General features: G+C 40.1%; 2 protein-coding genes and 1 pseudogene across 3 annotated transcripts; 2 read left to right on the top strand and 1 right to left on the bottom strand.

Annotated features, from left to right (window-relative positions):
• The first annotated feature begins 9699 nt into the window (after positions 1 to 9699).
• On the top strand, positions 9700 to 25220 carry ZNF484 (zinc finger protein 484). Its single transcript, XM_033203648.1, is given in 5 exon segments — positions 9700 to 9711; positions 17259 to 17294; positions 19903 to 19966; positions 22411 to 24451; positions 24782 to 25220. Coding segments are annotated over 5 exon segments (2433 nt in total). The 3' UTR covers positions 25062 to 25220.
• Positions 25221 to 33109: 7889 nt separating this feature from the next.
• On the top strand, positions 33110 to 34640 carry LOC117079615 (annotated as a pseudogene). Its single transcript, XR_004435516.1, has 2 exons — positions 33110 to 33172; positions 33648 to 34640. The product of XR_004435516.1 is annotated as an elongation factor 1-delta-like (transcript).
• Positions 34641 to 47397: 12757 nt separating this feature from the next.
• On the bottom strand, positions 47398 to 51489 carry LOC117079614 (14-3-3 protein beta/alpha-like). Its single transcript, XM_033203647.1, is given in 5 exon segments — positions 47398 to 49077; positions 49080 to 49321; positions 50407 to 50883; positions 51074 to 51258; positions 51379 to 51489. Coding segments are annotated over 5 exon segments (1095 nt in total). The 3' UTR covers positions 47398 to 48997.
• Between the last annotated feature and the right edge of the window lie 6451 nt (positions 51490 to 57940).

The following is a 57940-nucleotide window of genomic DNA, read 5'->3' as shown; positions in this document are numbered from 1 at the left end:
CTACCCCTGTATTTTGCGCAGCTCTCCAAATTGACTCAGCTCCAGGTAAAGTCAGAAACTTCTCCCGCAAACAGACCTTCAACTTCTCCAGTAGGAAGTGTGCCCACTTCCGCGGTTGGGGCACTCACATTTTGGGGGACGGTCTCCCAGGTCCTGCAGGAGCAGTCCACTTCCTTCATAGGGTGTGTGGGTCCTCTTGGGACTGCTGGTTTGTTCTTGTAGTTGATCTGGAGCTAAAACTCATAATGCGGGCCCCCACACACTGCTCTGTCCAGAGCAGGAATGTAGTCCTGCCTCCTGCTGGCCATGATGATCTTAAATCTCAGTTCAGTATCTATGAAATAGTTCTGTGTTGGTTATCCCATTTAATTGGCTCTAACAACTATTTGCTTATCCTATTATTACCTCTTCTTTAACATGAAATGAGTATTTGATTCTTTTAACCTGAAAATTTATTCCTGACTTTGTTTTGTTTTTAGTCTTTAAATGATTAAATTGTGAAATATGTAATTTATCTCAATGTAACTATAATGCATATGTACATCTGACTGTAATTTTTCTTTCTTTTAATGTTTTGTCAGATTTTAGTATCAAGTTATTTTATAAAAATACAAAAATGAGCTTTTCTGTAATTTGGAAACTTTTCTGTATCATTGATATTTCTTCAGAAACAAATAGAAGAATTTATCAATAAGGCAATCTATGCTTGGAGTGTTTTTTTTTTCTGGAAGGTTTTTACTTACAAGTTTACTTTCTGTAATAGATGTGGTTTTTCTTCTTGGTGACATTTTCTGTTTCTCCCTGATAAGTTTGAGAAGATATTTATCTAGGAATCTGTCTATTTCTCTAAAATTTTGATTTATTATCATGAAGCTGTTCATGATATCTTATAACATTTGTAGTGATATTCCTCTTTTTCATTCCTGGTATTAGTAATTTGTGCTTTCTCACTCTTTCTGTCTTGTAATGTTTTTGTCTCTCTGTCTCTGTCTCAATCTCTTTTTCTTTCTCTTTCTGCCTTAATACCACAGAACAGGGGCTGTCAAGCTTCTTCTATAAAGGTGGTCCTTTACAGTTAATATTTTAAGTGCTGTGGGCTATAAACTAATCCTAACTGATATAGTGAAGTTCAAAGTCTATAAACTGATTGGTTGTTTATTTATTTATTTTTCAAGTTATTAATCAGTAGGTTGTTTTTAAGTATATGTACTCAAGCATTGGTATATGTCAGGGGTCAAAAAACTAAGAAGAGCCAGATAGAAAATATTTCAGACATTCCAGTATCTGTTGTGACCACTCTGCTATTGTATCATGAAAACAGCCATAGACAATATGTAGACAAATAAGCATAAGTTCCAATAAAACTATATTATGGATACAGAAATTTGAATTTCATGTGCTACAAAATATTCTGCTTCTGATTCCCCCCGCCCCAAAACATTGAAAAATGTAAAAACCATTCTTAATTCGTGAACCATAAAAAAACAAGTGTTCAAAACAGGTATTGAGTGGATTTGGCCCATAAGCTGTTGTTTGCCAATCTCTGCTGTAGAAAATTTAGTTTCATTGTCCTTTTCAGAATTTTTGCTATTGTTGTTTTTCTTCCCATTTATGTTTATTTTTTTCTTCAGTAGTTTCTGCTCTTATCTATAATTTTTTTATCTGCTTTGTTTAGGTTTAATTTGTTGTCTTTATAACTCTTAAAGGTGAACACTTGGATTATTGATTTTTCAACCTTTTTTCTTTTCTAATATATGTATTTGAAGTTGTGCATTTCTTTCTTTTTCTGTATTTTATTTTTATTTATTTTCACAAGTATTTGACAGTATGGTAGATTAAAAAATGATTGTAAGCTTAAATTAAAATTGTAAAAATTGCTTATGTATTACTCTGAAATGCATTAGGTTGAAAAAGTAAGATGTTTGTGGTGACTATTATTTCTTGTCCACTATATGTTTGTTTTTTGTTTTCTCACCAACAATGTCATCATATTGGAACCTATTCAGTAAAGACATAAAGCATAAAAATGCTACTTTGTATTCACTGATGTCTTTTAGCCACACATAGAAAGATTGGAACCCAATGAAATAGAAATAAAATATTTGAAGTCAAAAATACAGATTTAAAAAAATTAAAAAGTAGCTTTTCATTGGCTGTATTCTTATGCCATCAGCTTTTGAAAATGTATTACCATTTTACTGAAGTGTTTTCTGACATCAAAATATTAGAAATGTTTTTGTTACAAGTTTTTTTAAGGCATTTTCTTCATAGACAATACATTTAGCAATCACAAATATTTATGATGTCAAGATTAATAGGAAACATGGACATTTCTAGTTAAGAACTATATAGTTTAATGTCAAAAGCTATCAGTGATGAGTATTTAATGTTTTAGACCATCATATCTAAAATTAAAAAGAAATGTAGTGAAAATTTCAGATTAGACATGTTTAATTTGTACTCAATTTTCCTTAGGCTAGAGGTGAACACTTAACCATGAGTAGAAGCTCTGGAGATGAAAAAATATTAGAAAAACACAGATACAGATAACAAAGAATCAGCAGGGTGCTTAGGTATTTATTTTCATTGAATGTGTATATATTTTACACGCTAATTATTTTTTAGTATTAAGATAGGTGGATTCAATAATATAGTCTTTTAAAGTCATACATCTCTAAGCACTGCTTTAACTGTATCTCATAAATTTTTATGCCATTTTAAAAATAATTCAATTAAAAAATATATAATTCTTATAATAGTCTCTCTTCTTTGCTTTATTTCCTTCTTTGATACTGGGGTAACTTAGAAGTATATTGTTTAATTTCCACACCTTTAAGAATTTTGTTTTTTTTTTTTAGTTTGTTGTTGGGTTATTGTTGTTTGTTTCTTTCTCAGAGGGTTGCCCAGGCTATATTTAAACTCCTGGGCTCAGGTCATCCTCCAGAGTAGTTAAGACTACAGGTGTGTGCCTCTGTCTGGGTTTTGTTGTCGTTGTTCTTTGTTTTTAGTTGACTTCTAGTTTAATTCCACTGTGATCAATGAACATACTTGAAAGATTTAAATTATTTGAGATTTACTTTATGGTCCAGCATATGGCTAATATTGTCAAATATTCTATGGTCGCTTACAAATAATTTTTACTCTTTCAGTCTTGAATGAAAGAGTAAATTGAATGAAGTGTTCTATATGTCATTTAGTTCTATGTTCTATATATGTCATTAACTTTTGTTAACTGTGTTGTTCCAATTTCCTCTTTCTATTTATTTCTCATTTTAGCTCCATTTTGCCTTATGTATTTAGAAGCTATGTTTTTAGTGCATTCACATTGAGAATTTGTATACCTTTCTAATGAAATGTTTTTTTTATCACTATGAAATATCACTTTTTATCTCTTGTTATATTTCTTGCCTTAAAATCAACTTTGCTATTAGTATAACCATACCAGCTTTCGTTAGGTTAGTGTTAACTTCTTATTTCATTATTTAACATTTAGCTGTTTTATAGTCTTGTATTAATGCTGTGTTGCTTGAAAGCAATATAGTTAGGTTTTGTTTTGTAGTCCTGTCTAACAATTTGTCTTTTTTTGTAACTGGTGTATTTCATTGTATTCATTTAAATTTAACATAATTACTGGTATATTTGGGCTTATGTATGTAAAGTTACTTTCTTCCTTTAAATTTTCCCTTCTATTTTATATTCCTTAATTTCTTTTCTGTTGTCTTTTGCATTAATCAAATATTTTTAAGTGTCTACTTCTTTTCTTTTATCTTCTTCCAGAAATGAGTAGACATAGGTTAAACCTTCTCATTCTCCCCTCCATTCTCCTTTATTTCCTCTTCATATTTTCCATTTTTTTCCTCAGTGCTTCACTCTGAGCAGTTTCTTCTGCTATATAGTTTACTAGTTTTTGCTTCATCAGTGTCCATTCTATTTAACATATCTATAGAGTTTATAATTTTAGTATTATATTTTGCTTTTATATTTCTATCCTTTTGCTTTTTCTCAGAAAAATTCTGCTTGATCAGAATGTATAGTCTCTTGTTTTTAGATAACGTATTTTTGTTAATAGGAGAAAAGGCATACAAATTTATTTAATATGTATGTACATGGGACCCTTCAGAATGAAGCCCCACAACTTCCCACTGAGGTTCAGAAGTGTATATAGCATCCTGGCACAACAGGTTATGGAAGGGTGAAGAATAATAATTCTGTTGAGGGGATTTCTAGGGAGAATATATGGATCTGGGAATAGAGATTTACTTGTAAATCACTCTTTCTGACAGTGAAAGAGGCTTTTCAGGTGTGATTACATTCTTGGTCTTATGAGGAGGGCAAGAAAAAATTACTGTTCTTTTTGGAGGGTCTGGATCTTAGGCAGATAATGGCCTGTGTTTTGGGAGAGACAGTGGTGTGGTTGAGGGGGTGTAACATCAGAGGGACTTTGAGGCTTCTTCAATCCAGCATGTCAAAACGCCATATTTTGGGTTGTCAGTTTCTGAGCCCCAATATTCCTCCGTCTGAAACTTCCCTAGAAGTGTCACGCACTAAAAGCTGAGTTGGTGTCTGTGGAGAGAAAAACTGAGTTAAAAGCTGAATGGTAAAGGATCCCATTAAACCAGTCTCCCATTTCTGGGAATAGGCCAGTTGCATTAAGCATCTGTGTCATTGAAGTTAGTCTTTCAAACAGAATAAAAACAAAGGTTAATGTTGAGAACAATCTATAAGCCAGTTTCCTTCGAGTCTGGAGGGCAGTCAATTGAGGTTAGACTCAAAGCATCTTCAGTCAAACTGGAAAAAGGTAGTGACAATTTGACTAGTTTTTCTTGCTTGTATCACAAGGTATGAGCTTCAGTTTGCAGGGCCTCAAGAAAACTTTTCGGTAGTAGCAATTTTGTTGAATGCAAGTCAGAAAAATGTAAAACCAGTAGTTTGGAGACTTGTAGCCAGGAAAGAATTCGGGATTCAGTTCAAATCAAAGGCAGATAATAAAAACCCAAAAACGATGAACAAGGCTGGAATCTAATAATGGGTGTACTATAATTTTCTTCTGAAATATAATTTTCTCTCTCCAGCTGCCATTTTTACCAAGGATAAATCATAGCAAGATCAATTTACTTGCAAAAATAAGTTTTAGTTTTATATATCTGATTTTTGCACAAAGTGCAAGTAAAAAAATATATATATTTTTTAGAGACGGGGTCTTCGTTTGTCACCCAGGCTGGAGTGCAGTGGCACAATCAGAACACACTACTACTTCAAACTTCTGGGCTCAAGGGATCCTCCCACCTCAGCCTCCTGAGTGGCTGGGACTATAAGACCACATCACCATGCCCAGCTAACTTAAATTTTTTTTTTTTTAGAGACAGGATCTTGTCATCTCACCCATACTTGTCTCAAACTCCTGGACTCAAGTAATCCTCCCATCTTGGCCTCCCAGAGTGCTGGGATTACAGGTGTGAGCCACAGTAAGAATAGTTATTGGCTTCATTAGCTTCTTTTAAAATTGGCTTTGCTGCAACTTTTTTTCACAAGGAATCTCAGATTAGACTTTTGAAGCTTCCCAAGCCAAGCCAAAGATTTGTCTGTGTCTGCAGATACCTGTATGAATGGGATCAATTCCTCTCTTCTCGAGGTCCCAAGATAATTTGGGGTTCCTGAGCCTTTCAGAAAGTAACATTCTTTACATATCACAGGTCAGGAACTTTGTAAAGAAATTGCATAGGCAAGATACCAGGCCAGTCTTTCCAAGGGGCTTTTTACCAGCTCTATAATGTCAACCTTAATTCCTCAAAGCAGTCTGATCATGTCTGAAAATCTGCCAATCCACTCAAAGCCTTGGTAAAATAACCAGCATCTCCATTTGTGTCCTGTTACAAATGAAAACAGATTCTTATTGAACTTATGCAATATTCAACTATGTTGAGCTTATGCAATATGTAACCATATTGCCGTGAATTAAGAATACTCACAAATATACTCAATAATTCCACTGACCAAAAAAAGGAAAAAAAGAAAAAAAAAAAAAAGAATACTCACAGTTTCCAAATTCTGGAGAAAGCAGGCAGAGAGAAAGAAAAATGATTCAAATATTGCTCACAAAACTATACTATGTATACATATTTTGTGAGTATATATATGCTCACAAAACTATACTATTGCCCAATTTACCATAAGCTATAAATAGCTCAAAAGGAAAAAGTTTTCTTCACTCTGAAAAACAAAACAAAAATAATTAGCTGTGTTTCAAAAAAAGACATAAAAAATTATTTCAGTCCTGTATGAATTTAACCCTATATAATAACTCTTGTCTGCTTAGTGTTGGGTTAGTGATCCTCATCATGAACAATCCTCATCAGCATTTCAGTTAGAGTCCTGGAAGTCTTTTTCCCTAGTTCAATGGTATGATCTTTGAAGTTATCAGAAACCTGTATTTAAGAGTACTTGTAAGATTTCTTCCGTAATATTCCTTAAAGAGAAAACAAATTTTGGATTGTAGTTGATTATAGACTGCTTTTTGAGAACAATTAGAGTAACACAAAAATTGTCTGTGGATGACAAAAATCTTAGAACAGCCATGGTTAAAGACACAATTGACAGAGATTCGGTTATTTCTGTGGCATACAACAAGTTAATGTAATAATCATAATTATTATGGACAATATATACTAAGACATATCAGAACTGCAGGAATCTCATACAATTTTGGAACACATGTTAATAAGACATTTACATAAATAAAACCCAAAGAAAGTTAAGCACAATTTCACATTTGACAATGTTTCCTGTATGATTTTATGTACCAAATAAGCCAAATATGTCTCTCTTGGACTTTCAGGGGCCCTAATGTTCAAAAAGTTTATTGTGGTTTAAAAAAAACCAATTTAGAATTTGAAGTTTGATTTTGGAGAGTCTGTAAAATATCAAAGGTTTAAAACACATGATATCATAAAATAAAATAAAATCACACAACTGTAAAATAAACCATTCATTTAGCCAAAGTGAAAATTTAAATAATTCAAAAAGCAAACATCCTACCCCTTGAGAGAGAGAAGATTTAGTTTCTCAAACAATCGTAAGACCTAATAAAGACAGTATGAAGCAAACAATCCTTCTGCCTTGGTCTCTCAAAGGGTTGGGATTATAGACATGAGCCACCATGCCCAGTCCCTAATCTCTTATTACCAGATTTTAGCCAAGACAAATAGATGATACTTCTGGCTTTTGAACAAGATGCAGAACGACCTCAAAGATAGCTCAAAGAAAGGAAAGTTTCGCTAGCCACAAATGGGGTATAACTCGCATTTCTGTTCAGCCATATTCTCTAGGGTTTCAGCTTCTCAGCTGAATGTCTACTCACAATCAAAAGCTGTTTATGGAAGGGAAAAGGATCAATAAATGAAAACCAGAAGTGACTGATTCTCTTATCAGGAACTGTACCCAGGCCACAACAGGAATTTTGACTACTGGACTTCAAAATGGAGCAACCTTGATTATTAATCCCACATGGAATCCAAAGTGGGCAGTTTAAATGTAATTTTGTTTTATATTACATTTTTGCTCTTTAATTAGTGAACATATTTTTTAAGACTAGCTATGACACTATCATTTGATTTTGATCTTTTCATCAATTGTTTGGAATTAGCGGTCTCTCTTTTTTTTTTAAACTTAGGAGTGTAATTTACAGGATCCATCTTTTTGCCATTGGATTTTCCATGGTGCACTTAATTTCAATAGTGACCCAATCCAGTAGTCTCTTCAGAGAAGAAGCAATCCCAAGGATGCCCCCATTTTCCAGAAAGAGGCTAAGATAGCAAAACAATTGTTGCCACAGACGGTCAAGGATTGCGTTTGCCTCCAGTAACCCACAAATTTGTGAGGAGGCTGCCACTCATAGACGTGTTAATCTGTGACACTGGGTAGGGCCTCCTGAATTGTACTTTCTCAGTACTCACTAGGCAACAAAAATTGAGATGACAAAATCCCCCCTTATGGATGGGACTTCTTATGACATACTCTCCCAAGAGCTTGGCACATTCAGAACAAAAAAAATCTCAGGATCCTAGCCATTTTCAGGCTGGCCACTTGACATGACCTGGAAATCAGATCCCCTGAATGGTGGAGACCAAGAGAGAGTGGTCACAAATCTAGCTCTCAAAGACATAAAACAAGACAATGGGGAATTTTATCTGGTACCTCTCTTTATGGACAACACAGAAGGACAAAGACAAGAGAAAATACTATTTCTGGGAGAAAAGGAATTAGCCAATGTGAATATCCATAATACAAAGTACCAAAAAGTATACCACAGTAGCTACACCCCAGGACAGGTCACACGAAACCTTTTTTCCCATTAATCAAAACCTTGCAGAGGAGACAAACTGATTTTTACTGTCCATTCAACCAGATTACACTGAGAGAGAGTCTGGGAGCCGAACTGGTAAGAAATTCTTACCTTTTTGCCAGTTTGTTAGATTCCTGGGTTCTCTTCATTGTACCTTTCAGAATAGAGCAACTTTGGTGACCCTGCTTACTGCATCATAACTGTGGGGGTCGAGGCCCTTGGCCCCCTAGACATGGAACAATCACTAACATGAGGCAGATTGGTTAATAGGAGAAAAGGGATACAAATATATTTAACGTGTATACACGGAAGCCTTCAGAATGAGGCTCCAGGATCGGGAGTCCCCAACCCCTGGGCTATGGACCGGGAACGGTCTGTGGCCTCTTAGGAGTCTAGCTGCACAGCAGGAAGTGAGCAGCAGGCCAGCGAGCATTACCGCCCTAGCTCCACCTCCTGTCAGATCCCCAGTGGCATTAGATTCTCAGCAGTGTGAACCTTATTGTGAACTCTAGATTGTGCATTCCTTATGATAATCTAACTAAAGCCTGATGATCTGAGGTGGAACAGTTTCATGCCAAACCCCCCAACTCCCGTGCCCCTGTCCATGGAATAACTGTCTTCTACAAAACTGGTCCCTGGTCCCAAAAATGTTGGGGACTGCTAACCCAGATTACATTTCAAAGCCCCTTTTAAATTAGTAGAAACATCTCACTTATTGAATTTAATATGCAGAAAACCCCCAAATCTGAGGTTTTTGAATGTCTGATTCCACTGTGAGTTTTATCTCATTGCTCTAATTCATTGCCTCTGAACCAGTTTGATTTTGCCCTCCAGGGGACATTTAGCCAAGTCTGGTGACATTTTGGTTGTCACAGCTGGGGAGGTGGGAGGGTAGTTCTTATATCTACTCTGTATGGGTCAAGGATTATGGTAAACATCCTATAATGCACAGCACTGCACCGCACAATGAATTATCCTGCCCAATATTGTTATGGTTGAGAAATTCATGATACTTTGTTTCCTTGGGTGATTTATGCTTTTGAATGTGAGCTTACCTTGGAGTTTTGTCTATAGGAATTCTGATAGGTCTAGTTTAAGTTTGTTTTCCACCATAGATGATTAGCTACTGCCAATTGCCTGAGGACACTACCATCCTGGAACAACTTTAATTTCTCAGCCTGGGTTTTTTTGAGACCACATGTAATATGTCAATTTGCTCCATGTTACCACCTTTCCCAAAAGGAAACCCAACCCAACCAAAACCCTACTTAAGGCCATTCGTGTTTACATATGCTAAGAGAATTTTCTTTCTGTCTCCCAGTATCAAGATTAAGACAAGAAGTTTGCCCCCCTTCAGCATGTCGAGTCATGTGAGGGTGGCTGCCCTCTGGGGCTGCAGCTTTCTCACTTTGGAAGACTTACGAGTTTTTTCCTGTGCCCTGCACAGTGAAGAACAAAGAAACTACTGAGTGACAGTTTGATGAGACATAGATATACACATAGCTTCAAAGAATCTCTCCATAAAGTACTTATTCATTATAAAGGGAAAAAATAATAACTTCATAGGGAAGAAACCTGGTGGATGACATCTTAAGTGATCAAAGTTACCACCATGACTCATGATACAAACCAACATTATATGCCTCCTGATGTGATGTGATGTGCTAGAAAGAACACAACATCACTTATATAGTATTTCTGCCAAAGAAGCATAATCTGCATTTTCGTGTTAAAGTGAAGTTGATTATATATAGCATTGTTAAAAATGATTTTGGAGTTTTTCTCTTCATAAAATTTTAAGGTTGTAAAGTTGACGGTCTGTTTTTAATTCACTTTTACAAGTTGTAAATGTTTTGCAAATATGTTTTTTTCCTGTAAGATTTATTTCTTAGCAGGTTAACCTAGATAAATTTATTTCCCAATGGTTACTTTGTTTAATGTTATGGTACTTGTACACTAAATAATCTATAAGGATAAGACTCAATATAATTTGTTGTTTATTTTACATATTTATAAACATTTTTGCCTCAAATTATGAAAAAGTTTTTCCTAAAATTTTCTGGTAGATGTGCTGTCTCTTAACGTTCTCCTTAGCTGTCAATTGATTTCCTTATTTATTTAACTATTTTAAAGTTCTTTATAATAGTTTTTATTCATAAATCAAGTGCTTTTACTCTTACAATAAAAATACACACTTATATTTCCACTCACAATGCACTTAAAGAAAATTTTCAGTCCTGGTTACATTTAAAATAGTTACCTATATTTATCTGGATATTGAGAATATCTGAATCAAAAATCCATTGATAGCATCTACTAAAGCTGAACATTCACACATTGCATGAAATAGGAAAGGAGGGCTTATGTTCTCCAATAGGTGTGTTCATAGCAGTTTAGTCATAAAATCCCCAAACTGCCTATCAGCAGTAGTGTGTCTCAATAGGAGAATGTATAAGGACATTTTAGTATACTTATACAATCAAGCAGTGGCAAAAAAAAAATAAACTATTGCTTTATGCACCAACATGGATAAATATCACAGACTTATTGATAAATGAAAGAAGTCAGAAATGAAAGGCTGAAAATTGTATGAGCCATGTATGTGAAAGTCAAGAATAGACAAAACCAACCTACAGTGACAGATGTCAGAATGATGGTTATATTGAGTGTAAGAATATGGGTATAGCCTTCTGGGATGCTGAAAATATTCTCTATATTGATTTGGGTATGGGTTAAAAGGATCTATACATGTCTAGAAAGTTATCAAGCTGTGCAGTTAAGGCCTATGTATTTTACTATATGTAATCTATAGCATATTTCAATTAAAAATCCGAATGTCTTTGTTATGGCTTAATGTTATTGTATTGATTAGGTTTTAGTCTAAAATATCACGCACAAATTCATGAGATACCAGATAGGTGTTCAGTTATTTAATCTTGGGTCAAGGTAAAGTCAAATGAACTTTGGCCAAATGCTAAGATGTTGACGTAAGAACAGTCAAGCAAAGCCACTAGGAAGAATAGGAAGATCACAGAAAAACATATGTATACGTGGGTACTCAAGGTAAAATAAAAGACACTATAAATCAGTGGGAAAAACTGATAATTTGGTAAATGGTGTTGGGTAAAAGGTGTTGGCAGAAATATGAAGAAAACTAAAATTGATTCCTACCTCACATCACTTACAATGATTCCTACTTCACATCACTTACAAAGGTGAACTCTATACGGATTAAACAGCTAAATGTGAACAGTACAACTGTAAAGTTAATTTTAAAAATGTAGGAAGGGACTTCTTAAACAAAACCTCAAAATGTTATAGCATAAGATAAAAAGAAAAAGATGGTTTTGCTCACAACAAAATTAAGGATGAAGTTAACAGACTGAGAGAAGTTATTTACAATGTCTGAAATTGACAAAGGGCCAACACCTACACATACAAGAAACTTCAACAAATCAAAATACGCAAAAAACAGGCCAGGGGCACTGGCTGATGCCTATAATCCCAGCACTTTGGAAGGCCAACGGGGGAGGATCACTTGAGTCCAGGAGTTCAAGACCAGCCTGCACAACATGGTGAAACCCCATCTCTACTAAAAATACAGAAAATAACCGAGTGTAGTGGTGCATATCTATAGTCCCAGCTGTTTGGGAGGCTGAGGTGGGAAGATCACCTGAGCCTGAGAGGTCGAGGCTGCAGTGAGCTGTGATCATGTCTTTGCACTGCAGCTTGGGTGACAGAGTGAGACCCTGCTACAAAAAAAAAAAAAAAAAGGAAAAGAAAAGAAAAAAACAAATATCAAAACAAAAGACAGTTTATAGGAGAAGAAACCCAAGAGGCCAAAAGCATATGAAGAGACGTTTAAATCTTTTAGTTAACACCAAAGATGCAAATTTAAACAATAATGATATATTATTTTAGACTGGCAAAAATTAGAAAGGTGGAGAATGGGCAGGATGGTAGTGATGTGGAATATAGGAACCTTAGGTACTCTGGCAGTTCTACAGAGCAACGTGCTAGTACCTAATTGTATTATGCATGTGTGTACCTAGTGACCCAGCAGTTTCACTTCCAGACAGATACTCCAAAAAATTCTCACACAGTTCTGTCAGGGGACATAGAAGAATAGGTTCATTATAGTGTCGCTCACAGTAGAGCAGAGGTGATGCTAACCTGGTTGTCTGTGTTCTAAAAATGTGCATGCCTACATATGGTATTGCAAAACAGTTGGAAGAAACTGTCTAGATGTAAACAAAGCAATATGAATAGCCCTTTGAACAAAAAAAAGAGTAAGGAACATAATGAGTTATGCAATACATGCATTCAAAAATAGTACATATTTTGTAAAAACATCCAAAATAAGAGGTTACACATTGAAAACACTGGAATGTTAGGTTATTTATGCTAAGTGAAGAGTAGGGACTGGGGAGTAGTCTCACTATGTGGAAAATAAATTTGCAATTAACTCCCAATTTTCAGAACGATGTGTCTCCCTCCTTGCTGCTGTGTTGAATGTCTAAAGAAAAGCCTCTCTGATTCACTTTCCCTAGGATGTGAACCTAATTTTTCCTTCCCAGGACTTGATGAATCCCACTCTCTGGCTACACTACTCAACCCTGCTTTCTAAGGCACTTGGAGCCCTAGTCCTAACCTTTAGGTTTCTGCTGTGGGACTCAGGATGCTCTCTATGGACATCATTCTCTAGGGCATTTAAGGCTGAGTTTTCCCTGATGCTTTATCACCCTTTTCCCATCAAATTTGTGGACACGGCACTTCCACTGACATCTCCTATTCTCTTTGCCTTTCATTCTGTACTTTTTTTTTCCTTTTTTTTTTTGAGAAAGAGTCTCACTCTGTCGTCCAGACTGGAGTGCAGTGGTGCGATCTCAGCTCACTGCAAGCTCCGCCTCCCAGGTTCACGCCATTCTCCTGCCTCAACCTCCCGAGTAGCTGGGACTACAGGCGCCCGCCACCGTGCCCGGCTAATGTTTTGTATTTTTTTAGTAGAGGCGGGGTTTCACCGTGTTAGCCAGGATGGTCTCGATCTCCTGACCTCATGATCCACCCACCTTGGCCTCCCAAAGTGCTGAGATTACAGGCGTGAGCCACCGCGCCTGGCCTCAGGCTATACTTTTAAAAACATTTCATTACCGTCATTTTTCTGGAGTTTTAAGAGGGAGCAGGGATTTTGAATTAATCTGTTGGGTGTAAGTGCACTGGAAGCTGCAAACTTATCCTTTGGAAGAATATTTTTTAAACCTGTGCTTTTCAGGGCATACAGGATTCACAAAGTACTTTCTAACTTTCCAACAGTCATTTAAATTATAAAATCTTAACTAAGATCATAATAATATTGAGTCATGTGGGGAGAATTGTAGCTTAATTCCTCACTAATTATTTTTAGAATTGGCAATCCAGGTGAAAGATGCTTAGAACCTGGATCTAGACAGTTGCAGTAGGTAGAGAAAGGAGGAGCACATGAGAGAGACTAAAAAGGCAGAGATGGTACAAATTACAAAAGGTGACAGAGGATGACTCTAGATAGCTCTTACAACTGCCATTTGTGGAAAAAGGCATTATAGGAGGAGGAGGAACTGATGAGGATGTTTTAAAACATAGTTTTATTACTATTCAGATATGGTGAGGCCAACAGATCAGAAGATAATTGCCATTAAAAAGAGCTTGATATACTTGTATATCCCAAGAGGAGGGAGGATGCCACACCAGGGGAGGATGCCTGAGAAGCACCAGGGTCTATCCGGAGGCAGAGGGAGGATGGAGACTATGGGCAAGAGTCCATAGTCTCATGGTTTTTGAGGGAAGGAAACCATATTATGAGTTTTGAGGGAAGGAACAGGTGAGGCGGAGTAAGCAGGCTTAGGATTCGCTGGTTTGAATCATTTCAGTGGGCTCTGGGGCACTGGGCAATCCCTTGTTGTCTTGTAGTTGGCCCTGGGTGATTATGGCAGGGGAATAGTGGTCCCGAGTAAGAGCCTGATAGAGGAGGTGGTGGGGCTATGAGTTGATAGGTTTGCAATTGAAAGGTGTGCTCTAGGATGAGTTGTTTGGTATCTCCAGGATATGTGTGACCCTCGGAGGGACAATGCCTCCAGGGTCAGCAAGATCCCAGTATGTCAAGGCATCAAAATACACCAAAAAATAAAAAGAAGACATGATGAATACAGCGAGGAGAGCTGAAGCCACATGCACGTGCTGAGTTTCAGGTGTCCTGTCTATGAGCCTTCAAGAGGAGATGTCTGTAGGTGGTTGGAGCTCATTTTCAGCTCAGCAGAGAGGTTTATTCTGGAGACTTAAATCTGGGGACCAGCTAGAAGAAGCAGTGACAATCACGAGTTTGCATAAGAAAGGGAAGAGGAGAAGCCCCAGTGGTTCAGGAGGAAAACAGAAAGGAGGTCTCACAAAGGAGATACAGCAGGAGAGCGGCACTTGAGGGTGGTGTGGCAGACAGATGGAGGTGACCACACACCACTGTGCAGGCACTCCAGCAATGCTCTCTTCTAGCAGAAGGAAGTGGCAGAGGGAAAAGAAGTTGGGAGAGTAACCAGGACATTGTTGGTGGGGCTGAGGCCTACTTAAGTGCAACCTTTTAGGAATCCTCATGCCTTTCCCTAGTCAGGGTCACTGTCTTACCTGGGAGCCTTCCACTGGTCTTCTACTTTTCTTTTTTTTTAAAAAAAATGGGGGTAAAGTACACATAATATAAAACTTGCCACCTTTGCCATTTTTAAGCATGTGGTTCAGTAGTGTTATCTGTAGAAGTTTTCTTTCTAGGGTCCTGCTTTCTTGCTTTTTTCTCTCTTTCCCTAGAAAAGTTTTATTCTTTCTACCTCCATCAGGGTCTTAGATCATTTCCTTATGCATTCAAATACTCATAGATCTACCTTCTTAAAAAATTACTGTGCATTACGGCTTCAGTTCCTGCTGTTTCTTCTCATTTTGTCTCTTTCCCCTAAGTGCCTCAGAATTGTCGTCTAGAGATGGGCTTATCTGAAGTCCCCCCATGCCTCTTCTCTAACTGTTGATTTTGAGGGTACCATTGACATTTGATTCCTACTTGGCTAGTGCAACACAACACTGACTTGATCTTTCTAATTTATTTATTTTCATATCTTACAAAAAGTTGTTTTAATCTCATGTACAGGTATATCCTGTACAGATTAAGTTAATAATTATAGCCTTAGTTTTTAGTCAATATCATCATCGGTGTGTTTAAGGCTCTCCTCTTATTTTATTTATTCTTTTTAATCATCAGTCTCCATACTCATTTTTATCCTTCCAAGAGGCAACTGTTCTAATATAGTTGACATGTTTTGCCATTTATCCTTAAATTTGTGGGATATTTGTAAAATCTGAGTTGCTGGCATTGTTAATTTGTAGAAAAGGTACTGTATTATATATCCTACTCAGTTTTTTTTCTCAAATTGGTCCATGTTGCAATGCATTTTTCTAATTTCTACATATCATTCTGTAGTGCACATATATGCCACATTTTACTTGTCCAGTTTTTCAGCTACTACAAACAGTACCGCAATACGTTTCTTCATGAATTATTCTTATTGGAAATGAGAATTTCTTTCCCCTCCCCCCCCTTTTTTTTTTTTTTTTTCTGAGATGGAGTCTTACTCTGACCCCCAGGCTGGAGTGCAGTGGCGCAATCTCAGCTCACTGCAAGCTCCACCTCCCGGGTTCATACCATTCTCCTGCCTCAGCCTCCCGAGTAGCTGGGACTACAGGTGCCCGCCACCACGCCCGGCTAATTTTTTGTATTTTTAGTAGAGATGGGGTTTCACTGTGTTCGCCAGGATGTTCTCAATCTACTGACCTCGTGATCCGCCCGCCTTGGCCTCCCAAAGTGCTGGGATTACAGGCGTGAGCCACCGTGCCCGGCCAGAAATGAGACTTTCTTAAGGAAGAGGAGTGGGATTGCTTATATGATGAGATATAAGCACATTGTTTTCCAGATTGGCTGTGTCACTCTGTAGTCCCTGGAACTTTGTACAAGGGTATTAGGTTTCCCACATCCCTATCCATACCTAGTGTTATCCAAATTTTTAATAATTTGGCTAATCTGATGGGTTTTAATTTCTAATTATTATTTAATTTGTATTTCCTAATAAAATACTTTGAACATCTCATTCTGTATCCTTCATTTTTTTTTTCTTTTTTTTTCTTTTTTTTTTTGAGACGGAGTCTCGCTCTGTCGCCCAGGCTAGAGTGCAATGGCCAGATTGTACCCTTCATTTTTGATGTTCAACTGCTGACATTTTCTTTTTTTTTTTTTATACAGAGTCTCGCTCTGTTGCCCAGCCTGGAGTGCAGTAGTGCAATCTCGGCTCACTGCAACCTCCGCCTCCTGGGTGCACGCCATTCTCCTGCCTCAGCCTCCCGAGTAGCTGGGACTACAGGCGCCTGCCACCACGCCCGGCTAATTTTTTGTATTTTTAGTAGAGACGGGGTTTCGCCGTGTTAGCCAAGATGGTCTCGATCTCCTGACCTCGTGATCCGCTCGCCTCGGCCTCCCAAAGTGCTGGGATTACAGGCGTGAGCCACCGTGCCCAGCCTCAACTGCTGACATTTTCTAAGCCTCACCCCCTCTCTCTTTTTTTCTCCCCACACCTGGACAAACTGAGAAAAAAGCCCATGTATTCCCTCCATTGGTGCTGGGAAATTCCAACTACATAAGGGAATAGTTAGCCTAGCCCCACCACCCCCGCTCTAAACCCTAAGACAGTCCTTTCCTTGCTCACTCTAGCCCCATCTGGACCTGCTTGGAGCTGTCCCCAGAAAGCCTCATTATGTGAGTAATGAGTCTTTTTATACCCTCTTACTGTGTGTGTCTCATCATCACTCTTGGCATCTGAACCAAGTTTGGGGGGGGGTCCATTTCTCCTTGCAGGTCATTTACAGCTGGGGCAGTGAGCAGGATGTCAAGGTAATGATCACCCCCACAGGGGTCTGTCTTCTCTTCCCAACTGGTTATACTACCTGCTGGCAAGTATGCACTTTGCCTCTGTCCTATACATAACTAGCCTACATTAGAAGTTATCATGGACATTTAGAGGCAGGTGTAAGGGCTTTGAGTCCTCCTTAAAGTTGCCCAGGGCCATGTGTCTCAGCCCAGACCTATCTGTGTCTCAGATTATGTGTCTCAGCTGCAGCATAAGCTCTGAGTGATAAGTGGCTCATGGGAACAACTTTTACTCTAAAACTGTTATTTGTGTGTCTCAGTCAGGCGTTGGCCCTGTTGTATACAGCACTCAGGGTAAAGACCAATACTGTCTGCATATAAGGGTCTGGCTGTTTGTGTGAAGGAAGACAAGATACAATGTAGCATGCCAAAAGCAGGTGGCTTGCCTTTCAAAATGTTGGCATCTTCTCTTGGGTTTTTTACTTTTCCCTCTAATCTATCTTCTCAGATAATTCAAAATGTTATCTTGGAGTTTTTTACTTTTCCCTCTAATCCATCTCTCAGATAATTGATTCTGCTTTTCTAGCTATTTTTCTCATTTAGAAAAGCCTCTTTCTTACCTCCCAGTCATATCACCTACAACCATGTCTATATTTTCTCATGTCTCAATTTTTCTAATCCTATTTGTGATAATCCCATTTTTTCTTTTTCACTATTTCATCTCAGATGCTGCTGATAGATTTCACTACTTAAAACATTGTGTGCTGTGTTTATCCTGTCATAGCTACATGGAACAAAACTAAAGTTACTACTTAATATCTAACATGTGACAGATTCTCCTCTCAGTAGGTTTGTAAGCTAGAGAAAGAATATGGCCTCCTATCTGCAATTCACATTTGTGCCTGTTTTCCATAACCATTTCTACCCCATGTTATTCTTTCATTCTCCCTCTTCATTGAGCCCTTTGATTATTATGTTATCTATCTGTGTATTCAAATAATACATGTATTTTGGCTGGGCACAGTGGTTCATGCCTGTAATCCCAGCACTTTGGGAGGCCAAGGTGGGTGGACCACCTGAGGTCAGGAGTTTGAGACCAATATGGCCAACATGGCGAAACCCCATCTCTACTAAAAGTGCGAAAATTAGCCAGGCGAGGTGGCAGGCGCCTGTAATCCCAGCTACTCAGGAGGCTGAGGCAGGAGAATCACTTGAACCCAGGAGGTGGAGGTTGCAGTGAGCCGAGATGACGCCACTGCACTCCAGCCTGGGTGACAAGAACGACACTCCATCTCAAAAAACAAAACAAAAAAAGGCTTGGTGTGGGGGCTCATGCCTGTAATCCCAGCACTTTGGGAGGCCCAGGCAGGCGGATCACAAGGTCAGGAGATCGAGACCATCCTGGCTAACACGGTGAAACCCCGTCTCTACTAAAAATACAAAAAAAGAAAAAAAAATTAGCCGAACATAGTGGCGGGTGCCTGAAGTCCCAGCTACTCAGGAGGCTGAGGCAGGAGAATGGCGTCAACCCAGGAGGCGGAGCTTGCAGTGAGCTGAGATCGCACCACTGTACTCCAGCCTGGGTGACAGAGTGAGACTCCATCTCAATGATAATAATAATAATAATAATACACATATTTTGTGCTCAGCTTTCACTTACTCCTTGAATTGGACCTATTCAGAGAAACCTACATTAAATTATGTGATAACTGAGTATTTTACCCTTGTACATTAAAAAGCAAAGTTTCTGTAGAAAATAGTGAAATTAAACTCCTGAATTTGTGTTATAAGAAGAGGAGGTCGTTTTGCTCTATTTCAGAAAGACTTTAAAATTTTTCTTCTAGGAACAATTCAAAGGGCTGGAAAAACTAATTCGAAAGAGAGGGTAACTGCATGAAATCTTGAAAATTTCAATCTTTGTGCATTACACATTTGTTAACATGCACATCTATGCCAATTCAAATATAAATATGAGTGGTTCAAAGTATCTTTTTGTTGTTTGTTTTTAAGTTAAAAGAGAGCCTCTCTGGAGTTGTGGTGAAATTTGAAATTAGCGTTTAAAGCAGAGAACCCCAAATGATTAATGAAGAACAATGAATTTTGAATAGAAACAAAAGATCAGAAAAAGGAAGCTTAAATGGAGAAAATGAAAAGACTGTATGTTTGGGTTCATTGATAAAATAGACTGCAGTGACTAATGGAAAGATGTGTGTTAGTCCCTTTTCTGTGGCCATAACACTGGGCAACTCTGTTTCCATGGCCGTTCAGGAAGAAAGTTTCTAGAAAGTCATTGTACCACCATCCCCTAGGGCAAGGGCTGACAAATTTTTTGTAAAGGCACAAAAGTGAATAGGCTCTGTGGACCATATGGCTGCTGTCACAATGACTCATTTCTGCAGTTGTAGCCCCAAAGCAGCTATAGACAATGCATCAATGAATGGGTGTGGCTGTGTTCCAATAAAAACTTTATGGACACTGAAATTTGAATTTCATATAATTTTCACATGTTGTGAAGTAGTATTCTTCTTTCGATTAATTTTTTGACCATTTAAAAATGTAAAAGCCATTGTTAGCTTTTGGGTAGAGGCCTGGATTTGGCCCAAGGGCTTCAGTGTTCTGACCCCTGCCCTAGGGCATTGCCAGCTTCGTAGAACTGGGTGCTGCCAAGTTAGAATATACTGGTGGGAAAAGAAGAGGTTTGTGGGAGACAAACCCACTTTCTTAAGACGTTGGCCTTATCACTCCCACTGATTAGTGAAAAAGAGTTACTCAGTCCCACCTAGTGACAAATGAAGCTGGACAAACCTAGTATTGTGAGGCAGCCATGTGCTTGGCTACAAGCTTACTATTGTGAAGGAAAGGCACAGGTTTGATGAACAGCTTTCAGTCTCCTCCCCTGATGTCTGGTTCTTTCCTGTTATGTCTTCTACCAGATGCATTTATCACATCAGTACCCCAAACCAGGGATGAAGAATTCAACCATAGGCCAGACACGGTGGCTCACACCTGTAATCCCAGCACTTTGGGAGGCTGAGGCGGGCAGATCACTTGAGGTCAGGAGTTTGAGACCACCCTGGCCAATATGGTGAAACCCCATCTCTACCAAAAATACAAAAATTTGTATTTTTACAAATACATGTATGGTGGCACATGCCTGTAGTCCCAGCTACTCATGTGGCTAAGGCAGGAGAATTGCTTGAACCCGGGAGGTGGAGGTTGCAGTGAGCCGAGATCGTGCCATTGCACTCCAGCCACTCCAGCCTGGGTGATAGAGTGAGGCTCCATCTCAAAAGAAAATAGACCAATTGTTACATAGAGTTGATTCAAGGCAAACACAGAGAAATGAGAGAGGCTATATAAATCTAACAAATGTATATAAATTTTACTGTTTGGCCAAGTTAGGAATACTAAGATATTGTAATTTTACTATAAACATAAACACATTGGTATTTAGGGTACAGTGGATCATAGGGAAAAGAGCAAACAGGAAGATTGTGAGGATTTACAGATTAAGGATAAGAACTCTTCTATGGCTCAGTGTCCTCATCTGTAAACTAGAAGCAATAATAATACCAACAGCAAAGGGTTGCGATAAAGTGCTTTTTGTTTTTGTTTTTAAGAGACAGGGTCTCGGCTTGGCCTGCTGGCTCATGCCTGTAATCCCAACACTTTGGGAGGCCAAGGTGGACAGATACTTGAGGTAAGGAGTTCAAGACCAGCCTGGCCAACATGGTGAATCCCTGTCTCTACTAAAAATACAAAAATTAGCCAGGCCTGGTGGCACATGCCTGTAGTTCCAGCCACTCATGAGGCTAAGGCATGAGAATCCCTTGAACTCAGGAGGTGGAGGTTGCAGTGAGCTCCGATCACGCCATTACACTCTAGCCTGAGCAACAGAGTGAGACTGTCTTAAAAAAGGGGGAAAAAAAAAAAAGAGAGAGAGAGACAGGGTCCCACTCTGTCACCCAGGCTGGAGTGTAATGGTGCAATCAGAGCTCACTGCAGCTTCAAACACCTGGGCTCAAGTGATCCTCCTGCTTCAGCCTCCTGAGTAGCTGGGACTATAGGCATGTATCACTAGGCCCAGCTAATTTTTTTTTTTTTTCTGTAGAGATGGGGGTCTCACTATGTTGCCCAGGCAGGTCTCAAACTTTTGCACTCAAGCAATCCTTTCATCTCAGCCTCCTACAGTGCTGGGATTACAGGCATGAACCACCACACCTGGCTGTGATAAAGTTTAAGTGAATTAATATAGAACTTAGAACAGCACATCTAAATGATATTGTTTATCATGTCATAAATGTAATGTATTAATGTTATTACTCTATATCATTGTATTACATATTATACACAAATGAGTTATACCTATATATATATTTAAAATACTTATGTACATTTGTTATATTTATATCGCCTCTCTCATTTCTCTGTGTTTGCCTTGAATCAACTGTTTTTGTTTTTTTTTTGGAGGTAGAGTTTCACTCTTGTTGCCCAGGCTGGAGTGCAATGGCGAGATCTCGGCTCACCACAACTTCTGCCTCCTGGGTTCAAGTGATTCTCCTGCCTTGGCCTCTCAAGTAGCTGGGATTACAGGCATGCACCACCATGCCTGGCTAATTTTCCATTTTTAGTAGAGATAGGGTGTCTCCATTGTTGGTCAGGCTGGTCTCAAACTCCCGACCTCAGGTGATCTGCCTGCTTTGGCCTCCCAAAGTGCTGGGATTACAGGCGTGAGCCACCGCACCCGGCCTGAATCAAAGGTCTATTGTATTTTATTTATTTATTTATTTAGGAAACAGAGTCTTGCTCTGTCACCCAGAGTAGAGTGCAGTAGTGCAATTTCAGCTCACTGCAACCTCTGCCTTCAAGCCATTCTCTTGCCTCAGCCACTTGAGCAGCTGGAATTACAAGCATGTGCCACCATGCCTGGCTAATTTTTAGTAGACACAATATTTTTAGTGTTTTTAGCAGAGACAGAGTTTTGCTATGTTGGCCAGGCTGGTCTCGAACTCCTGGCCTCAAGTGATCTGCCCACCTCAGCCTCCCAAAGTGCTGGGATTACAGGCATGAGCCACCGCACCTGGCCTTATTTTCTGTTCATTGTTCTTTTTGTCAGTCTTATCTTTTCTTTCTTTTTTAGATGGGGACATTGGTTTTGGACCTTTACAACAGAGAATGTCTGAAGAAGTTTCTTTCCAATCTGAGATTAATATTAATCTCTTCAAAAGAGATGACCCATATTCCATTTTAGAAGAATTGTGGAAAGATGATGAACACACAAGAAAATGTGGAGAAAACCAGAATAAACCTTTAAGTCATGTTGCCTTCATTAACAAGAAAACACTAGCCAATGACGGGGTCTGTGAATATAAGGACATTGGGGAAATCGTTCATGTAAACACACACCTGGTTTCCTCAAGAAAAAGACTCCATAACTGTAACTCATTTGGAAAGAATCTGGAGCCTATTGTAACCTTATATAATAGAAACAATGCAACAGAAAATTCTGATAAGACTATTGGAGATGGTGATATTTTCACTCATATGAATTCTCATACAGAAGTGACTGCTTGTGAATGTAATCAGTGTAGGAAATCTCTGCATCATAAGCAAGCTCTCATTCAACATCAGAAAATTCATACTAGAGACAGCCTCTATTTGTTCTCTGACTATGTAAATGTTTTCTCCCCGAAGTCACATGCCTTTGCACATGAGAGCATTTGTACTGAAGAAAAGCAGCATGAATGCCATGAATGTGAGGCAGTCTTCACTCAGAAGTCCCAGCTTGATGGCCGTCAGAGGGTTTATGCAGGAATATGCACTGAATATGAGAAGGATTTTTCCCTCAAGTCAAACCGTCAGAAAACTCCTGAGGGGAATTACTATAAATGCAGTGACTATGGAAGAGCCTTTATCCAGAAGTCAGATCTGTTCAGATGCCAGAGAATTCATTCTGGAGAAAAACCCTGTGAGTACAGTGAATGTGAGAAAAACCTCTGTCAGAATTCAAACCTTAATATACATAAAAAAATTCATACTGGAGAGAAACACTTTGAATGTACTGAATGTGGAAAAGCTTTCACAAGGAAATCAACACTAAGTATGCATCAGAAAATCCATACAGTAGAAAAACCTTATGTATGTACTGAATGTGGGAAGGCCTTTATCCGGAAGTCACATTTTATCACACATGAAAGAATTCATACTGGAGAAAAACCCTATTAATGCAGTGACTGTGGGAAATCCTTTATTAAAAAATCACAACTCCATGTGCATCAGCGAATTCACACAGGAGAGAATCCCTTTATATGTTCAGAATGTGGGAAGGTCTTCACTCACAAGACAAATCTCATTATACACCAGAAAATCCATACAGGAGAAAGACCCTATATATGTACTGTATGTGGTAAGGCCTTTACTGACAGGTCAAATCTCATTAAGCATAAAAAAATTCATACTGGAGAGAAACCTTATAAATGCAGTGACTGTGGAAAATCATTCACCTGGAAGTCACGGCTCAGGATACATCAGAAGTGTCATACTGGAGAGAGACATTACGAATGCAGTGAATGTGGGAAAGCCTTCATTCAGAAGTCAACACTAAGTATGCACCAGAGAATTCATAGAGGGGAAAAACCATATGTTTGCACTGAATGTGGTAAGGCCTTCTTCCACAAATCCCATTTTATTACACATGAGAGAATTCATACTGGAGAGAAACCCTATGGATGCAGTATCTGTGGGAAATCCTTCACTAAGAAATCACAACTCCACGTACATCAGCAGATTCACACAGGAGAGAAACCCTATAGATGTGCTGAGTGTGGAAAGGCTTTTACTGACAGATCAAATCTTTTTACACACCAGAAAATTCACACTGGAGAGAAACCTTATAAATGTAGTGACTGTGGGAAAGCCTTCACTCGGAAGTCAGGTCTCCACATACATCAGCAATCCCATACTGGAGAAAGGCATTATGAGTGCAGTGAATGTGGGAAAGCCTTTGCAAGAAAATCAACACTAATTATGCATCAGAGAATTCATACCGGAGAGAAACCCTATATTTGTACTGAATGTGGGAAATCCTTCATCCAGAAGTCACACTTAAATAGACACAGGAGAATTCACACTGGAGAGAAACCCTATGAATGCAGTGACTGTGGGAAGTCTTTCATTAAGAAATCACAACTTGGCCGGGCGCAGTGGCTCAAGCCTGTAATCCCAACACTTTGGGAGGCCGAGACGGGCGGATCACGAGGTCAGGAGATCGAGACCATCCTGGCGAACACGGTGAAACCCCATCTCTACTAAAAAATACGAAAAAAAAAAAAAAATTAGCCGGGCGAGGTGGCGGGCGCCTGTAGTCCCAGCTACTCGGGAGGCTGAGGCAGGAGAATGGCGTAAACCCGGGAGGCGGAGCTTGCAGTGAGCTGAGATCCGGCCACTGCACTCCAGCCCGGGCGACAGAGTGAGACTCCGTCTCAAAAAAAAAAAAAAAACAAAACAAAGAAATCACAACTCCATGAGCATCATCGAGTTCACACAGGAGAGAAACCATATATATGTGCTGAGTGTGGAAAGGCCTTCACCATCAGATCAAATCTTATTAAACACCAGAAAATTCATACTAAACAGAAACCCTATAAGTGCAGTGACTTGAGGAAAGCCTTAAACTGGAAGCCACAACTCAGTATGCCTCAGAAATCTGACACTGGGGAAGTAGAGTGCTCAATGCCACAATTATGGTGTGGGGACTCAGGAGGTGACCAAGGCCAACTTTCTTCTATCTAGTTAGAATTATGAACATCTGGATCATATAGCCGATGTGCAGTTACGCATATGGGGAGACACTTTTGAGAGTGTTTAAGCATTGTATAGTGGCCATCTTTGGTTACTTGATATTGGTATTGTCAAGCTCCTGCAAATAATAGTAAATGTGCAAGGAGATGATTTGCAGTCTTTCTTGTTTCACTTTTTGAGCAAACAGTTTTATCAATTCAGGGCTGTTGAGTTTTTCATGTTCTGGGTACCAAAACTATTCAATATTGACCCCAAAAAATTCATTAATGAGTAGAGTGATGAGATAATTTTACATTGTCTAAGCAGCCTAAGGACACTGAGATCAAGGCAAAAGGAGGACAGTTCAGGTCTATAATGAAAATGAATCAGCAGTTTTTGTGAAAACACTAAAGACAGAAAGGAAGGACTCTACTTTTTTAAAATTTTCTTTGGGAAGTCACCATTATTTATTGTTATATCTGTTGGTGTATGCTGGGGCAGAAGTTAGCCAAGAGGTCTGAAATTGCTCTTTGCCTATTTCTCAAAAGTCTATTTCCCCAGTGATGTAAGCAACAGTGCCCTAACTACTTATTACCTTAGAACTAGCACTAAGATCATGGAACTTAGCTACAGGGACCCAGATCTAGATAGCAGCACTTTAGATCCTCAGCTTTGACCACAGAAACCTGCACTTTTTTGATGTTGTTGTTACCAACTCCTGTTTGAAAAATAGGACAAATTAAGAAAATGGATATCAAATCCTAAAATTTTTCCCACTAATTTTGTTAGTACATTCTCTACATGTTTGTTACTTGCTAGATTACCATTTACTTAGAAGATAAAATGTAGTTGAACATTTGGAAGACTTCTCCTTTTATCTCCTCACAATCTCTACAAACTAATCTTAATTTTGTTTTTCAAATTCTCTGTATTTGAGTAGACTATTTTTCTTCTATCAAATACTAAAATAAGTGTGTTGTGATTTTACAAATAATTGTGAATTTGTCTCCTTTAGAGCTACTAATTTTTGCTTTATATATTTTGTCTTTGATTTTACATACAATTTAGAATTGTTATAATCTTCCTTGTTAATTGACACATTATCATTACTAGATGTTTCTTTTTATCTCTAGTAATTTTTGCCTTAAATGTACTATGTCAGATACTAATATAATACACATACGGATTAAAAGCTAACGTAAATTAGTACTAACAACATTTCTGGACAAGGGGAGAAGTTATAACATTAATTTCATTTATTTGTCTCTCATATGGTATTGATGTTATATATCTGGATTCTGTATATGGTGAACATAGCCAGTCATTATTTGAGTAAATAGCCATTTAAATTAACCCACATATTTATCATTTTAATTACTGTTTTATTTTTCCTGTCCTGTAAGTTTTCCTCTAGAATTATTTTGCTTGTTACTGAAGAACACCCTTTAGTATTAATTTTACTGTGAGTTTGCTGGTGACAAATTGTTCTTTGTTTGTTGGCAGTGTTTTATTTTGCCTTCATTTTTGAAGGATACTTTTACTGAATATAGAACTCTAAGTTGAAAGTTGTTTTCTATTAGTATTTTGATGATATTTTATTTTGGTCTGTCTTTTATCATTTTATTGAGAAGTAAGCTTTATATAATTACCTTTGCAGGCAAACTGCTTTTCTGTCTCCTTTGAAATTTATCTATTTGCCTTTGTTTTTTAACAGTTGCACATTGATATGCCTAGGTGTATTTATCTTCCTTGGGGTTTATAATATTTTTTAAATCTGTGGCTTAGTGGTTTTGGTGTGTGTGTGTGTGCGCGCGTGTGCACACATGCATTTGGGGAAATTCCTAGCTATTATCTATTCAAATTATGCATCTGCCTCATTCTCTTTCTCTGCTTCTTTTAGGGATAGCCTTATTACCTAGATCTCCTGTTGGCCTGTTTTCTAATGGTTATTTTTCTTGAGTTTTGCTGATGTCCTATGTCCTCATATGGTGATTTTTATATCACTTGCCAGACAATATATATTAAAATTGTAGAGGTAATAAGATAGTCTGGATAATATCTTCTTCCAGAGAGGATTTGCCATAGCTTCTAACATAGCTTCTTAGGCTAGGATCAGTAGTAATCCCTGATTGCCTTTACCCAGTCATGTATGAAGATTATTTGAAACTGGGCTTGAGTCTCTGGAAGACTCATCTTATTATATGTTCAGAATGTGAACATATAAACCTTATTTCTAGGATAGTTTTAGGACTTAGGAGTTTGGGAGGTACATCAGGCCCCTCCTCTTTGGAAAGACTTGAATTCTGGTATTTCTTCTTCGGTCACTTGAATTTGTCAAAAATTCTCTCCAGCCTCTCTTGCCCAGTATTTGCCCTCAGAATTAGCAAATACCTCTTGGGAATAAACAGTTTTAGATATTACGTCCCAAATTTCAGACATTATGTCTTATCTCCAATTTTATTCCTGCAATTTCTCATTGCCGTGGTAGCTTTCTTTATGCCTTCAGAAAATTAAATGTGTTTAATATTTTCATCCACCTTTTTTAGTTCTCAAAGGAAGTACTAGTCTGTACCACTTACTCTGCCACTGGCAGATGTTTTCAATTCGTTGAGATAGCTGTTTATATTTAAGAAGTATCAAGACCAAAAATATATTTTCTTACTTTCCAAAATGACTGACTTGTTAATGAAAATGCTTAGATGTGCAGCATTACTTTATTCCAACCTTTTGTTGCTAAAAGTCTTAAGGCATTCACTCATTTGTTAAAACCTTTACAAACTTTGATACGTAAGAGAAAATTACCTCTGGTGGTTTCAAATTTTATTTTGGTAGCTGCCAAATTTAGCAAATGGAAGAGATTCACTAAAAGCTTCTCAGATGTCTTTTTTAATACTATGGTTTTTCCTTTGTATAATTAATAGAAAATGGGGTTAATGAAGACTGGTATAGAGTTACCGAGATAGTGATTCTTAACCTTTATTCTCAAGCACATTTTAAAAATAGAATGTTACACTCCCAAGAAAAAGAAAAAACTATAAAAGAGCTACTTGACCTTTTGTCAACAAAGTACTAATCTGTAGAAGAAAGAAAGACTTTCTTTTGTGGGATTCCTTGCATCTCAAGGGGCACTTGTGGACTGATTGAGGAATAAATGATGGAAAACTGAGTGAATTGGGAGAGCTAAATGTTAAGTAGAATTCAAAGGTCAGTAGAGATTGGAGGCATGTGGAATATAGACTTTACTAGGGAGAACACTATAGGTTCATATCTCTTCTTCTTTTTTTTTTTGAGACAGAGTCTTGCTCTTGTCACCCAGGCTGGAGTGCAATGGCACGCAATCTTGGTTCACTGCAACCTCCACCTCCTAGGTTCGAGCGATTCTCATGCCTCAGCCTCCCAAGTAGCTGGGATTATAGGCATGCACCACCACGCCCAGCGAATTTTTGTATTTTTAAGAGAGACAGGGTTTCGCCATGCTGGCCAGGCTGGCCATCATGTTGGATGAAGTGATCCACCCACTTCATCCTCTCAAAGTTCTGGCATTACAGGCATGACTCGGCCAGCCGTATCTTTTTATGCCAGCACACCATTATAGTTCATTTGTATTTACAACAAACTATTTTAAGACAGTTTTACAGTTTAAATATTTTAATAAAAATGCATTTTATTCTACTTTATTAATTTTAACTTTTTTTTTTTAGTGACAGGGTCTCACTCTGTCGCCCCAGGTAGAGTTCAGTGGTATGATCATAGTTCACCGCAGCCTTGAACTCCTTGGCTCAAGCAACCCTCCTGCCTTATCCTTCCAAGTAGCTCAGACCACAGGCGTTTGTTAGTACACCTGGCTTTTTTTTGTTTTTCTTGAGACAGAGTTTCCTTGGCTCACTGCAACCTCTCTGCCTCCTGGGTTCAGGTGATTCTCCTGCCTCAGCCTCCCAAATAGCTGGGACTATAGGCATACACCACTACACCCTGCTAATTTTTTTTGTATTTTTAGTAGAGACAGGGTTTCACCATGTTGGTCAGGCTGGTCTCGAACTCCTGACCTCAGGTGATCCACCTGCCTCAGCCTCCCAAAGTGCTAGGATTATAGATGTGAGCTGCCGTGCCTGGCCCTTTTTTTTTTTTTTTTTGGTAGAGATGAGGCCTCACTTTGCTTTGTTCCCCAGGCTGGTCTCAAACTCCTGGCTTCAAGCAGTCCTCCCACCTTGGCCTCCCAAAGTACTGGGATTACAGATGTGAGCCACTGCACCTAGCCAAAAATGCATTTTAAATTAATTTTTAAAAAGTGAATCATACTGTGTATTCAGAAAATAAAAGAAAACATACACTCAAACATTTATTTATGCATCAGATAATTCATAGGGGATAACAATTTTCTGTTTGTACTAAATGTGGGTAGGATTTTCCTTACAAGTCATACTTCATTATATATCAGAAAATTAATGCTGGAGAGAAACTTTATGAATATGATGACTAGGAAGTCTTCCACCAAAAAGTTAGTGACCTGAACATACTAAATTCACATATGAGAAAAAAATAATAATTCAAATCCCATTATACACTCAAACAAAGTCTATAAGAACACTAACTGGAAAACACTTCACCTGGAATTTATCAGAAAGTTTCTACCAGAAGGAGAAAACGTTAAGAGCAAATGTGGGAGCAGCTTCACACAGAAATCAGTTTTTAGTATTCTTCAGTGTTTACACGAGTGAAACTGTATTTCTTGAAAGTGAGAAAGCCTTTTCACAGAAGTCAGAACGAGTTTTAAATTACTCATACTACAGAGAAGCCCTGTGATTATTGTACCTTATATATTGTATATGGAAAAATCTTTGTCCATGAGTCACACCTTACTGTATACCAGACAAGTAATTGATAAAAATACGTTTTGTAAGAATACATCATTTTAGGCCGGTGCGGTGGCTCAAGCCTGTAATCCCAGCACTTTGGGAGGCCGAGACAAGCGGATCACGAGGTCAGGAGATCGAGACCATCCTGGCTAACACGGTGAAACCTCGTCTCTACTAAAAAAATACAAAAAACTAGCCGGGCGAGATGGCAGGCGCCTGTAGTCCCAGCTACTCAGGAGGCTGAGGCAGGAGAATGGCGTAAACCCGGGAGGCGGAGCTTGCAGTGAGCTGAGATCCAGCCACTGCACTCCAGCCCGGGCAACAGAGCGAGACTCCACCTCAAAAAAAAAAAAAAAAAAAAAACATCATTTTATTAAATGCCATAACATTCAAGTAGAGAAGCAGCTCTATTTGATACATTGGAAAAGGTCTTCCTATAGAAGATTTCACAATAAATATAATTCATTTTGTTTACTGATTTAACTTTAAGCCTATGTCTCAAACCAGTGGAGAAAAACAGACCATGAAACACTTGCCTTTCTTTTTATTAAAATAGTTACATACACACACACGTGTGTGTGTGTGTGTGTGTGTGTGTATATATAAAACATGGCATAAATGTGACTTTATTTACTTTAGAGACTGTTTCAATCTGTTGCCCAGGCACCCAGGTGGGAGTCCAGTGGCACAATCCTGGCTCACTGCAGCCTCGACCCCCGGGCTCAAGTGATCCTCCTGCCTTAGCCTGTTGAGTAGCTGGGAGTACAGGCACACGCCACCACACCTGCTAATTTTTCTAGTTTTTGTAGAGACGAGGTCTTGCTGTGTTTCCCAGGTCCGTCTCAAACTCCTAGCCTCAAGCAGTCCTCCTGCCTAGCCTCCCAAAGTGCTGAGATTACCGGCATGAGCCACCATGCCTGACCTAACTAACTTTTATACTGTATTTTATGTCTTCTTGATTTTTGTACTTCCATTCATAGCATTTCCAGCCACTCCAACAGTCTGTCAACAGATAATGCTAATCAACTTGATATTTTTCTCTATATTCACAATCACAGTCACATTAATATGTCATCTGTATCATATATTAGTGTATGTGATTTCATTGTCATACATAAGAGGGATTGTATACTAATTTTTGCACCTTTTACACTTAACGATTTTTAGCTAGCTGAAAAGACTCCATGGTGTGGACGTACCATAATATTTTGACCATATTGCCATTGGTTATTCACATTTTTTTCATTAGGAGAAATAATCTTTTATAACTATACTTGAGAGATTATTGGACAAGGACAGTCATGCCCTAACCTACTGGAGATTATTTTTTTCTGTAGCATCTGCTTGTAGGAATGGGACTGATCAAATGGTATGTGTTATTTTATTTTAACAGATGTTGCCAGATTTCTTTGTCCCAAGACTGTAGCTTTTTATGTTTCCAGTACTAGTGTATAAATGTACCTCTTTCCCCCTACTAAAAGTAGCTGTTACTCTTTTTTTGTTTTTTGAGACCGAGTCTTGCTTTATCGCCCAGACTGGAGTGCAGAGGTGCAATTTTGGCTCACTGCAACCTCTGCCTCCTGGGTTCAAGCGATTCTCATGCCTCAGCTTCCCAAGTGGCTGGAATTACAGGTGCCTGCCACCACTTCCAGCTAATTTTTGTATTTTTAGTAGAGATGGATGTTGGCCAGGCTGGTCTCAAACTCCTGACCTCAAATGATCCACCTGCCTTGGCCTCCCAAAGTGCTGGGATTACAGGCATGAGCCACTGTGCCCAGCTACAGTTACTCTTTAACCTTGAGAAATTTTACAAGTTCCAAGTGATAACTAATTATAATTTGTATATTAATATGCCTCTAAATGTGTCTTGGCCATTTGAATTTACTATTCTGTAAATTGCCTTTATAAAGCATTTGTTTACACATTTCTCTTTTTGGATTGTTTATCTTATTAACTTAAAACAGCTTTTTATGTTAAAAGGAGTAACTCCTTTTTTAAAAAACATCTATTGCTTGTCTCGACTTTGCATATGATATTATCCCATTCACATAATTTTATCTGCTACATGTTTAAATGTGTATTCTTTTACAGTTGCTGAATTTTTAATCTTAAGACTTAAGCTTCACATATAATATTTTAAAGTGGTCTTCTGGATAGTTTGTGTATCTTTTGGGAAATTTTTCGAAAATGTTGCTTTGCTGAACCAGCATGCAATCCCCAAACTCCTCTCTCACTGCTTACTTTATCTTTTGTTGTTGTTGTTGTTGTTGCTGTTTGTGAGACAGAGTCTCAATCTGTCGCCAGGCTGGAGTGCAGTGGCGCAATCTCGGCTCACTGCAACCTACGCCTCCTGGGTTCAAGTGATTCTCCTGCCTCAGCCTCCCAAGTAACTGGGACTACAGGCACCCGCCACCATGCCCGTCTAATTTTTTGTAGTTTTAGTAGCGAAGGGATTTCACCATGTTGGCCAGGATAGTCTCGATCTCTTGACCTCGTGATCTACCCGCCTCGGCCTCTCAAAGTGCTGGGATTATAGGCGTGAGCCACCGCGCCTGGTCTACTTTATCTTTTTTTTTTTAATTTAACTTTTAAGTTCAGTGGTACATGTGCAGGTTTGTTACACAGGTAAACCCATATCATGGGGGCTTGTTGTACAGATTATTTCATCACCCAGAACCCATCAGTTATTTTTCCTGATCCTCTCCTTCCTCCCACTCTTCACTCTCCAATAGACCCCGGTGTGTGTTGTTTCCCTGTTATGTGTCCATGTGTTCTCATCACTTAGCTCCCATTCATAAGTGAGAACATGTGGTGCTTGGTTATAAGTGAGAATATGTGATGTTTGGTTTTCTGTTCCTACATTAGTTTGCTAAGGATAATGGCCGTGAGCTCCATCCATATCCCTGCAAAGGACATGATCTCATTCTGTTTAATGGCTGCATAGTATTCCATGATGTATATGTACCACATTTTCTTTATACAGTCTACTATTGATGAGCATTTAGGTTGATTCCATGTCTTTGCTATTGTGTATAGTGCTGTAACCTCATTACCTTCTGAAACTGGTAGTAGCCAAATGACCTGCCTCGGCCCAAGAGAAGCAAAACACTGGTAGATGTATTCTGGGAAAACCTTTATTTCCTAAGAAAAGAGACCGACTTAGCTGTTACCATCAATTCCATCCCTCTTCCTGCCTTGTACATTATGCCGCCAGCAGTGGTGATCTTTCAAGCACCGGGGGAAAGGCCAAAAGATGCACCAACGCTGGTCCTGATGTTATTGACTCAAAAGTAGCAGCAACTTAACTACAGACTTTAGCTGTGTGATAAAAATAAACATGTTTGGCATAAACCATTCTATTTTATGTCTTTCTTATTGCACCCGAAACCACACCTAAACTTATTCAGGCAATGAAATATATAAAATAATCCATCCTTTTCCTACTAAAAGGAAAATATTTTAAAACCTTAGTAAACTGAATACCTCACATAAACCCGAGTAAGGTAAAGAGATAAGAGAAAAATTATGTAAGATTTGTAATGAGTAAAAGGAGACATGGATATTGAATCAATTCATAGGATCAGAAGAGAATACAATAAATGGGTGATTTCCTAGTAAGATACAACTGATCAAAATTAATAAAAAACTAAAAAAAAAAAAACCATAGAATAAGTTAAAAATATCATTTTCAGAGTCATCATTTAAAATTTACCAGGACTATAGGAAAATATTTTTAAGGTAGTACCCTTTCCTCAGGCATCCCACGTCCGCCGATTGCTCCTCCCTGGCCGCTGCATCCTTGGCTAGTGTCAGAAAAATCGCTACAAACTTCCTAGTGCATGAGAAGATCTGGTTGGACAAGTTCAAATATGACCACGCAGAAAGGAGATTCTACAAGCAGATGAATGGGCCTGTGGCCGGTGCCTCCGGCCAGGAGAACAGCGCCAGCGTGATCCTCGGTGACATTGCGAGAGCCAGAGAGAACATCCCGAAATCCCTGGCAGAAACTCAGACCCAGGGGCCTCCAGCGGCGCCTGCGCAGACCACAGCGAGCTCGTCGTCCGAATCGCCAGTCTGAAAGTGAAGAACCAGAGCCTGCGCGGCGTGGTACAGGAGCTGCAGCCGATCATCTCCAAGCTGGAGGCGCGGCTGAACGTGCTGGGGAAGAGCTCGCCTGGCCACCGGGCCACGGCCCCACAGACCCAGCACATGTCTTCCTGCACCAAGTGGAGCCCCAGGCCAAGAAGCCAGCCACACCAGCAGAGGATGACGAGGATGATGACATTGACATGTTTGGCAGCGACAATGAGGAGGAAGACAAGAAGGCGGCACAGCTGCGGGAGGAGCGGCTGCAGCAGTACGTGGAGAGGAAGGCCAAGAAGCCTGCACTGGTGGCCAAGTCCTCCATCATGCTCGATGTCAAGCCTTTGGATGACGAGATGGACATGGCCCAGCTGGAGGCCTGTGTGCCCTCCATCCAGCTGGACCGACTGGTCTGGGGGGCCTCCAAGCTGGTGCCCCTGGGCTACGGTATCTGGAAGCTACAGATTCAGTGTGTGGTGGAGGACAAGGTGGGGACAGACTTGCTGAAGGAGGAGATCACCAAGTTTGAGCAACACGTGCAAAGTGTCGATATCACAGCTTTCAACAAAATCTGAAGCCTGAGTGTGTGTGTGTGTGCGCACGAAGCCCAGCCATGATTAAAGACTGAGACCGGCAAAAAAAAAAAAAAAAAGATTTTTAAGGTAGTACACATAAATAATGAACTATAAAAGACAGAAATCATAATTTGTAATTTTCAAAATTAAAAACTCTTGTCCTTTGAAAGCACTTAAGAAGGCGAGAAGGAAAGACTCAGAAGGGGAAGAAACAGTTGCAATAAATTTCTGACAGAAGATTTGTTTCCTGAAAATGTAAAGAAATATATAACCAGGCCGGGCGCGGTGGCTCAAGCCTGTAATCCCAGCACTTTGGGAGGCCGAGACGGGCGGATCACGAGGTCAGGAGATCGAGACCATCCTGGCTAACATGGTGAAACCCCGTCTCTACTAAAAAATACAAAAAATTAGCCGGGCGAGGTGCGGGCGCCTGTAGTCCCAGCTACTCGGGAGGCTGAGGCAGGAGAATGGCGTGAACCTGGGAGGCGGAGCTTGCAGTGAGCTGAGATCTGGCCGCTGCACTCCAGCCTGGGCGACAGAGCGAGACTCCGTCTCAAAAAAAAAAAAAAAAAAAAAAGAAATATATAACCGAATTGTAAAAGGACAACTTAATAAAAATGACAATATACTTCAACAGAGATAATTCATAAAATAAGATATGAAATGGTTAATAGGGACAAGAAAGAATTTCAACATAAGCCACCAGGGAAATACAAATCAAAACCATAATGAGACACTTCTACACACTCATTAAAATTACTGAAATTAAAATGATTGACAGGACCAAGTGTCGGAAGATGTTGAGCAACTGGAACTCATGCGTGGCAGGTAGGGATGTAAAATGGCACAAAGACTTTGGAAAATACTTTGGCAAATTTTTAAAAAGTTAAACACATAGCTGTCATACAACCCAACCATTCCACTCCAGTATTTAACCCAAGTGAAATGAAAACTTATGTCCAAACAAAGACTTGTACATGAATGTTGACAAGACCTTTATTCACAATAGCCTCAAACTGGAAACAACCTACATGTTTATCAAGTGAATAGGCATAATGTGGTGTATCCATAACTAGAAAACTACTCAGCAATAAAAAGGAACAGACTAATGATAAATGTAACAGCATGGATGAATTTCAGTCATTTTGAGTAAAAGATGCCAGACATGAAAGAGTGTTATGTACCATATGGTTGTATTTATATAAAATTCTAGAAATGCAAACTAACAGTGAAGTAACAAAATTCGGATTAGCAGTTGCCTGAAGCTAGGGCCAGAGACAGGGATGGCCAGCAAAGAGGCACATGGAATCTTTTTGAGTTGATAAAAATGTTCTGTATTTTTATTGTAGTTTCATGGGTGCACACAATGTTAAAATGAACACTAAATAGGTACAATTATTGTATGTAAATAATATCTTGCTAAAGTTGATTTTTAAAATACAGAAGATAAGCAGATAGATCCATGTCTGAATATAGTTCATATTTAAAGATCAGATCATTTTATTAATTGAAATCATTTCAAGTTATAGAGAAATATATACCAATATTTTATTTCTTATAATTGCTTCATTGTAACTTTAAAATACATCATCACTCTTAGACTATCATAGTAAGTACAGGAAAAAAAGAAAGAAATTATTGACTCGGGTCATTTATAACCACAGATGCAAAAATTCTAAATAACATTGTGGTGAATACAATATTTAAGTATATTTGAAAATTAGTAATGATTTTAATTCTAAAATTCAAAAGTGATAGACTATCAAGAAATTGAGGTTGGCCAGGCGCAGTGGCTCACGCCTGTAATCCTAGCACTTTGGGAGGCCGAGGCAGGCGGATCATGAGGTCAGGAGATTGAGACCATCCTGGCTAACACAGTGAAACCCCGTCTATACTAAAAATACAAAAAATTAGCCGGGCGTGGTAGCGGGCACCTGTAGTCCCAGCTACTGGGGAGGCTGAGGCAGGAGAACGGCGTGAACCTGGGAAGCAGAGCTTGCAGTGAGCCAAGATTGTGTCACTGCACTCCAGCCTGGGTGACAGAGCAAGACTCCGTCTCAAAAAAAAAAAAAAGAAATTGAAATAATTTACTATTGTAAATTAAAAGAGAAGGTAATATATTTATATCAGTAATTACTGAAAGGTATTTTATTAATTCAGCATTCTTAATAAAATAGACATGGTAGAAAACTACTTAAATATTATTTAAATGCAACAGCAAATGTTTTTGAATTTTTTTAAATTGATGAATGACATTTGCACATATTTATGGGGAACATGTGATACTTTGTTACATACATAGAATGTGTAATGATAAAGTCAGGATATTTATGGAGTCCTCACCTTGAATATTTATCATTTCTATGTATTAGGAACATATTAATACATGCTCTCTTCCAGCAATTTTGAAATATACAATAAATTGTTGTTAAATATAGTTGCTCTACTCTGCCATTGAACATTAGAACTTATTCCTTCTAATTATATGTTTGCATTCATTAAACAACCTCCCTTCATACCTCCCCCAACCTGCACACCCTTCCCAGCCTCTAGTATCTCTAATTCACTCTCTACTTCATGAGATCAACTTTTTATCTCCTACATATGAGTGAGTATACGTGATATTTGTCTTTCTGTGTCTGGCTTATTTTACTTAACATAATGACCTGTAGTTGCACCCATGTTGCTCCAAATGGCATGATTTCATTCTTTCTTATGGCCAAATAGTATTTCGTGGTAAATATATACATTTTATTTATCCATTTATCCATTGATGGACACTTAGGTTGATTCCATATCTTTGCTACTGTGAGTAGTGCTGCAATAAACATGAGGATGCAGGTATCCTTTTGATATGCTGATTTCTTTTCCTTTGAATAAAACCCCATTAGTGAAACTGCAGGATGTGGGAGTCTGTCTTGCATGCCCTGACCCAATGACAGATGAATAAAGTACACTGACACATAGATATTCTGCTTTGCCACTTCAGCCTAACATCCAGGCCACTTAGTCGCAGCCGTGGCCTTTATCAGTTAGCAAGACTTGAATTTATTCAGTAAAGATTAATTGACAAAGGTCGTGAGTAAACACCACTAGAGGGTAAATGATGCTGTGGACTTCTAAGTAGAAAGCAATTAAGCACCCTTGGTAGATCAAAGGTCAGTCTTAGGACCACATGAGTAAGCAAGCTAGTTAGGTAAACTACTCTACCTTCCTTTGCACCCACTTTAAGCTATTTACTCAAGGTATGGATTAGGTTGCCTTCAGCCATAACCTTATCCTGAGACTTCTGCAAAAACCTTCAGGCCTTCCAAGAAGGTTTGTGGCTTATAATTTTCCCCACTATCCTGATTAAACCCCCTACTGCAGGACCAAATGTTAATTCTATTTTAGTTTACTATAGAAATCATACTGTTTTCCTTAGTGGCTGTACTAATTTACACTGCCACCAACAGTGTAGAGTTTCTTTTTCTCCACATCCTTGCCACATCTGCTATTTTTTTTGTCTTTTTATTAATAGCCATTCTGGGGTAAGATGAGACCTTCTTGTGGTTTTGATTTGTATTTCCCGGATGGCTACTGGTGTTGAGTTTTGTTTTGTTTTGTTTTGTTTTTGAGATGGAGTCTCACTCTGTCACCCAGGCTGGAGTGCAGTGGCATGATCTCAGCTCACTGCAACCTCCGCCTCCTGAGTTCAAGCGATTCTCCTGCCTCAGCCACCTGAGTAGCTGGAATTACAGGCATGCACCACCACACCAGGCTAATTTTAGTATTTTTAGTAGAGATGGGGTTTCACCAGGTTGGCCAGGCTGGTTTCAAACTCCTGACCTCATGTGATTCGCCCACCTTGGCCTCCCAAAGTGCTGGGATTACAGGCATGAGCCACCACGCATGGAACTTTTTTTTTTTTTTTTGAGGTGCAGTTTTGCTCTTGTTGCCCAGGCTGGAGGGCAATGGCACGATCTCAGCTCACCACACCCTCCCCATCCTGAGTTCAAGTGATTCTCCTGCCTCAGCCTCCCTAGTAGCTGGGATTGCAGGCATGCACCACCACCCCTGGCTAATTTTTTATTTTTAGTAGAGACTGGGTTTCTCCATGTTGGTCAGGCTGGTCTCAAACTCCCAACCTCAGGTGAGCCGCCCACCTTGGCCTCCCAAAGTGCTGGGATTACAGGCGTGAGCCACCACGCCCAGCTGGAGCATTTTTGTTTCCTGTACTTTGAGGTCTTTGCCATTAAGTATTTGCCTAGGCCAAAATGTCCTGAAGTTTTTCTCCTGCATTTTTTCTAGTAGTTTTACAGTTTCAGTTCTTAGACCCCCTTAAGTCTTTAATGCATTTTGATTTGATTTTTGTGTATGGTGAGAGATAGCAGCTAGTTTCATTCTTCTCCACATAGTTATTCAGTTTTTGCAGCACCATTTATTGAAGATACTCTCCTTTCCCCCATGTATGTTCTTGGAGCCTTTCTTGAAAATGAGTTGGCTCTGAATATGAGGATTTATTTCTGGGTTCTCTATTTTATTCCATTGATCTTTGTGTCTGCTTTTACATCAATACCACGCTATTTTGGTTACTCCGGCATTGTAATATATTTTGAAGGTAAGTAGTGTGATGCCTCCAGCTTTGTTCTTTTTACACAAAATTGCTTTGGCTATTTGGGCTCTGTATTGGTTCCATACAAATTTTAGTAATTTTCCTATTTTAGTGAAAAAAATACATTAGATTTTTATAGAAATTGCATTGAATTTGTAGATTGCTTTGGGCAATACAGTCACTGTAATAATATTAGTTCTTCCGGTCGGGCGCGGTGGCTCAAGCCTGTAATCCCAGCACTTTGGGAGGCCGAGACGGGCGGATCACGAGGTCAGGAGATCGAGACCATCCTGGCTAACACTGTGAAACCCCGTCTCTACTAAAAAATACAAAAAACTAGCCGGGCGAGGTGGCGGGCGTCTGTAGTCCCAGCTACTCGGGAGGCTGAGGCAGGAGAATGGCGTAAACCCGGGAGGCAGAGCTTGCAGTGAGCTGAGATCCGGCCACTGCACTCCAGCCCCGGCGACAGAGTGAGACTCCGTCTCAAAAAAAAAAAAAATAATAATATTAGTTCTTCCAATCCATGAGCATGGGATGTTCTTCCATTTGTTTGTGTCCTCTTCAATTCATTTTATCGGTGTCTTGTAGTTTTCCTTGTAGAGCCTTTAACCTCATTCAACTTATTCCTAGGTATTTTGTTTTTTGTATCTATTTGAAATGGGATTGCCTTCTTTATTTATTTCTCATCTATTTCATTTTTGGTGTATAGAAAGGCAACTGGTTTTTGTATGTTAATTTTATATCCTGCAACTTTACTAAATTTGCGGATGTGATATAAGAGATTTTTGGTGGAGTCTTTAGATTTTTCTAAATATAAGATCATATCATCTGCAAAAAAGGACAATTTGACTTCCTTATTTCTTTTCAGTGGCAGCAGATGTAAGCAGGTGGCTGGGGGATGCATGTGTCAGCTCTAGGTGGTGGCTGCAGGTGGGGTAGCCAGCAGGGCACTTGTAAATCTGTGGTGATCCTGCTGCTTGTGGGTGTCAGGATTGCTGCTCGTAGCTTGCACTTCAGCTCTGATGGCAGTAGCCAGCAGTAGTAATGGCTGTAGACATGGGAGGTCAGTAGATCTCTGGAGATGTGAAAATGCAGGGACTGTTGGACTCCAGAGCAGGATGCAGTCTGGTGATGGCTGGACTCTCAAAATGGCTCCTTAGAGCTCAGGAGATGTATGCAATGCAGCATGGGCTCCCTCTCTGGAGCAATGCCATCACACAGTCTCCAGGCAGCTCCCTATGTAAGTCTTAGGGCCCACGAGGGTCAAGGGGCTCTCCTGTGGCTAGAATTACAGGAGTTTGTGGTGGGAGTGTAGACCAATGGGGGGTCTCTTACTTACCTTTTTCCCACATTGTGGAGTCTCTTTGAAGTTCCCAGCCAACCCTAGCCAAGCAGGCTGCCTGTCTGCCCCGCTCTTTCCTTGCCTCAGGTGTTTCCTGTTACTTCTCTGTTGAATTCCAGTGTTCTTTTTTAGATTATCTATTTGAAGTGTGATTACTCACTATTTTATAAATAAAGTGAATCTGCTTAATTTTATGCCTGTTTTGCTTGATTCAGTTACCAATGTGGATTATTTCTTTCCAATGGGAAGCTATTTGAGTGCACATAATTACTACACCACATTTCTTATGTGGCCTCAGGCGATTTTCATCAGGAACAGCATTAAGCTAGTGAGGAGATAACAATGTTCCCCTTTTCATTGCCTTCCTCTGAGTACACCGATTTGCACGTGACTAAATGGTTTTCACTGGTTTCTCTATACAGACATTTTCCTACAAATTATGCATGATGCTAGGTATAGTCCAAAACCAGACAAAAGCAGCAGGCTATAATTTGTTCACTCATAATTTGCATTTCACTGCATAAAGTGATTTCAACTGCATCAACATTTTTTCATTCAGAGTGAATCACTAGATTCTCAAAGTTGAAACGCTTGAGCCCCCGATTCCAAGGAAATTTAACACCATTTCTTCAAGTTTCAGTATTTTGACTTTTTTTGTCCTTAACTCTTAAATAGCAGCTTGATATGCTACAAAATAAGCATTTGAAATTTATACTCACTAAAAACATACTGAAAGTATCTGAATTATGTCCAGTCTTTCTCCTCCACCCCTCATTTTCTATACCAAGGTAGCAACATAAGGTGAGACTTTAAAGAACAAAAGAAATTGGACCAAGAAGAAAAGAAAAGGAAGCTGAATGCTCGAGTTTACTGTTTGTAAACCACATGTTACCCTAATTTGGTATTTGGCAAAAGCACATCAAAAGCCCATTTCATTTGGCTTTTTCCTTCCCTTGGTGCATGGATAAGTCCACTTCCACCTGCAGGGTTTCTGTGTGTGTGTGCATATATGTGCACATGTGCTGGAACTTCAGCTTTTTTCTGTCTTCTGACTGATTTTTCTCTTCCTACTCTGTTCATAACTTTTACTTCTTACAATTTTTGGTTCAGACACTAACAGAATAAGAAATCCTTGAAGATCTCTTAACTCAACCTTTTCATTTTGAAGATGAGAATATTGAATATTATTGACATGCCTGACTCAGTGAGAAACTTTCTTGATTTTTTTCCTAAAAGGCCAATATCTGAAATGCTACTCTGAATAATACATTTCTCCCCTCATTGATTCATGAAGCTCCCTTTATCAACTATCCTAGTCTGTTTTAAAACTCTCTATCGTGTTTTAATAAATTATCTATCTATCCTGGTTCCTTATCATACTGTTTTAACAATAACATTTTAATCACAGGAATCTTTTCCTCCAATCTTATCTGTACAATTTATGCTTGCTGTTTACCTGGTGGTATATTTTCAAGTCAATTTTCAAGTAGTGAAAAAAAGTCCAATTGAAATTATTATTGGAATCAAAATTACACATTATTTTTTAAAGAAATTCAATATGGTCAGGCACGGTGGTGCATGCCTATAATCCCAGCACTTGGGAGGCTGAGGCAGACGATCACTTGAGGTCAGAAGTTCAAGACCAGCTTGCCCAACATGGTGAAACCCCGTCTCCACTAAAAATACAAAAATTAAGGCTTGGTGATGCATACCTGTAATCTCAGCTACTAGGGAAGTTAAGGTAGGAGAACTGCTTGAGCCCAGGAGGCAGAGTTTGCAGTGAGCAGAGATCCGGCCACTGCACTCCAGCCTGGGCGACAGAGCAAGACTCCGTCTCAAAAAAAAAAAAAAAATCAATCTTTGCCATGTTTAGTTAGTTAGTGCTTAACTCTGGGGAAGGCAGACTCACATTTCCTCAAGGTTTTCTATTTGTCCCAGATGAACTCAGTGTCAAATATGAAAAGGTATCTTTCCAAGGACTGTTAAGAGAGTCTCGTTTACTGTGTAAACAAGGACAGAAGGCATCAAAGCCAGAATGCCATTATTCCTTGGCTTCTGAACATTGGAGTGGAACTGCTTGTCCCGTGATTACTATTAGCATTAAAATATTGGTTGGATTGTCCCATGAACAGCAAAGTTTACAGCAAAGAGTGATTTTTCCAGAAGAGGAGCTGCAACAGTATTTGAGTTCGGCTTCTACCTTCTTAATTTTCTGAGGTTCCCTCAGGGAAGACCCCAGTGACTGGCAGATTGGGTGGGATTTAGTAGGCTTTTTCAGGGTTTCGATTAGTCTGAATTTTTTTTTTTTCCAGCTCCCTCAGAGATTTATTTTGAAGTGTCCCTGCCATGACTTTTCTGACTGCCTGTGTGGCTTTCAAACCTGCCCACCAAGTGTTTAGGGGTGAGTCATTTCCCCACAGGTAGGAGGGTAAGAGGAGTTTCTAGCCCCAACGAGGAGGGTCAAGAGAGCAAACACGAGAGAGGACTTGATCCTTACCAGAGGTCGCCTCCAGAAAAGTGAGGTGTTCCAGTGATCATTCCCTGACCAATGACTTCCTGAGCTAGCTGTTTTCTCCAGTAAACAAAGTCTGTATGAGATATCGTAGGAAATGAATTTCAGACTTTCTTCCACCAAACATTTCTTTTATTATTTTCCAGGAATATTTGCATTGTTTTACCCTGATCTCATCTGTTCACCATTTGTGATTTTTTTTCAAGCCTCAGTTCGCCATTTTTTTTTTTATTTTTTTTTATGGAGTCTCATTCTGTAGCCCAGGCTGGAGTGCAGTGTTGTGATCTCGACTCACTGCAAACTCCGCCTCCTGGGTTCAAGCAATTGACCTGCCTCAGCCTCCTGAGAAGCTGGGATTACAGGCACCCGCCACTGCACCCGGCTAATTTTTGTATTTTTAGTAGAGACTGGGTTCCACCATGTTGGCCAGGCTGGTCTCGAATTCCTGACCTTGTGATCCGCCCACCTTGGCCTCCCAAAGTGTTGGGATTATAGGTGTGAGCCACCACACCCGGTCCACCATTTTTTCATGTCCCCTTCTAGTCCTTTGAGATAATGCTTTCAGAATTTTGCCATTCTGCTGTGAGGCCTGTTGTCTATTTGCATGAGAATAATTCCATGTGGAAGAGGTGAGGGCCCAGTTGTTTGGTTTGGAGAAGCCCATGACTGCTCATTCTTCTGAGGCCCTGCCTACACCAGGTGTATGGAATACCTTCATGTGACATGTACAGCTCTTCCAGCTGAGCGTAAAAGCAGGCACCTCACCCTTTTACCAAATAATCGACTCAGAACTTTAATCAAGACAGATACAAGTGTCTTAAGACTTGAATTTATTTTCTTTAATTTATTAGGTGTTGTGTTTTGTTTTGTATACTAATTGCAATGTATAATTAAAGAACAGCGTAGGGTTGTTTAACATAGAAGGTGGTTAAGCTCTGGTGCAGAATACCCTCTCAGTAAACTTTTAAAGGGCATGGGTTGTGGTTGAGCGATATAGAGAAAAGTCCTGACCTTTGATTCCTATTACTACTTCTCATCTCTTGCTCTTATTTACTGTTTTGGGCTCTTCATGAAAGGGATTTTTTTCTAGTCCTCCCCAACTCTTGCTCACGGATAATTCAATAATAGTTAAGTCCGAAATGTCTTAAATGAGAAAAGCTTATTCCTATTTAGATTTCTAATTACTCCACAGAATTTGAATTCCACACAATTTGAGATTGCTTTAAGAGTTCACTAATATCCAGTGCTGGAGTGCCCTCTCATCACTAGTTACAGGGCACTAAATGTCAAATGTTCATCTGGTGATTTATGTTCTTATTTCACAACTTTCCTTAATTGCTTTTTACATAAATCTGAGAAATGGTGATTAAAGTATTGCAGGCTTTGGCACATACCATCAGCTTGTAATATCTTCTGATACAGTGTTAAGTGCTTGGCTAACAGACCTACATCTGCATAGAGGTCTATGATAAATTTAAATTTTTCCAATACTCTTGATTTTTTTTTTTTTTTTTTTTTTTTTGAGACGGAGTCTCGCTCTGTCGCCCAGGCTGGAGTGCAGTGGCGCGATCTCGGCTCACTGCAAGCTCCGCCTCCCGGGTTTACGCCATTCTCCTGCCTCAGCCTCCCGAGTAGCTGGGACTATAGGCGCCCGCCATCTCGCCCGGCTAGTTTTTTGTATTTTTTTTTTTTTTTAGTTGAGACGGGGTTTCACTGTGTAGACCAGGATGGTCTCGATCTCCTGACCTCGTGATCCACCCGTCTCGGCCTCCCAAAGTGCTGGGATTACAGGCTTGAGCCACCGCGCCCAGCCAATACTCTTGATTTTTAAAGATTTCTTGGTGAATATTGGCACTCAGCTACAGGATATTTTAGCAATACTTTGTCCAATCATGCTCTCCCAATCCGATGGGGCTTTTGATTTGAATTTAATCTTATTATAGTGTCTTGCAACTTATTCAAGTCTATTTTTATTGGTGTCTGTAAAGGTTTATGGTTTATGTCATGAAATCTCCTGTATTTTTTTTCTTTTGGATTTTTAGTTATTGTACTATTGCAAATGGGATTCACCACCAGCAGCACCTTGGTTTTTTTTTTTTTTTGAGACGGAGTCTTGCTCTGTCACCCAGGCTGGAGTGCAGTGGCCGGATCTCAGCTCACTGCATGCTCTGCCTCCCGGGTTTACGCCCTTCTCCTGCCTCAGCCTCCCAAGTAGCTGGGACTACAGGCGCCCGCCACCTCGCCCGGCTAGTTTTTTGTATTTTTTAGTAGAGACGGGGTTTCACCGTGTTAGCCAGGATGGTCTCGATCTCCTGACCTCTTGATCCGCCCGTCTCGGCCTCCCAAAGTGCTGGGATTACAGGCTTGAGCCACCGCGCCCGGCCGCACCTTGGTTTTTTAACCTGGCTTTGCTGTGGCCAGCATCTAGTTATAGACATACAATAACATGTAAAAACTACGACCTGTTTCTATGTTTGAAACTTCTGTTTAAGCAATCAGCAAGCCAGAAAGTACCATGACTACTATTTGCTAAGAATCCTGTGCTAGGAAAACACTTGGAAACTTCACTTTAAAACTTCCCTAAGGACACACTAAATCGAGGCTTAAGATCCCTGTTATCTCGCCCCAAGACCCCAAGAGCCATTGTCACATATGTGGGTCCTCCTGGAAAAGCAACCCAGGAAGGCAGTGAAAACCCATCCAGTGGTTCCAGCCTGCCACTGGCCATGACAGAGCTGCTTTCACCTTTACAGATCCCATGTGGTTACCCTAAACATGCAACTAGGAAACCATATGAATTCCTTGCTCACCAGGTATTTCATGCATGATCAGAACAGTCCAGTCGGCCAACTTGCTGCCCCTCCAACACAGAGAGACAGAAATGAACAGAAATCTAGGCAAGAATCTGTGGCCACTCTCTTCTTTGGCTGGAGCCATGACAATATTGATAGTTTTGCTATAGCCATCAGGAAGGAGAAAAATTGCTTTAGCTTGTCCCCAGGTCGTAACATGGAAAATAAAATAATTTTGAACCACAGAGGAGTGGACCGATTCAGGTCCTCACAACCTTTTACAGGTCAACATTTTCTCAAGAGGGAGACTCCTTCACTCATTTTTTTTTTTTTTTTTTTTTTTTTTGAGATGGAGTCTTGCTCTGTCACCCAAGCTGGAGTGCAGTGGAATGATCTTAGCTAACTGCAATCTCCGCCTTCTGAGTTCAAGCAATTCTCCTGCCTCAGCTTCCCGAGTAGCTGGGATTACAGGCATGGGCCACCACACTGGGCTAATTTTTTTGTATTTTTGGTAGAGACAGGGTTTCACCATGTTGACCAGGCTGGTCTCAAACTCCTGACCTCAAGTGATTTGCCTGCCTTGGTCTCCCAAAGTGTTGGGATTACAGGCGTGAGCCACCGTGCCCAGCCCCTTCACTCATTGTTGAAATAAGACTATGGATTTCAGAATGGTCAGGCTCCTTCAGCAGCGTGAGAACTAGGCCTACAGGATGTCACTAGTCTCTTATTCTTCTGACTGGAACTATGAATGAGCCTGATGTTCTCATCAACTCCACAGCAAGTTCCACATAGATTTTTTTTGTTCAGCTAGAAAGGAGAGAGGGATTTTTATTGTTTTTTCTTTTTTGGTTTGTTTTGAGTCAGTACATGAGTTTCTCTTTCCTTGTTTCAGCGGATGGACAAACAGATGGACCCTGCAGCCAGGTGGAATGTCAGAGATGGAGGGGAGACTCTGGGAGACTGATGGACCTGGATCCTCTCCAGCCTCTCCGCTGCAGTGTTCACACAACTGCCCTGAGTGGTAGTGTTTTGTTTAAACACTCCTGAGAGCTGAGCTGGATGAGTGCACTTGGGACACCTGGTGACAGGTACTTGCAAGCATGATCAGGGTCAGCCTCAATACAGGGAGAAATCTTGGATATTTAAAAATACTTTTTTGATTCAGATCATGGTGTGATTGAAGAGCAACACTGGGTTGAGAACGGGAGGAAGGCAGAGCTGTGGTGCAGGCAGAGCTGCGGTGCAGGCAGAGCTGTGGTGCAGGCAGCTCTTCTCGACTCTAAAGCAAGGCTTGCTCACCAAGGTGCTCACTCATGTCTCTCATCCCTGCCCATATATAGCATTAAAAAATGAACAAAAGGCCGGGTGCAGTGACTCACGCCTGTAATCCCAGCACTTTGGGAGGCTGAGGCAGGCGGATCACGAGGTCAGGAGTTTGAGACCAGCCTGAACAACATAGTGAAACCCCATCTCTACTAAAAATACAAAAAATTAGCTGGGCGTTGTGGTGTGTGCCTGTAATCTCAGCTACTCAGGAGGCTGAGGCAGGAGAATCGCTTAAACTCAGGAAGCAGAGCTTGCAGTGAGCCATGATCATGCCACTGCACTCCAGCCTGGGTGACAGAGCAAGACTCCGTCTCAAAAAAAAAAAAAAAAAAAAGTGAGCAAAAGACAGATAAAGAATTCAAAAAGGAAACAATGTAAGAAAGCAGAAGGACAGAAATTTAAAGAAAGAAGAGAAAACCAAAGTCAACAGTCAAAAGGGATGGTGGCAATGGATGTTTAGATTTCAAAATTTAAAAGCCCCAACCATGTCTATAATCCCAGGATTTTGGGAGGCCAAGGTGGGTGGATCACCTGAGGTCAGAAGTTTGAGACCAAGTGAAACCAGTGAGCCAAGACTGTGCCACTGCGCTCCAGCCTGAGCCCCAGAGGGAGACCCTGTCTCAAAAATAAATAAATAAATAAATAAATAAATAATAAATAAAAATCCCAAGCTAGGAAGAACCTGGAGACTGAGTACTCCTCAAGTGAAATGCAATCTCTACAGAACATTCTTCTTCTTCTTTTTTTTTTTTTGGAGACAAGGTCTTGCAATGTTGTCCATGTGGGAGTGCAGTGGCTATTCACAGGTGTGACCACAGGACAATATGGCTTTAAACTCCTGGGCTCAGGTGATCCTCCTGCCTCATCCTCCCAAGTATTTGGAATGACAGGCATGCACCACCATGCCTGACTCAGAACCTTATTCTTAAAAGTGTTATCCAGGAATGTGGGGCAAAGGCATGTGGGGGAAGGGACTTCCGTGCTATAATGAGAGTGGCTAACACTCAGTGAATCCTGTGTATCCGCTGGGGTTCTGAGCAATTTGTATGCATTATCTCATTAAACTCCTCCAGATATATATATATTAGCCAGGAAACAGACAAGAACATTCATAAAACACACAGCATTTTTTTTAGCTCAGTGTTAACAATGAAAAATAATTCCACTATTGAGGCACAAGTTGCAAATCAGTAACATATTCCTATTGCTGTAGAAAAGGGGGGTTAGTCAGGTGTGTCATATGAGCACTAGAACTTTTCATGGTGTCACAAACCAGTTAGTTGTCTGTCACAAAGAATTTCGACTTCAGGATTTGCATTTCTTCAGAGGACGATGCTGTGGACATTTGTGGTCATGAACTTTTGAGTGGCAATAGACTGAACAGGTCCAGTGTCTGTAAGCTCTGAACAGGCAGCATCACTGTGAATTACCATTAAACTTGAATGCCAAATGAGGGTGTCTCACTTGGCATTCCCAGCATCACAACACAACCTCTATAACTTTCTGTACAACTTTACAACGGAATTGTATTTCAGTGACTATTTTGATGCTGGATTAAACTTTGCAAAGAGTTACACATTAGGGTCTATTTTTCCTATCAGTAAGAATTATGCTGAATTTCAAAACCCATCACCACAGTGTTCAGCTTTAAGAAAATTAAACACACAGTAATCTTGCCAAAACTTCAGAACGCCGAGTGGTGTTTATGCAGCCAATCCGGGTTTTAGATACCAATGCCAGCTGTTTAACCCACGAACCATTCTTGCTAGGCTGAGGCTATGAAAAATCGCAAGACGATGTACAATTCTTTTTTTTTTTTTAATCTCACAAAGGGATTTTGTGGATGGTACAGGGTGACACTGAACAGATCACGAGGCATGGCAGACATAGTTCTCTCCCTCCCCAGCATCTCCCGCGTCTCCCTGGTTTCCCGATGTCCACAGAGACTGTCCCAAAGTCACTGCATGGTGGGAGTGCTGTCTTTATAAGACACTTCATTCAGTGTATCCAACTCAGCAATTGCTTCATCAAATGCCGTGTTTACCAGGCTGCAGGCCTTTTCAGGAGAGTTTAGAATCCCATAGCAAAAGGCTGAGAAATTAAGTGCCAGGCCTAGTCGAATTGGGTGTATAGGCTGCATATATTTCTTACTAATTTCAGATGCTTCCTGGTAAGCCTGCTGGGAATTTATCGGGAGAACCCGCTCCCGATGTTTAACATGGGTTTTTTTCTATTTCCTAAGTGTCTCGGATGGGTTGAGAAATAAAGGGAAAGAGCACAAGAGAGAGAAATTTAAAGCTGAGTGTCCAGGGAGACATCACATGTTGGCAGGATCCGTGATGTTCCCCGAACCATAAAACCAGCAAGTTTTTATTAGTGATTTTCAAAAGGGGAGGGAGTGCACGAATAGGGCGTGGGTCACAGAGATCACATACTTCACAAGGTAATAAAATATCACAAAGCAAATGGAGGCAGGGCGAGATCACAGGACCACCGGATGAGGAAAAATTAAAATTGCTAATGAAGTTTTGGGCACGCATTGTCATTGATAACATCTTATCAGGAAACAGGGTTTGAGAGCAGGTAACCTGTCTGACCAAAATTTATTAGGCGGGAATTTTCCCATCCTAGAAAGCCTGGGAGCCCTATAGGAGACCGGGGCTTATTTCATCCCATCCGCTTCGACCATAAAAGACGGGATGCCTTAAAAAGGGGCTGTCTATAAGCCTACCTTCAGGGCGCATTCTCTTTCTCAGGGATGTTCCTTGCTGAGAAAAAGAATGCAGTGATATTTCTCCTATTCGCTTATGAAAGGAATATAGCTCTGTTCCGTCCGGGCTCACGGGCGGCCAGTTCAAAGTTACCTCTCTTGTTCCCTGAACATCGCTGTTATCCTGTTCTTTTTTTAAAGATACCTAGATTTCATATTCAAACACACACGCTCTACAAACAATGTGTGCAGCTGACACAATCACAGGGTCCTGAGGCCACATTCATCCTCCTCAGTTTACAAAGAAGATGATGGGATTAAGAGATTAAAGTAAAGACGGGCATAGGAAATCACAAGGATATTCACTGCGGAAGTGATTAAGTGTCCATGAAATCTTCACAATTTATGTTCAGAGATCACAGTAAAGACAGGTGTAAGAAATTATAAAAGTATTAATTTGGGGAACTAATAAATGTCCATGAAATCTTCACAATTTATGTTCTTCTGCCGCGGCTTCGGCTGGTCCCTCCATTTGGGGTTCCTGACTTCCCGCAACAGGAGTTCAACAGAGTAGTCTGTTTATTGTCTCCAGACGACACCTCAGAAAGATACCTGAAATGATCTCCCTTCATTTTCAAGCAGAACACCTTGCTTTCAGGTTGTGTAGCATGGGGAATAAGAGACCTGCCCAACCGCTCTGGAACCTCATTGCAGATGTCCAGCAGCTCTGCCTCTGTCTTCCACGGATACTCTTTGCCCATCTGCTGCTTCTCATTCCTCCCTGTTCCCTGCTCAGTGTTGGAGATGAGAATCCAGGAAGAATGGCAGGCACCCACCATGTTCTTGTAGGAGGCAGAGGGCAGATTGCTGTCTTCAGGTGGGGGTGCATGCCCCTGTGGCATGGCTGCCTTCCCAGCTGCAGCCACATCATCACCGTCTTGGCTTTCTGTACCAGCCTGCTCAGCGGTCTTGGCTTTCTGTACCAGCAAACTTTTTGTCACCTCCAAGCACAGCTCTGAGCATGGTGACCACCACTTTCCCAAACTGACTCCTTAGGCCGCTGCAGTGGCGGTGGCGGTGGCAGCTACCCCAGCTCCAAAATCAGCAGCAGCTGCTCCACTTACCCAAGACAGCCTCTCTTTGATGAGCTACTATCATGTCTTGCCTGAATCACAACACCTGTAAAAAAACTAAATAAAAAGGAGCAGAAATAAATGAGCCCCAAGTTGCCAACTCTCTGGAAAATCCTGAAGACTGCCAGCAGGTGTAATTTCCAGGTGTGAGAAAAATAAAGGTGTCTGAAAAAGGACAGGATGCAGCAATGAGGATGGCGAACTCAAAGGGAGCCAAGGTTTGCCAGAGCGGCCGGTAGCCACAGCAGGGCGAGAGTGTGGGTGGTTCCTGTGTTCCTCTGAGTCCCTGTCTCACCAATAGACCACACAGGATGGTCTGCCTCTAAATTTTAATCTCTAGGTGACCAGAGTGGCATTCGGATATCAGAGCATCAATGGCGGGCTGTTTTCTGCAAGCCCCACTCACCCCTACATCCAGCAAGCCCCATGGCTCTGGGCTGATGGTCATTCCTGAGAGTGATCCCAGCTCACCACAGGGAAGGGGTCCACTCTCCATCTGTCCTAGAATAGCTGCCATCTCTTGGGCAGCCCAGGCTGGGAACACTCCGCCAGGGTGGGCATGTCTGACCGTATCATAGTTTGTCATAGCAGGAATAATTGAACTAGCTTTCCTTGGGCCTTTTTTGGATTTTCAGAAAGGTTAGGACATTCCAAGTTTTTATTTCCTCCTTTCCCATTTCTTGAATCTGAAATTCAATTCTCCACCCCATGCAGTGTGAATCGTATAATGCAAGCCAACAGCCCTATCTAGTGTACTCACCTCCAACTTCCACAAAATGACTCTGTGGCCAGTCCTCCCGGACAAGGAGAGGTGCCAGATGTGTACTTTTATCCCCCTGTCAATCAGACATAAGAAATGTGAGGGGAGACGGGAGGATCGCTTGAGCCAGGGAGGTCAAGCCTGCAGTGAGCCATGGATTATGCCACTGCACTCCAGCCTGGACAACAGAGCAAGACCTTGCCTGGAAAAAAAAGAAAAGAAAGAAGAGAAGCATGAGGACCTCATTCATTTTTCAGTGTTAGAATAAATTACATTTGTTTTCTGATAAAATTGCACATAACCCTTGAGCTACATACGCCCCATGTACCCTTCGTTTCCACGGTTAGCACAAGTGGTGGCGGACCGTGCCTGTTCCGTCCTGAGGCACATCAGGCATCCCCCAGAGCCCCCAGTTCCAGGAGGTGGGTCCCAGGGGCCATGCGCAAGGTCTAAGCTCTGAGAGAGAAAATCCCCCTGGGGAAGATCATGATTGACCCCAGATCACCATCGCGCTCAGCTCAGAATACATTTGAGAGTTCAAGGAGGCACTTTGGGCTAAAGTGAAAGATTCATACTAGAGCCGGATCAAGTCGAAGAGGGATTTTTGTGTCAAGATCCAAGCATGCCTCACTGGGCCTGGCGATACTGCTCTGAAGTTATGTTCACTTTCTTATCTCCATGTGCTGGCTTTACTTCTCTTTCTTTGTCTCTTGGCTGGCTGAATTTCTGTGCTTCCTGGGCCACAAAGGAGAGCTGGCTTTCCACAGCTCCTGGGTTCCCCAGGGCTCTGTTCTAGGACGTGAACCCAGGGGCATGAGCAGGGAGATAATAGCAAACAGCACTATGTTAGGTACCCAGTGCACTGCGGAACTCAGCAGAGTGCTAGTCCAGTCTGTTTTCTCTCTCCTTTTACCCCTTAGAGACTCCCACTCCTGGGAACATCACACACCAAGGCCTGTCAGGGGGTAGGAAAAAGGGGGAAAGAGAGCATTAAGACAAATACCTAATGCCTGTGGGGCTAAAACCTAGATGATGGGTTGACAGGTACAGCAAACCACCATGGCACATGTATACCTATATAACAAACCTGCATGTTCAGCACATGTATCCCAGAACTTAAAGGAAAAAAAGAAAACAAAAGAAAAAAAAGACCAGCTCCTGCCATAAAGAGTTCCTGCAGTCCACAGGCGTGTAAAGTCGGTGCTTCCTCGGTTCTCTGAGTTTTCCTTTCCTCAGTACCGACTTCATTTATTCCTAAGGCCACTGGGCTTCCCCATCAGCGGGGAAGGTGACCACTCTGATGCCAGATCCAACGCCTCCAAACTCTTGAACCCCCGCAGAAAGGAAAGATGGCCAGAAGGCAAGTGGAAAGCAGGCTTCTTTGGATGTTCTTCAGTTTTACAGAAATCTTTTTGTTTTTTCTTTTTTTTCTTTTTCTTTTTCTTTTTTTTTTTTTTTGACATGGAGTCTCCCTCCGTCGCCCAGGCTGGAGTGCAGTGGCTTTGATCTCAGCTCAATGCAAGCTCCACCTCCCAGGTTCACACCATTCTTCTGCCTCAGCTTCCTGAGTAGCTGGGACTACAGGTGCCCACCACCATGCCTGGCTAATTTTTTGTATTTTTAGTAGACACAGGGTTTCACTGTGTTAGCCAGAGTGGTCTCCATCTCCTGACCTCATGATCCCCCCACCTCTGGCCTCCCAAAGTGCTGGGATCACAGGCATGAGACACCGCGCCCAGCCCAGAAATCTTATTTTTAAATAATATTTCACATTAATCTGAAAGCATAGACTTATAAAGCATCAGGAGAATCATAAGATTTTTCTTACTTTGAAAACTAAAAACAGGCAACATACAAAACTGGCCAATCAGAGGAGGCTTAAAGAAACTAAATACATCCTGGTTACAGACAGAAAGAATTCCCAAAGTATCTCTCTCTTTCTGGCCTGAGGGGAAGGAAAATGAGCCCCTACAGGTGAGAAAGAGGAGGATGAATTCCCTACTATATTTCTGCTTTCCTTTCTTTATAACCTAAGCAATACTGTGGTGGTGATTCAGTAGTTGCAGCTGGGCTAAGAGCAACAGCTCCCAACAGGAAGCACCTTCAACTCTGAAGGAAGGAAATTCTTCTCTGTAACCCGAGAATCTATGGTTCCAGGAGTTGGGAGTGAATCTTCACTGCTCGCTTTCTCTGTGTGCTTGTGCCACATGGCTCTGAACCAACAATAGAACTATAACCCATTGGAGGAATTTGCGTACTGAATCTGACCTAGCTGATTGCCGTTTAAAACAACAGCAAAGGACATTCTCCTGATGTTTTAAACAAAACCCAGAGTCTCATGACATGATATCCAAAATATCCAAGATATACTCCAAAATGATTCAGCATATAATGAACAAGGAAAATCTCAACCTGCAAATGAAAAGACAGTTACACTTCAGAACTAAAAATATAAACACTGAAATTAAAAATTCACAAGATGATCTCAACAGCAGAATAGAAATGACAAAGGAAAAAGTCCACGAACTTAAAGATAGATCAATAAAAAGTGTTCAATATAAACAACAGAGAAGAAAAACGATTGAAGAAAAATGAGCACAGCCTTAAGGCTCTGTGTAACAATACAAAAAAGCCTAACATTTGTGTCACTGAAGTTCTACAGAGAGAAGCATAAGAACAGAGTAAAAAATATATGAAGCCATGCGTCTCTTAATGACAGTAATACATTCTGAGACATGTGTCATTAGGCAATGTCATCACTGTGTGAACCACAGAGTGCACTTCCGCAAACCTAGGTGATGAAGCCAACTACACAGCTATGCTACATGGTATATCCTGTAGCTCTGAGGCCACATGCCTGCATAGCATGTTACTACACAGAATACTGCCAGCAATTGTATTACAGTGGTAAGTGCTTGTATATCCAAACATATCTAAACAGAGAAAAGGTGTAGTAAAAATATGGTAGAAAAGACAAAAAATGGCACACCTACATAGGGCACTTACCATGAATGGAGCTTGCAGGACTGGAAGTTGCTCTGGGTGAGCCAATGTGTGAGTGGTGAGTAAATAGGAAGGCCTAGGACATTAATTACACTACTGCTGACTTTATAAACACAGTACCCTTGGACTACACTAAATTTATTTATTTATTTTTTTATTCAGGCTGGGTTAAAAAAATTGACAAAACCATTAATGGAAGTCCCCAAGTACTGGGAAAGTGTTTCAGGAAGTGCAAGCATATGATAGTTAGAAGATATGGCAGTGTGGACAGAAAGATGGGTTAGGTGCCTAAGATTTCTATGATAAAGTGTAAGAAGTTGCAACATATGAGCAGTGATTTCATGACTTGCACCTTGATGTTATACCTTAAAGTGGAGTGGAGAGAAAAGTTATTGGGTTAAAAAAAAGTCGAAGAACCATGAGTCACTTTCCAAGAATTATCACACTGCCCATGGGGAGCAGTGATTAGAAGCCCGCGGCTACAGGAAGGGAAAGGACTATGATGGACATCGGTAGAGTCATGTTGCATGGTGGCAGGAGTATCAAAGTCAAAGTAACAAGGGAGAAGCAAGTGGAAGTGGGGAACACAGATCAGAAGGGCACTGACACCACCAATAAGCTCGAAAGGAGAAGGGAAAAGGACTGTCTTCCCCTAATTCCACATGTGACCCAGGTGTCACATATACATTACCATGTAGGGAAAAATCAACGGCTACGCACACCTTCTTCTTTAACTGTATAATAAAACAATACATTTTCTTTTCTTTTAGTCTTTTTTTTAAGACAGACTCTCGCTCTGTCACCCAGGCTAGAGTGCAGTGGGATGATCTGGGCTCACTGCAACCTCCGTCTCCCAGGTTCAAGACAGTCTTCTGCCTCAGCTTCCCAAGTATCTGGGACCATAGGCGCATGCCACCATGCCTGGCTAATTTTTGTACTTTTAGTAGAGACGGGGTTTCACCATATTGGCCAGGCTGGTCTTGAACTCCTAACCTGTGGATCCGCCCACCTCGGCCTCCCAAAGTGCTGGGATTACAGGCATGAGCATTTCACCAGCGAATTGTACAAAACATTTAAGGAAGAAAAGGTAACAATTATTTACAATCGCTACCAGAAAACAGAAGCAAAAGGAACATATCCCAATTCATTCTATGAAGTTCTTATACTAAAAGCAGAAAAAGACATTTAAAGAAAAACAAATGTTCAGACAAATATCTCTCATCAAAAATTCTCGACAAAATATTAGTATGCTGAATCTAACAATACATTGTTGAATTACACACCAAGAACAAGTGAGATTTATTCCAGGTATGCAAGCCTGCCTTAACACAAAATAGTTAAGGCAATCTATCACATAACTAGCTAGAGAAGAAAAGTTATTTGATTGTATTAATAGATCAAGAAAGCATTTTATAGAAGCCAAAGCCCATTCATGGTTAAAACCCTCAGCAAATTAGAAATAGAAGGGAAATTCCTCAACTGATAAAGAACATACACCAAAAGAACACACCACAGACAATATCATACATAATGTGAAAAATGGGATGTTTTACACAAAAGATAAGAAGCAAGGAAAGGTTATCCCCTCTCACTGCTCCTATTCAACATCATACTAAAATCCTAGCTAATGCAACAAGACAAGAAAATAAAATAAAAAGCATAAGGATTGGAAAGGGAGCATTAAAATGTCCTTTACTCGCTGATAAATTGATTTTCTATGTAGAAAATCTCAAAGTATCAGCCAAAACCCCTTCTGGATTATAGCAAGGTTGCACAGTATAAGGTTAATATACAAAATCAATTGCTGTCCTACATCCAGCAATGAATGACAAGAATTTGAAATTAAAAGCCCAATACCATTTTCATTAGCATCAAGAAAATGAAACAGACACAATCTAGCAAAATATGGGCAGGCTCTATGTGAGGAAAACTATAAAATCTGTTGAAAGGAATTAAAGATCTAAATAAATGAAGAGATATTGTGTTCACAAAATAAGACTCAGTGTTGTTAAGATGTCAGTTCTCTTCAATGCGATTTATAAATTCAATACAACTCTGGTGAAAACATGAACAAATTATTGTGTGGAAATTGACAAACCAATTCTAAAGTTTATATAGAAAGACAAACTAACCAATATAGCCAACAATATTGTAGGGGAGGAACAAAGTTCAACGACTTGCAAAGTGATCAATGGAACAGAATAGAGAACTCAGAAATAAGAGCCCACAAACACAGTCAATTGATCTTTTACAAAAAGTTAAAGGCAGTTCAAAGGAGAAAGAGTAGCTTTTTCAAAAGCAGTGATGAATCCATTGCATGTATGTATATATGTATATGCAAACAAACAAAAAAAAAAGAATTGAGATACAGACCTTGCTCCTCAAAACTTAACTCAGAGGACACATGTTTAAGTTAATAATATTTAAAATTGTCAGACCATAACTGCATACATTTATGGACTACAATGTGATGCTTGGATATGTGTATAAAACAAGGAATGACTACATGGAGGATAAAATATCCATCACCTCAATTTTATTTTTTGTGGTTAGACATTTGAAATTTACTTTTTATTTTGAAATATACAGTACATTATTATTGACTATAGTCATACTGCTGTGCAATAAATTTCACAATGCATTTCTCCTGCTTAACTGAATCTTTGCACCTGTGAACAACTTCCCATTTTTCTCTCCAGCAACACAGCCTCCGGTAATCATTCTACTCCTACTTTTATGAGTTCAAGTTTTAGACCTAAATTTAAATCCAAAAGTTGTAAAACTTCTGTAAAATAACAAAAGGAATAGATATTTAGGTAACTTTGGGTTTGGCAATTACTTTGTAGATACATCACTAAAGTACATAAAAGACAAATTTCTACCATGGAAGAAGATATTGGAAAAGAAAAAAAGAAAGAAGATATATTGATATGACTTCGTTACAATTAAAAACTTTGCTCTGGGAAAGCAAATATTAAGAGAATGGAGAAACAAGCCACAGACAGGGAGAAAATATTTGCCAAACACCTGTCTGGCATCCAGACCATTAAAAACCACTTACAACTCAACAATAAGAAATCAAACAAACCAATTAGTAAATGGACAAAGGATCTAAAAAGGCTCCCATCAGAGATGGCATATAGAAGGGGAAAAGCTTATGAAAAGATGTTCGCCTTCCCAGGGCTTTTCCCTCCCTGCGGCCGTC

This window comes from Trachypithecus francoisi, unplaced genomic scaffold, assembly GCF_009764315.1.
Source record: "Trachypithecus francoisi isolate TF-2019V2 unplaced genomic scaffold, Tfra_2.0 Lachesis_group7, whole genome shotgun sequence".
Taxonomy (NCBI): Eukaryota; Metazoa; Chordata; class Mammalia; order Primates; family Cercopithecidae; genus Trachypithecus; species Trachypithecus francoisi.
The sequence above is the reverse complement of the archived record's forward strand: the minus strand, read 5'-3'. Positions and strand labels throughout refer to the sequence as shown.